This window comes from Epinephelus lanceolatus, chromosome 7 (genome assembly GCF_041903045.1).
Source record: "Epinephelus lanceolatus isolate andai-2023 chromosome 7, ASM4190304v1, whole genome shotgun sequence".
Lineage (NCBI taxonomy): Eukaryota > Metazoa > Chordata > Actinopteri > Perciformes > Serranidae > Epinephelus > Epinephelus lanceolatus.
In genome coordinates this window covers 12307986-12380074 of record NC_135740.1, presented here as the reverse complement: position 1 = coordinate 12380074, position 72089 = coordinate 12307986, and the positions used below count along the sequence as shown (strand labels likewise).

At 39.2% G+C, this 72089-nt stretch overlaps 1 protein-coding gene and 2 non-coding genes across 4 annotated transcripts; 1 reads left to right on the top strand and 2 right to left on the bottom strand.

Annotated features, from left to right (window-relative positions):
* Positions 1-35643: 35643 nt before the first annotated feature.
* On the bottom strand, positions 35644-41672 carry LOC144463787 (uncharacterized). 2 transcript variants are annotated; one of them, XM_078169196.1, is made up of 8 exons: positions 41261-41671; positions 40585-40709; positions 39084-39167; positions 38557-38721; positions 38050-38146; positions 37827-37942; positions 37282-37486; positions 35644-35877 (listed from the first exon to the last, which is right to left on the bottom strand). In XM_078169196.1, exons 1-8 carry the CDS (start codon positions 41469-41471, stop codon positions 35774-35776), a joined length of 1107 nt encoding a protein of 368 aa, XP_078025322.1. In that variant the 5' UTR covers positions 41472-41671; the 3' UTR covers positions 35644-35773. The 2 variants fall into 2 exon arrangements, with proteins under 2 accessions (XP_078025322.1, XP_078025321.1); XM_078169195.1 differs by lacking the exon at positions 35644-35877 and having other exon boundaries at positions 36841-37486; positions 41261-41672.
* Positions 41673-50982: 9310 nt separating this feature from the next.
* Positions 50983-51054, bottom strand: trnap-cgg (transfer RNA proline (anticodon CGG)). The gene has a single exon. It is a non-coding gene; the product is annotated as a tRNA-Pro (tRNA).
* Positions 51055-51218: 164 nt separating this feature from the next.
* Positions 51219-51300, top strand: trnal-aag (transfer RNA leucine (anticodon AAG)). Its single transcript has one exon. It is a non-coding gene; the product is annotated as a tRNA-Leu (tRNA).
* The last annotated feature ends 20789 nt before the right edge of the window (positions 51301-72089 follow it).

The following is a 72089-nucleotide window of genomic DNA, read 5'->3' as shown; positions in this document are numbered from 1 at the left end:
ACAGAGCGGTGACACCACGCAACATTCATGAATCTTCTGCAGAGGGTGAAGAAGAAACAGGAGCAGTGAGTTTCTGCTGTTATTTCACTTTGGTCTCTAGGATGGAGTTTGTGTGTGTTTGGGTGTGTAAACGTGTGTGTGTGTGGCTGCTGCACCTGATCAGCTCGGCCTCAGGCAAAAACTCCACACCTCCTCCATGCAGCTGATGTCTGTGGTGAAGTTCACCAACGTGATGAGACTCTGGAGGCTGGAGTTCATGTAGCAGATCTGGGATGGGTTTGGAAACCTGACACACAAACAGAACTCGTCTCAGCACACATGAGCATCACAGAACGCCTCAGTGACAAGCTGGAGCTCATTTTCTCTCACTTTATAGATGAGATAGTTTAACTTTTAATTCTGTTGGTTTAGTGATGTGACAGAGCAACAAATGTCCTCGTCTTTGTTTCTTGTGTCTGTTGTGCAGATTTACTCAGCCAAGCCAGTCCTGCTCAACGACGAGGCTCCGAGGGCTGCTGACCTGCTGCATGTCACCGAAACTGACGTGACGTGTTCTGGTTCCACAGGAGAGACACACAGTCAACAAACATGACAGGGACTCTTAAGTGATGTCACCATTGTGGATCTATTAACAGAGCTGATGTCACTTAAACATCCACAGAAGTCTCAGCTCTACTGAAGAGACAAAACATTAGGGCAGACAAAAACATCAATAATAATTCATCACTTCAGTCATTTAAAATATAATCACAACGTGTTACTCTCATTCTTTGGATTTGGACTTTTGGCCAGACAACCCAGCTGGCTGTTGATATTTGGTTTTATATAGGTTGTAATGTTGGGCGAATAATATTCAATGTCAGAACAAAGCCTAATGCCGGTGCCATTTTGATATAGAATTATAACAGATGACGATAATGTGTTGGTTTTCACATTTTGGTGTTCCAACCAAAATTAGACTTATGTCTGACGTCGTCTTGCTATCCGATGCCAGATGGGAAAAGGAGACGTCATCTTGAAGATGCCACCAAGTGGTGATTGGCTTTTTTTTCCACATTTGTAGACCAAAGGATTAATCAACTGATTGAAATAATAAGTGGCACATTAATCGATAATGACAATAATCAATAGCTGCAGTCCTATTCCTGATATTTGTATAACAGTATTGGATGAAATGTGCATTAATTCACATTTTCTTTTGACAATAAAAGTTGTATGGAATTCAAACTAAACTTGGCTGGAAGACAAACTACTGAAGCAGAGTCAGCTTTGTTGCAGATTTGACCCAACTGCAGTGCTGCAACAAAGACAACCTGATCTCACAGAAATACGTGAAATGACCACGAACTCTTAACACCGCATTCCGTGGTGGCAGCACGTAATGGGTTAAAATTACGTGCTGCCACCACGAAAACAATGCCAATGTAAAGTCAATTAGGATCCTCTCCCGTGGTGGACACACAGATTCCCTGATTCAATCACGTCACATCAACCTCGTTTTCCTTAATGATATCTTTAACATTCCTGTATACACACAAAAACGCGGAAGTGTTCTTGATATTAAAACAGCAAATACATTCCTCTGTTAATAATTATAATAATTATAATAATAATAATAATGATAATAACGTGATAGTTCGGCTGTTCTAGATATTTGTTACAGCCTATTCAAATATTCAATCCCAAAAACAGTGTTTCTAGAGAACTTGCTAAAATATCTGAAATGAACCATCATGCCTACTTTTTCTTAACATATTTCATCTAGGTGCAGTGTCATTACTAGTTCAGCTTTACTAGACATTTGATATACTCAGTAGATGTATCTTTTAAAATCATTTATTAGATATTGGAAAGTTTCAGAAGCTGATTGAAATAGCTTGTTTTTTAATAGAGCCACATTATGTTGACCGTTTCATGGCAGACACATTAGCTGTGACTGAAATCACTTCCTATTTAGCCTACTATATGTAGTACACTTTTAATTCCCACCATTTTATTTGATTGTCCAAATTCCAAATTGGAAATGTATTCACTATGTAGTACTGTATACTGTAGTAAATTTCCAGAGTGTTATTACATTTGAGAGACACCTGTCAGTGAAAATAATGATGCTTATTTACTCACAATTGCTTGCTTACTTGAGTTTAGAGTGTCAGAGAAAATGAGGAAGTGATTTCGGACACATCCATTGACTTGTCATAGTAGGAAAAGCACAGGTATAATAAATATTAATGATTACTCGATGACTAAGCCGTGGCAGACACTCATTATGCATAATACAACTGTACTTGTCCTGATATGACATGTCAAAATGTCTGCTATGATAAAGACCTATTGCTAATTGGATAACGCCCACGCTACAGCTGTTTTGTTTTTTTTTTTTTCATTAGAGAGAGAGTGTTACTTTTAAAAGACAAATAACACAATAGTCCTCTTACAAACGAAAAGTTAAATTCATGAGCATAACCAGTATAATTTTACTGTTGTAGCCTTATTAGGTCTAGTATTACCAGTAGTGTACTTTGACTATGTAAGGTAAATGTTAGCTAAGTTTAGATAGATACTGCTGTGAAACTGATACAAATATTATTCTGTATTTTAGTGTGGTAGAGATGAACATTTCACTGGTTTTATTACAAGAAGTAAACAAGCTGTACCTCACCAGAAGACTTTTATTGCATCCTGCTTCTGACTGTTTTCCACATGCTCTCATTCAGGACTTATGATCATGTGCTAAAAGCAAGACACAAGACAATCTGCCCAGAAAAGCAACAGTAGCTACTGTTCACCAAAAGTTGCCTACTGACAGTTTATAGAGTATGACATTTAAATAGCTTGTTCGTTGAGATTTATAATTCAACTATTTGGCTTTGTCTTTAGATGTTTATCTCAACTTTAGATATTCTCAATTCCAACACATCAAATAGCATACTGACACTTGATCAGTGGCCCTATACGTTCTATTATAACATGTTAGGAACCCCTTCTGCGTCAGTTTGGGATGCTCCAGGACAACGTGTCAATGGACATTGTAGTGCATTGTGTCTTTTCAAAATAAACTTTCCTTTTCACAGGAAAAGTAATGTTTATGCTTGCTACAGTCTCTTTTCAAAATAAAGTTACCACATAGGGAAACACTTTTTAGGTTTACTTCCTCAGGTTTACGCAACAAAAGCGGGTAACATATATATATATATATATATATATATATATATATATATATACATACATATATATGTATGCATAATAAAGACATCATGGTTTTGCTTAAAATGACTAACACTAATGTTAACGTGACATGTCAGAAATATATAATGCAACACATACTAGCACACTTTGTTGTTATTAAAATAACTCAATTGACTGTTGGTTTCACTTGGGACACAAACAGCGGGCTCCCAGGTGAAAGTTTGGTGTTTGCTTGACCCAACCACCCCGTATGCTGTAAAGGTTGCATAATTTGTTCAAGTTTATCTGAATTATTCTGAGAATATGTATTTTTTTTTTGTTTGTTTTTTTTTGTTGTTGTTTTTTTACAAATTGTCACATATACTGTATAGATAATCTGTTAACCATCTCCAGAATAAAGTAAAATAGCTGAACTGTTGTATCTCAACCAACAAGATGTTAAAATGTAATAAATATCTGTAGACGGACTATTCAAAGAACTATGGTGTATATGTTTAATAGTATCAAATTAAATATTTGATTACATTTAAATACCATGATGACAAAAATCAGTTTAGTGCGCAGAACAGCTGTATGTTCTTTAAAATGACAACGACTTTTATGCAAAAATGTTTTTACTTTCAAAACCTGTTGACTTAAATATTACATGAGGGATGGGGCAGGGCCGTCAAAAATTATCACATTTAATTCCTCCTCATCCTGCTTCTGTCCAACCTCTTCCGTATGTGCACAGGAATAGCTTGCTTCAACTTGCACTGGATTAAATCCCTCTTGATTATTTTATAACTCTTACAAGTTCATGTCTTTTTGAACTCTCCAGTGATGAGCTGACCAGTGACAGCTGGAATAATGTTACGAGGGATTCTTCATCTTTAAACTGAAATTAAGTATGTCCACTTGAGAAAAATCGAGTCTGTAAAATCAGAAATATATTTCAAACACAAATATCTATGTGTATGTATATATTTACAGATTTACTTGGCATTGCTGGAGGGAGGCTGAGACTTAGGATTTTTGCTGGCAATGACTGTGTCTGTAATTGTTGTGCATTTCATCAATAAATAACTTGGAATTATATTGTATGATTTCACACAATTCATTGACATAATAATGGTGCCCTCATTTATTATTTCTATAATAGTTGCTCCAATGGAAATACCCATTTCATCTCAGTGTGCAGCTTGTCCTCGTCTCAAGTTTCCAGAATCAAACAATTGTTTCCTGTTGAATGCTGCTGATGTCGCCCACACTGCCACAGCTCACTGCAACTGGAAAAATTCATCATGTTTACAAGGGCCTTTATTAGTTGAGCTAATGTCATGACCCCAGGGCCTGTTAAACCCATTCAATACCCACTGTATAGGTATCATGGGTATAACTGGCATCACTGCCAATGGTAAATGCAACAGTGCAGATTTTATACTCTCACTGTGCTCGTGTTTTCCCTATGACAAGAAAAGAATTGTCGAAGTATAATAGGCTTCTACAGGTATGTGTGTGTTTACCAGATAGGACTTTTACTGTCTTTTGTTTAATATTAATTAGACAACAAGATTACAGCTGATTGTTCAGGTTTAATGGGGCAGGTTTAATATAAGTTTTGGTTTGTGTGTTGTTGTTTTTTTGTTGTTTCCCTCAGCCCTCTGGAGCTTTACGCTCATTACCTTTGGTTTTCTGTCCCTTAACTTTATTTTGATTCTGTCTCACCATCCTAAAGGTGTCATTTTCAGCATAAGTTTTCAGACACAAAAAAAAAAAAAGTGACATGGAAAATAGCATACAGACAAAGTTAGCGACTAGCATAAATATAGCTTCAAAGTCAGATATCTCTCTCAGGAGCTGGTGAAGACCAAAACAGAGCTAAAACTCGAGCACATTGGGACTTGGTCATTCATTATTATGTAGCCAGAAACACACTTTTAAACAAAAGCTAATTTCGCTTTGTGTCTACTGTGACCCCTTTACATCTTGCATTAAAATGCATTCCGGGTGATCTGATTGCAATCAGAGCAGCAAGTTCGTGCAGTGGTTAGCCTCACAGAAAAAGGGTTCCAGGTTTAAGCCCACTGGCCAATGGTTGCCCTTCTGTATGGAGTGTGCTTGTTTGCCCTGTGTCAGCGTGGGTTTTCTCCATGTTCTTTGGCTTCTGCCATAATACAAAGACGTTAGGTTAATTGGTGACCCTAAATTGCGTGTAGGTGTCAACTTGAGCGTGAATGGTTGTCTGTATCCATGTGTAAGCCCTGTGATAGTCTGGTGGCCTGGCTCCAGTACACCCACAACCCTGTACCAGGATAAGTGGCTGAGGAAAATAAAATGATTGCAATCAGATAGAGCATAACTTCATGAAAGTACCCAAAACTCACTGAGGACAGACTGTGAGCCAATCTGCCAAAACACCTCCAGAGGTAGTCAGGGACATCAAAATATTTAATTTATTAATTAAATTAATATCATAAACATGCGGAAGACTAGTGACTACTGACCCTAATGACTACTGGTGGACTAGGAAAATCCTTCAATTTGGGGCAGCCCTACTAATTACACTATGGACACAATGGACTGTACACATGCATGTGCCCGCCTACTGTACATCAGGAAGCAAGGCAAAGGAACTTTACTTGGGACTTAAGGAGCTGCCATGTTTATTTCCGGACACACTAAGACCTAAACTGTACGTGTGCTACCACGCTTCAACTGTTAATTTGTCCTCTGCTCCGATCACCAACAGCTGTCTGTTCTGAGCGCATCCACCATCACTGTCACACATCAGCTGATAGTGACCGTGTATAGTGTGTGTGCGCGTATCTTTTTATTGATGTTACCAATCAGACTTATGTGAACTTCCACTGTCAGTCAAAACAGATGAGCCTTTGCCTTTTCTCTGTCCGCCAAAGTGACGGTTGGCCTTACAATTTTGCTAATTTTGCTAATTTCAGACCCTGTAGGCTCTGGACACAAATCATAAGTTTCAAAATCATCCAATATGAACGTTACGCCAAGGGATAATTGGTTGTTTATGGATTTGCCGCATTCCATCGCCCCCACATTTACTATTGAATATAAATTATCTTATCTGATAAAACCAATAGGAAGAGCTACAAAAATAAAAACAAATATTTTTTGGGAGTTTAACACTGTATGTAAAATTCAAGTACCATAACCCTGCTGACTGACCGGAAATTACCTCTTCAAGAAGGCAAAATCAGTTTGCTTTGTTGCTCACTTCATGAACTGTTGACTTTTGAAGACACCAGGCTTCGATCCAGTGCCCATTCTCCGTTTTCTTTCAGTCTTCAGAACAAGAAGTCCCAAATTAAATTCCTCTCCTTTGGAAAGTTGCCATATTAGATGCACTTTACAGCCTTACTGAGAAGTAGGCAAAAAGAGCCAGTTTGGCTGCTAATCTTGCCCAGCACGCCTCGCTGAAGCTGCATGGCATTTCTCTGGTGGGTGCCTTATTTGTTTCATCATCAAAACCCTCTTTGGAAGGATTTGCTCTGTTTGGCTCGACTCTACAGGGAAGAACAGGGGTAGAAAGGAGAAAGCAAAAGAGGAGAAGAGGGATGGTCAAGCTTTAGAGAGAAAGAGGGAGAGCAGATTTGGAAAGAGTTGGGAAAGGATGTGCAGGGTCCCTTTTTACCAACTTGAGCTGCATTGAAAAGATGGCAGCGTCTTAAAAGGGGAAGAGAAGAGAATATTATGGGAGAAATGACAGAGGAGGGGAGGAGAAACAGAAGAAAGGAGAGATGAGGAGGACAGGAGGAGAGAGGGCTGGCCAGGCCTTAATAGAATACAGAGGAGATCTTGGCAATTGGCAAAGACAAGCATAAAAAGTCAGGACAAGAAAGACATAATTGTCGGCTACAAAAGTGAGATTTAAGATGAAAAACATTTTCTTTTATACTACTTTAAACACTTCCCTATTAAAATGATGTATTTTCCACATTTTTCACTTTTTTTTTGGCACATAGCCCTTATCCGAGCCTGCTGTATCTCCACTAATAAACACATTTCAAAGTCTTTACTTTTTATGGAACATCCATTAGTGTCCGAGAGCAGCTTAAATGCTCCTCCTCGTATTGTCAGAATTTATAGACAAAGACCAACAAAGATGAAAACTTTAAAGAGCTTCTCACATTCTTCATTCAGTGACGGGAGTGTCACCATGTGATTTAAGTGTAAATTTTTTGTTATGTTATATAGCCATTAACGGGGAAGAGATGAGAATGTTTTTTAGCTTTAACTGAAAGGGAATGTGATTTGTCACTGACCGTATAAATGAACACCTTGGGATGCAGCTGAAAGCTCTGCATCTCCATAAGGACTGGCCTTTGAGCTTGACCATATACAGTAGGCTACAGTTGCCAATGCCATACTTTTATGGCAAATCCTCTTTTTTTTTCCTGTAAATGACTTATCTTGAACTCAAGCATAAATGTATCCAACCAGATGTGATTTGGGGCAGCTTATTAGCTTGTGCGTCTTAGCTTGAAAATCTCCATAAAACTTTTGTGTAAAATTCAACTTTTGTGAACTTTGATTTGAAAATTTTAGCCACTGACTGATACCAAAACCTTATGACAGGCCTGATCTTTTAGGGAACAGATATACAAAGATGCAGAAGGAACTATAATCTATTATTAGTGTTAGACGATTCAGTTTATCACAGAGTATAAAGTGTTCCACAAAAGAGGCATGGATCATAGACCAGAGTTGTGGACTTGAACCACATCACTTGGACTCGAGTCAGAATTGAGTCACAAATTTGATGACTCTAGAGTCAATTTGACAAAATCAAAAGATACTGGCAAATTGATTTGGAATTTAACACCAATGACTCATGACTTCATTTGGACTTAAGCCTTTCAAATACAGCAAGACAGGACAGAAACATCGAAAAAATTGTGTTGTGGTATTACTTAATAGGGCTACATGAAAGTACAATTTAAGCCAACATTTTTTCGGATTAAGTCACACTTCACCAAACTTGTTTTGACTAATAATACAATAAAAAAAACATTCATGATTTTTGTAACTTTAATGTAATATTACTTTGTTGTTGAAATGGCACAACATTTGGTGAAGAGCATATTATGACATGTTTAGGACTTGAAACTCAAAGTTTAGGACCTATCAGTCATGACTTGGGACTTGAGCGCAAAGATTTGAGACTTACATGTGGCTTACAAAACTATGAGTTGATCCCATCTCTGGCATGGACTCATTTAAGAAAGTGCCAATGACACAAATACTCTGCGTGTGTGTGTGTGTGAGTTAAAATCCGTGATGCAGACTGAAGTGAAAGTGACAGAAAGACAGCTGACTCATAAACGGGTCTAAGGCGGATTAAATGCACATCTGCGTGCAGGTCTGCGATATATATGTCTGGTGTCTGGTGTCTGGAATGTCTGCATCGTCACTGCACTGCATTTTTTTATCAACTGATCATCTGGTCATATTAGGCTCTGTCCGTAACCAGCAGAAACACTGGGCACTTTTAAGTGCTGAGCATTGTGATGTAACTTAAGTAATATCTGCTGCCTTACATTCAGCACAGCAGATCCACTTTCATGGCCCATCTGTGGCACAGCAGCCTTCAGTGATGATTGGTTACATGTTACGAGTAATAGCCTATCAGATAATGCTGTGGGCGGGCCATTGAGAGACACTAGAAAATGGTGACTGCAAACAGAAAAAGGTTAGCCTGGAAATTGAAGAGGCAAAAATCGGTGCCTGGAATTGGGCCTGTAGGCTCCCGATCTTGTCCTCAACGTTGCTTCTCAGTTGTCCTCTGATGTTGATCTGGTCCCTTGGGTTCAGCTAAATAATACTCAAAGAAACACTGGAGACAGGCAGAGTCCGATGCAATCTAGTTTAATGTGTTCACAAGCTTCAACACATACAACTCATCGAGTCAAGCCCCGGAGCTGGACTGAAAACCGCTTCTCAGTACGTCTGCTTTTATGCTGGTGGAGACTGAGTAGAGTCTCCACCTCTTTCTGCTAATCCATCCCACTTTAATCCAAATCTATTGGTGGAAACTTTTTCCTTTTTGTCCAACCCTGAGCAGTCCCGTTTTTAATGGTGTATCACTTTTGTTTTGAGTCTGGAAATCCCCAAATCTCCCACCCTTAGCTTCAGATTTGTTTTCACTTTATTTTTAAAAAACGTGAATTTTAGGGACTTTCTTTATGCAGCCCCTTGTGCTCTCATGTGCTCTCATGCCGTATAAACCTTCAATGTGCATCAGGTAATACAAACCTTTGAGTGTATGTGTGTGTTATCATTATACAAAACATGATATGTGTGTTCTTTTAGTATGGATACAATATCAGCTCATAACCCCGTATTGTGAATACTTTGACATGTATAACAGTGCTCTAACACATATAGATGCATCTCAATCAGTTTTATAGGCCCTTATACATAAAACATGGTTATACGATGATTATGTGGCTTTTGTTTCTTAACCAACTTATGCAGTATAACGCTTTACTTGATTAGGACTTTAACTCTTTACACTACAAAATCCAGACTCAAATCTAGAAAGATTTTGAGTCTGGCCCTCACCGATACACCCTTACTTCCCAAGGGGTGATTGGATAGCACGATGGCCAATCAGAGCAAAAAACAAGGTGACGTATTCATTGCACTAAGCCCCATTGGTTTGCCGACCAGTGGGGCTAACTGATATATTATGCCTTTGCCGTATCCCACCAGCAAAACGGCGAAAACATCCTTCCTGGAAACGAAGACTTCTAGGGCAGTCTTCTGCTGCTCTCTCAAGGAAAAAGATAAGTGTAGCTGGCTTAGCGTTTCTTCCAAAGCTAAATTGAATGAATGCGGTCCTTTGGCAGTTGCCATCTTGGCTGTTTACTTTTCAACTCCTACGGCGCAGCGCTGTCCTCATCATGTTACACCCGCCCAGAGCCCGCCTCTGTCAGATAGACTGATCTGATTGGTCCAATAGGCAATTCAGCGGGCTCTGCTCATCAGGGCCAGATCCCCATGCAGGGCAAATTTGAATTTGCTAGGGGTGGGGCATCTGGATTTCCAGGTTAGAAAAAGGTGGCTACATTGGAGTAAAGTAGGACTTTTACAATAAACAATAAATCATTTTTTTCCCAGAGGTAGAAGTAAGTCACACAGGTGCAAGTCATAAGCAAGTCTCAAGTCATAACCTTCAAGTCTCAAGCAAGTCCCAAGTCACTATGGTGAAAACCAAGCAAGTAAAGTAGAGTCATTGCCATAAGTCAAGCAAGTCTAGTCAAGTCATTGGTCAGGTCAAGCAAGTCACAAGTCAAGTCACACTCACAAACTCATAAAGATAATTTAACATGAGCTGCACTCAGTGGTGGAATGTAACTAAATACATTTACTCAAGTACTGTAAGTACAAATCTGAGTCTTTTCTTCCCATGCCACCGTCTACCTCTACTCCACTACATTTATCTGACAGCTTTAGTTACTAGTTACGTTACAAATTAAGATTTTGCACTCAGAACATATGAAAATGTACAAGTACAATTGGAACTATGAGTCAGTCATGAAAAATACATTTGCCAATATTCTGATAATTATCCAAGTCATTTTTAATGCTTTAATTCCTCCAAGAAGAGTTGCGGGTAGGAGGACAGAGCTGTGGTAGCGTGGGCATGAATATCAGCCTGCGGCTCCTCCCCCACTGCAATATATGTGTCATATTTTAAAAACAAAACGTAACATCTCAATATCTCGAAAAATACAAATATTGAATAAAAAAAGTCAAGTTCTTTCAAGTCATCTGTCTCAAGTCAAGTCTTGTCTTTCATCAGTGTTAGTCAAGCAAGTTTCAAGTCCTTAAATTTGCGACTCAAGTCAGACACTAGTCAAGTCATGCTCAAGTCAAGTTAGCACCAGTGCTACAAGTGGAAAACTCAGTCTGGAGCCGTGTAGCTCGGTCAAAGAGTTCTGTTACTCACAATTAGAAGGTTTTGATGTGGACAGTTTTGTAGAGCTTTGCTTACAAATTATAGCTCAACAACTAGACTCGCGAGCTGTCACTACGTTGCCAAACTTCTGGTATCACCTTTTTCAGTGGCAAAACTTTATTGTGTCACTTTTTAGTGCAGTGAGGGATTTACAAAGTCCTGCTAAAGTCAGGCTCTAATCTTTTTGAGTGGGACTGTTTGCGATTTGTTCTGCTTCACTAAAGTCTTGGTAAACACGGCACTCATGCATGAACTTGCTTTGACTAATATATTTTACAATAGAGGAATTACTACTCCTTCCTACACAGATTTACGACTTGCTCAGGCTGTCATATCAATGTCAAAATGTTTGCAAGGTATCTGTGGCAACACAACTATATGCTAATACAGCTATTACACCCACAGTTTTGAGGGAGGGTAGGGAGATTTACAACCAGGAGAGAAGTGTAGGTATTTTTTTTTCTGCTCGAGCAGCACTAGAGAGATGGACAGGTCTTAGAAAAAGCACATGAGAGGAGAAATGATGAGAGAGGAAGTGACAGAAAGAGGGAGAAAAGGAGAGAGGGACATGAAGTCACCATAGCCCCTAATGGACCGGGCTTCTGCAATGCTTTTCCCCCTGATTACACTAATGACCAATTTGAAGCAGTTTAAGAGCCACTTTGGGGCTCTCCATCTCTCTCTCTCTCTCTCTTCTCCTCCATCCACTCTTCATCTCGCTCTCTGTTATTCATCTTATATCTCTCTTCTTTCTTTCATCTGCTCTGTTCCTGCTTTCTTGCTCTCTGTTGAGAGATACATCTACCTCTGTGTCTGAGTGTCTCCTCCAGCTAGCTGCCCATTCTTTTGCATTAAATATACAAAGTGCAAGGAGAATATAGAGCACAGAGGGGGATATGGAGAGAGAGTGAGAGAAAGGACCACAGAAACAATCTCGCACACAGAAGCATGCAGCAGAGCATAGATTAAAGTTTACCAAAGCAAATATTTCTTGGGGGCAGAACTTGTCTGGATGCAGAAATGATGTAATTGGTTGAATCAGAGCTTAAAGGAGCAATAAGCGAAATTCATCATTTCTAGATTGAAGGAATTAAAAAATTGCTATGTGAAGAACTAGAGCCGGTCCGGCTGCGCATTCATGTACACCATGTCGATTCAATTAAATTTAATGTTACAATCGTAGCATGAGTTAATGTCCGGAGCTTGAGTTATTAGCGGCTCGGTCCCAGCAATGGGTCAGGCGTTATGGTTGTGTTAGGTGAGTAGCCCGGCAGCCCAGCTAACATTTGCAATTAGCATTGTAAATTGTAGCCTGGTGGGCAGCCTGGCGGCTGTGTTTAGCTATTCCCCTGCCTACTTCAATGATGATGGTACCTGTAATAAATGCAATATATTTGCTGAAATGAAGGCGAGGCTCAGTGACTAGAGGAGCTGGTAGAAGCACTCCATAGCTGCAAGTTACTCCAGTAGCCGTAGTAGCTCTAGTGCTAACTCCAGGAGCTAAGTTAACGCTAACGTCCCTACTCTTCTCCATGAGCCGGAGCCGTGGCGAGCTCACAGGCTCACGGAGAAGAGTAGGAACATTAGGGTGGCAGCCAACAAGTGCTAACGCTAACGTCCCTACTCTTCTCCATGAGCCTGGCAGGCTCACGACTCCAGCTCATGGAGAAGAGTAGGAACGTTAGCGTGGCAGCCGACTAGTGCTAACACTAACAGGAAAGCAGGGAAATAGCTAAACACAGCAGAAACCGAGAATGAGTGAAAGACATCACTAACTGCTAAACTAAGCCAAAATAATTTGGCTGTTTAGGTTTTATTCCCTCGCCCCTGTGGCGAGTGAATCTGCCTGTAGTGAAACCGGGGCTAAGCGGTGCTTCCTCCTCACGGTGCATTCACACCAAAAGCATCATGAGCGTCATAAGCGGCTGGCAGCCATTCATTTTCAATGTACGCTTGCTACGAAGGGCGTCAGGGGCGTCGGCTGCAGCGAGCGGCGCAATGCCAGCGACCAGAGCGTCAAGTAGAAGTTGAGAGAAGCTGAACTTTATGCAGCAGCCAATTGCAGACCGGGATTCGGGTACGGAGGTCTGGGCTCTCCCGGAGCTGTACGAGCCGGTGAAATTCACAGTGGAGTTGCCGGATTTGCAGGACTCTGTGGACCCAGACAGCCCGACAGCTCCGGGCCCTGTGTTTCCTCAGCAAATACGCCGATGCAGTGCAAAGGAGGCTTCCAAAAGTGCAATTAATGAGCTCCCGCTTATTTACCACCAATTACATTTCTCAGTGGTCCTACGTGCCAACAGGAGATTAAAATCATAATTATAAAGGACTCATAAAGGCTATATTGACTGTGTTTATTAGCGTTATTTTAATTGTGTAATGAAAGTCATGGATAATACAAAGTGAAGACATAAATGATATATTTGTTCATCCTTGTAAAGTGAACAGCCTTGTCAACCTTGATGGACACATCTGCAGCAGCCGGCCCCGCCCCTTTGGCCGCTGCAAGCACCTGCTGGAGCTGCTGCCAGGCAGCGTGATGCCAGCGACCTGAGCGACCGATGGCGCTCATGACGCTTTTGGTGTGAATGCACAGTCAGGCTCCACTTGGGTCCATGTCACTGGTTCGACAGCCCATTGGTTCGACATCTCATTAGTCCGACTGTCCGCGGTGCTGAACGGCTCGCGCCAGGTGTATGGTGCGCCGTGACCGGCTTGAGGCGGAGCAGGCTCACGGCTTATGTGTTTGTCACTTTCTTTTTCATTTTAACCCACACCATGATCTTTTCCTGACCCTAACCAAGTGGTTTTTGTGCCTAAACCTAACCAGACCTTAACCACAGGGCATCATGATGATTTCGGAACGGACTTCGGAACAATGAGTTTAATATGGTCGGAACAATGGGATGTCGAACCAATGGGCAGTTCCCCTCCACTTCACTCAGCTGCCAGCACAGCCAGTTAGCCTCCGCTAGCTTCCCAGCTAACGTTAGCGCCGGCTCTCCATTTGGATCCAACCGGAGCACCGAGCCCTGGTTTGTTATTGAGGTTAATGTGAGAAGAAGTGGCGAGTGGGGTAGACCAAAACATTTTGTTTTGGTCTACAGGCAGTGCACAACAGCAAACCTAGCAGTAAAACGATTTCGCTTTTTGCCCTTTTAAAAATGCCCCTAAAAATGAGAAGGGAAAAAAACATATTAGAGACCGTCTGCGTTATCTTCTGTTTCTATATTTATTCATGTTTAAGGAAGACCTCACCCTGCTTTCTGATTAGTGTACACATCTTATACACCACTATGCAGCCTTGAGTTCCGCTATTAAAGGAAAAGTCCGGTATTTTGCACTTTGAGGCCCGTTTCTGGGTTGTTTATGATGAAATAGAGTGGTTAAGACCAAAATAGTGACGGTTGCTCATTTTCGGAGAATTTGGCTTTCCCCTGCCTGGCTTAACACTGCTGCCTATGGCCATGTGTGAGCCTGTCCTAAAACCACCCTAAACGTTCATTTTCAAAGCCATGAAACTCACCGAGTGGTCAGTGGTGTTCGTTGATGTTCTGACATAAAAATCATAGCAAACTTTTCTGTAATGATTTATTTGACATTTTGTGCAATTCATTGGTTTTCTATGGAAGCCTCATTGTCCGTTGGTAGGACTCCGCCACCGGAGACAGAAAGGGGGTTGTTTACGACAAGGATGTAGTCATTGTAGTCTTTTAGCTCAGCGAAAGTGCCGGCTCGACAGTGCTGTGTGTGTTCCTGTAGGAAGAACAAGAACGAATGAAAATGTTCTGTAATAAGTTTAAACAACTGCACAATAGATTACTTGCTTGTAAACAACCTTCGCAGTACAATGTCTTTGAACACAACGCCAGCCTTCTTCTCCTGCTTCTTCTTTGTGTCCCATTACATTGCAATGGTTTCCTGCTGGTTGGCGACACCCATGTAAAGGAGTGTATAACGCTTTAGGGTCAAACGAACGATCAAGCAGAAGTTTACACACGGGTGTGAGGCAGCTGAAAAAATAGTTCCACAATCGAGATGAATAGTGACAACACGGATGGAAACCACAGTTTGCTACGATTTTTATGTCAGAACATCAATGAACACCACTGACCACTCGTTGAGTTTCATGGCTTTGAAAATGAGTGTTTAGGGTGGTTTTAGGACAGGTTCAGACATAGCTATAGGCAGCAGTGTTAAGCCAGGCAGGGGAAAGCCAAATTCTCCGAAAAGGAGCAATTGTCACTATTTTGGTTTTAGCCACTCTATTTCATCATAAACAACCCAGGAATGGGGCTCAAAGTGCAAAATACCGGACTTCTCCTTTAACAGAGATATTGTTCTAATGCACTAAGTGCACTTCTTCTACTTTGCCCTTTTTTGTTACATGTTAAGCTACTGTCAGTAACACTTCCAACACAGTTTCAAATTAAAAGCCTCTCAGAGGCTCAAAAGGCATAATCCCCCATTTTTCTTGTAGGTTTTTATGTTAAATATCTGCAAGTGTTGACATTCACTGAACAGAGCTTAACACCGATCAAAAGAACAGCAAAGTAGAAGCGATTAGAATTAATTAGTGACTAAAAACAGTATGTCTGTTAAAAACAGAAACTTAGAGCAACAAAGTGACTAGTTTGACATGACTTTATTGTTCTACTGAGGGAATTAGTATTTTGGAAACATACTGTACATTATGCTGCTTTACCATCAGCCATTATAGTAGTTATTTATAAGTTTGTGCACTTACTTGTTCATGCTTGACCCAGCTATTATATGTCATTTTAAGACACTTCCAACTTTAAATTGTAAATTATGGTAACCATCTCACCTAGGTATGTATGGCATGTTGGATCTTTTCATTATTTAGAAAGAGCACTTTAGAATAGTAGCACCTTTTCAGAGATACCACTTGAATCACTGCATCCTGCTCACACTACCCTTTTTTTCTCCTCATAGGGGGTCAGAATGAGTCAGGGGCCCACAGCTTGACAGGGGCACTGGAGCACACTTTCGATTATAGGTGTTTCAGGGCCCCAGTAAATAACAAAACATTGGAATAATGCACTTTAACAGCTTAAAATCCCAACTTGTGATACTGTGGCATACAAACAATGAGTCTCTCAACTTATTTGACTTCATAGGTCATTTGTTCCTACCCTCTAATATGACTCACATGAGCATTTCCTAATTTAGCACATCTACCAGTGGCAGGAGATTGACACAAAATGTATATGACTGTTAACAGTCGAAATTTTAAACAGCTAGTTTGCATTCTAAAATGGCCGTAGCTTGATTTTGGGTTTCATGCAACAGGAAGGGGATCAAGACTCAGGTTAAAATCAAGTGGCTCAAGTGGCTCAAGGAAGTCAGTGCGGAGGTGCAAAGAAAACCCTGCAGTTCTGTGAACAGCCACTTGAGGCTGGCTCCCAAGCAGAGTAAATAGACCCCCATGTTAAACTTAACAGCAGAAATAAACATATTTATAGCCTGGTATAAAAAAGGTTTTGGTCTCTACAGCTAATTTCCTCCTTTGTGACAAGTGGACAGAGGGTGATTTCTTATAACAGTCACCTGTTTACATTTTACTAAGGCTTTAAGTTACGCAAAATTAAGGGTGGCGATGCTTTGAGTGACAGGCTGTCTGCCAATAGTGTCCTCAGGTTCTGAATTTGAATTTGAATTTATTTATTTAATAGGGACAATGCAGTTAACATAGATTCATTACAAAGCATGAATCTGATGTGCTGCATATAAAGTTATAGCTACAGCTAATCTCAGTCAGATTCATCCCTCCCTCTACCCTCTCATCCAAATATGGTCACGTCTGGCTCCAAAAATGGCAACAGGTGAAATGCTGAACTGGAGGCTTTAAAGCAGGAGTCCACAAACCAATGGGTGACGTCACGGTAGCTATAATCATTATTTTATACAGTTTATGGTTAAAGTAACTGACGTAACGTACATAACATTATGGTAAGTGACATCCCATACGAAACGTTACGCACAGTTAGTTACATAGGTTAATGTAACGTGAAATAACTCAGTGCTGACTTTGTGTTTCACACGCAGCACAAACAGCAGTCTCCTGGGTCAAAGTTGTGTGTTTGTTTGACCCATTCATCCACCCTGACTTCCACTCTTTATACTAGGTCACCTGACTTCCTCCTTTGCTCCAATCTTGATCACTGCAGCCACTAGAAGTCGCCATCTAACAATAAAGGTAAATATGTGTTGTAATAACCTGCTTGTACAAACAGTCTATGCCATTGTTTTTTGGGGGAAGGAAGTCTCAACAAAAGACTCTGTAATTCTGTTTTTGAATATTAGTGTACTCAGATATGGTTTGTGAATTAAAAATGCATTTGAATTGGGCTGGCCTTTGTATCCTAAAACAGGTTTCAAGTTCAACAGCCATAGGATATTGAGCTGGAGGCCAGAGTTAAGTTCTAGTGTACACATTACTTATGCTGTTTGCTTTGCTGACGTGAAAAAAACAAGCTTATGATATTAGCTACGTCCTCGTCTAACCTTTCTCATTTTTGCTTCAGCGAAAAAAAAATGTTACATTAGTTTTACGCTGGGCAATGACAAGCTAGAGTATGCAAATGACATTGTTCTCACCTGCCTGAAGGAAACGAGTCTAAAACTGTGTTTGACAGAGTTTGAACTGTTACCAAAGTTGCCTGATGGAAGAGAACTGTGAGAGAGGGAAACAGGGATATAAATGAAAATAAAGGAGAAGCGGAGAAGGTGCTGGGTGACAGAGATGGGTGTCTTAGTGCAGATAGAACAGACTGAGACTGCAGTCACCTGCAGCATGAAACAAGCTCATGGCACGCAGAGAAATATACAGTAGTAAGAGAGAGGAGGAACAGGAAGGAAAGGGGTTCACAATTTGTGACAGCTAATAGAGATTTATGTAAAATGTATTTAATTGTTGTTGTCAGCACATCAGGGACTGGAACAAACCCAAAACAACTGTAAATTAACTTGTGTTAACATCATAAATTTCAGATATGTGCCTTGGAAGAGAATGGAAGTTTTCCATTAATTTTGAGTATATTCATAACACATTAAATGCAGTATGAAATGAAGACAACATCCTTAGCTTGTCATTAATGTGTGTGAAGAGAAAATAGTCCCCTATTACTTTCACAACGGCCTCTTACAGTTTTGTATACCAAACCATAATATATCATCAGAAATGCATTGCCCTTTGGGTTACTGTAAAACTGACACCCCCGCCGTCCATCATTGTCCATGAGCTTTTTAATATTTGGACTCATATTACCCACAGCCAGTGCATACGCAGACCAACTCATGCTGCAGTGTGACACTTCCCTCAAGCTCTGTGCTAAATATGTCAGCAATAGAGTAATTGCACACCCAAGCCACGTGGTAATGTCACGAGCCAGGTGAGCTTCCTTTACCAGGAAGCAAAGGAAAACCTTCCAGTTTTCCCTCCAACTCTCTTCAGTGTCTCTTTTGACAGTCTCTCCTTTTTGTTTCAGTTTCCATGAGCACATTCTGTGTCCCTCTGCTTTCAGTTGGCGAGATCATTATTGCTTTTTTTTCCTTTTAATTCTTGTTCTTTCATTCTGCCTACAGATTGTTGGTGTCCTTATTAATCATCCTCAGTCTGGTGTAATGTCTTAGCAGCTACAGATAGATTGCCATGAAATTGGTATATTTATACTTGGGCGGTGGTGTGTTTGTGTCACTCTGCTGTTACACATCCAAAACACTAGTTGGCAGTGGGGTTTCTGTGAAGTGCAGTAACATTTAGTTGATTCAAAACACACCCAAAACACACATTAAACACACATTAAACATGGCTTGGTAGCAACAATTTCAAACACAAGTACACAAATTGGCTTCATTATAACTCACAGCATTCACAGACAAACACTTTTATATTTTATAAATTAGCCTAGCAGCTAGCAGACTTTTCCTCTACTCATATAAAGCCAGGGACTACAGCAAAATTTAGCAAAGGTAAATTATAAAATTCGGCTCCATTACACCTCACAAGGTTCACCAACAAAACAACTTTCTCATACTAAAGACGTTTTCCAAACAAATATAACATGCTAACCTTATTAGCACAAGCCTATGGCATTTTACATCGTATGAATTAGCCTAGCGAAGAGTGTTGATTTCCTCTACTCATATGAAGCCATAATAAATCACATACAGGACTTAAAATGCTATTTTTCTGGAGGCTTTATTGTCCTCACAATTTATTGTTTCTTTTCTGTGTAATTAAAGTCAATCAAAGCTTCGTTTACACAGAGGGAAATGGTTTCAGCTTCCGAAAATAGAAGGACGTCTGTGTCACCGTGATATGCAGCTACATTTCTAAGGAGGTGCGCGTCAGGCGGGGTCATCCCTATGTTTCCAGGGTTCTATGTTTCCCGGGTTCTATGTTCCCCACTTAACCCTGCAAAAAAGCTTCTATGTTCCCACAAAAAGGGTTCTATGTTTCCCGCTTGGTTGAGCGGGCAACATAGAACCCGGGAAACATAGAACCTTTTTTGCAGGGTTAAGTGGGGAACATAGAACCCGGGAAACATAGAACCCTGGAAACATACAGTACAGGCCAAAAGTTTGGACACACCTTCTCATTCAATGCGTTTTCTTTATTTTCATGACTATTTACATTGTAGATTCTCACTGAAGGCATCAAAACTATGAATGAACACATGTGGAGTTATGTACTTAACAAAAAAAGCTGAAATAACTGAAAACATGTTTTATATTCTAGTTTCTTCAAAATAGCCACCCTTTGCTCTGATTACTGCTTTGCACACTCTTGGCATTCTCTCCATGAGCTTCAAGAGGTAGTCACCTGAAATGGTTTCCACTTCACAGGTGTGCCTTATCAGGGTTAATTAGTGGAATTTCTTGCTTTATCAATGGGGTTGGGACCATCAGTTGTGTTGTGCAGAAGTCAGGTTAATACACAGCCGACAGCCCTATTGGACAACTGTTAAAATTCATATTATGGCAAGAACCAATCAGCTAACTAAAGAAAAACGAGTGGCCATCATTACTTTAAGAAATGAAGGTCAGTCAGTCCGGAAAATTGCAAAAACTTTAAATGTGTCCCCAAGTGGAGTCGCAAAAACCATCAAGCGCTACAACGAAATTGGCACACATGAGGATCGACCCAGGAAAGGAAGACCAAGAGTCACCTCTGCTTCTGAGGATAAGTTCATCCGAGTCACCAGCCTCAGAAATCGCAAGTTAACAGCAGCTCAGATCAGAGACCAGATGAATGCCACACAGAGTTCTAGCAGCAGACCCATCTCTAGAACAACTGTTAAGAGGAGACTGCGCCAATCAGGCCTTCATGGTCAAATAGCTGCTAGGAAACCACTGCTAAGGAGAGGCAACAAGCAGAAGAGATTTGTTTGGGCCAAGAAACACAAGGAATGGACATTAGACCAGTGGAAATCTGTGCTTTGGTCTGATGAGTCCAAATTTGAGATCTTTGGTTCCAAGCGCCGTGTCTTTGTGAGACGCAGAAAAGGTGAACGGATGGATTCCACATGCCTGGTTCCCACTGTGAAGCATGGAGGAGGAGGTGTGATGGTGTGGGGGTGTTTTGCTGGTGACACTGTTGGGGATTTATTCAAAATTGAAGGCACACTGAACCAGCATGGCTACCACAGCATCCTGCAGCGACATGCCATCCCATCCGGTTTGCGTTTAGTTGGACCATCATTTATTTTTCAACAGGACAATGACCCCAAACACACCTCCAGGCTGTGTAAGGGCTATTTGACCAAGAAGGAGAGTGATGGAGTGCTGCGGCAGATGACCTGGCCTCCACAGTCACCGGACCTGAACCCAATCCAGATGGTTTGGGGTGAGCTGGACCGCAGAGTGAAGGCAAAGGGGCCAACAAGTGCTAAACACCTCTGGGAACTCCTTCAAGACTGTTGGAAAACCATTTCAGGTGACTACCTCTTGAAGCTCATGGAGAGAATGCCAAGAGTGTGCAAAGCAGTAATCAGAGCAAAGGGTGGCTATTTTGAAGAAACTAGAATATAAAACATGTTTTCAGTTATTTCAGCTTTTTTTGTTAAGTACATAACTCCACATGTGTTCATTCATAGTTTTGATGCCTTCAGTGAGAATCTACAATGTAAATACTCATGAAAATAAAGAAAATGCATTGAATGAGAAGGTGTGTCCAAACTTTTGGCCTGTACTGTAGATATGCTCCCGCGTCAGGCTACGGCATAGGTACGGCGTAGGCTCTGTGTTGACATAGAGCCTACACCGTAGGTATGGTCAAAGGTAGGTACAGTAACGGTAACATACAAAGTTTAAGAAACTCTGAGTCAAGCAAACACAGACTTTTACCCATCAGACTTCTGGTCGTGTCCCGCTCCAAACAAAAAGTCAACATTCGTAATGTAGCATAACATTAACATAGCCTAACGTAAACTACATAGGGATGTGACATATTAACATGCCTCATGTGACTTACTAACGTCACGTTACGTACTTAATTTACAATAATCATGATTTTTTTTTTTTAAACCTCAAAGGGTGGTTTTGTTGCCTCAACATAACCGTGACAGAAAAATCCATTCAGTGAAATCACCCAAAAAACAAGGTCCATAAATCCAAGCAGAGTTAAATACCAAGGAATCAAACACCAGGAAAAAGCTGAAGAGCATGAGCACACTAGGGCGTCAATGGCACTGGGCTTTAAATATACACAGGCTGATTACTAATTACACACAGGTGAAACACATGTCATGAAACAATGGCAGGAAAAATCAGGAAGTAAAAGAAACATTAAATACAATGAAAACACATTTGAAAATAAAACAGGAAGTGGACATAAACACATGAACACACACTTGACAGAATATCACAGTAAGCATATTGGCACTTTGCTAAAAGCAGTGCTAGTAAAGCCTTATGGAGTCGATGGCATGTGCAGCGTTATTCCTACTAGAAGATTAAAATATCCATACCTTTTGAGACACACTCCAACTACTCTGGAAATGTGTCTTTACATTTCAGTGTACATGTGCCCTTTGGCTCCATACAACACCTGTGTAATTATCACATATATAACACAAATCTGGATCAGATTGTGAATCTGTGGCCTTGGTTGTCATCATGAATTTTTGCAATGTTTTCAAATTTTAACACCTTTTTTATTCCTTTAACACCAGCAGACTTTAAGCCTTCAATGAATCTGATATTTGAAATGAATGTGAGACAGTGCTCAGACCACCCTGGGATATAAATAGTGTCCCAAAATACTTAGACAGTCCTTGGAAATTAATTAAAATGTTCAGCTGTCATAGACGTGTGTTTTTTCTGCCTTTGTGTCTTTGTTTTTAACCTGCAGACATTAGCCCAAATTTAACGTGAACAGGGGCTGGGATTTCCTCCTTTATCCTTTTCCATTTCTTCCACCTCTTCTTTGTCATATCCCAGCTCTCATTTGTCATCCTTTGATGTGTTTGCACTTTTTTTACTCTCTAACTCTCTCTATCTTCCTGTCTCTCACATTCACACAGTCATTCATTTTGTCATGCATGCTCACTGTCACTTTTTAAAACATTTCTCCCTCTGATGTAACCCATCTGTCTGTTCCTTCACTCCTTTCTGTCCTCTTCCCATCATTTGTTACTACTGCCTTTTATTTCTTCACTTTCCTCCTCCTCCATCCCTCTCTGCATTTGTCCTTGACTCACTTTTTCTCTCAGCTCTGTCCTTACAGCTTGTTTAATTTTTCCTTCTTTGTCTCTTTTTTTCCAGTGTAATGAGGAGTGAGAGGTGCAGAGGGACGCCCGGGCCCCTGTGTCTTTCTCTCCTCCAACCTCTCCATCTCTCCCTTTCTCCTTCCTGTTGCACTCTCATTCATCTCTCTTCCTTTCTTTAAAGCCAGAGTATGGGGGGTAATTATACAGATGGTATTCATTTTGCCAGTTCCCATGGCGACTGCACTGTTGCATCACAGGTAACGGCAAAATGGCTGACACTCAATTGCCAGGAGGTTCACACTGTAAATAGTAGAACTAAAAGGTTAAATCAATGCAGGTTTTTGAGGGCCAGTATCCATATATTGACCACGCTGAAACTTGACCAGCAGGCTCATGGTGATAAGTAAATGTTCTCTTGGTTTCCACTGGCATGTTAACAGATAAGGCCAGTGTTATTTTTCTCTGTATCACATAAATACAACGACCCTAACTATCTGTGGCACTCAGGCCCAAACCCATGTTCCTACTGAGGGCTTGAATCTTTAAAGATTGGTCACGAATATATTGTTACATCTTTTTTGAAAAGGGCTTAGTAATTTCATAAAAAACAACTATTTTCTGGGGTTTTTAAGCAAGCACCACTCAAAAAGGAGGAGTTATTATTATTTTTCTTCTCCTTATTAATATTATTAATATTCATATTATGATCATTATTACTATTCATAGCCTATACATATATATATATATATATATATATATATATATACATACATACTGTATATATACATACTAGTCCATACCCATTGAGTGCACAGTTGCCCACGTACAGTTTCACATGGTGTGTGTTTGGGATACAGGTCATAAGAAATTGCAGATTGAATAGTCAACTGAACCCATTAAGAAGAGCAATGTATTCAGACAGAGTTTTTGAAAAACATGGGACAGACAGAATGACTGACTGACAGAATGACACACTGACAGTTTCTGTGATTACCGTACCATGACTTAGTCATACCAAAAATTAAAAAAAAAAAAAGGCAACAACATTGGGCCACAGGGGGAGCCACAGTGATCGGTCACATTTTAGCCATTTATAAGCCTTTTTCTGTTGTTATAGCGCCACCTAGTTGCCAATTAGAGTTAAATTTCTCCAGTCACCTTGAGGCGTCCTGTTCTACATATCTACCAAGTTTAGTAAAAATCAATATGGTGGTTAGGCCTAGATAAGAAATTAGCTCTCTAGCGCCCCCATTTTGTTTGATGGGGTCAATAATGGAGGGGTCCCCTCAGATTATGTGTGGTCATATGCCTACAAAGTTGCGTGGTGATCGGTGAAACCCTTGAGATGTTATACACCTTTATGTGATGAGCCACGCCCTCCGCAATATTCATTGCCTTATAGAAGCTCAGTTTTAGTAAGTTTTCCAACTTTTGCCAAGAGGGAACTTTAGATATTGGTCCCTAGATTATGTTCACAGAGTTTCATGCAGATCAGTCAAACTTCCTAGGAAGAGATCGATTTTAAGTGTTTTTCATAAATTCAAAATGGTGGAAAATCTCTATAACCAGAAGTTATGGGTTCTTGAGGCAAATTTGTTCCTCATGAGGAGAGGCATCTCTGTGCAAAGTTTCATGTCTCTATGACATACGGGGCATGAGATATGCCCATTCAAAGTTTGCAGTTTCATTCGGCTGCTATAGCGCCCCCCTTTGGCCAATTGATGTAATATTGCTTCATTCGCATCCTCACATGACCCTCTACCACTGTGCCAAATTTCACATGGATTGACCAAGTCAGTGAGGAGAAAAACGTGGAACAGACACACAGACACACAGAGTTTTTGTCATTATATAGTAAGGTGTGTGTGTGTGTGTGTGTGTGTGTGTGTGTGTGTGAGATAGGGCTTACAATGGTACACAGTATGATAACATTAAACAATGTTATCAATGTGTATTCATGGCCTGAGTGCTAGTAAGTGACCACATTTTTAATTTGGCTTCCTGTTGCAAACATTTTGCAACACTCCTCCTTGTGGAGATTTCCCACTGAAGGGGATTTTGAAAAAGTGTAGCCTACTCATGCATTACAAAACAATGAATTTACAACCCTCACAGACTCCCTTGTGAACTTGTTTCTTTTAATTTCCAGTGTTTTGTGGCGGAAGGGGGTTCCATTTAGGGGGAATGCAACAAGAAAAGCACAGCGGGGAAACACTGGCCTTTGTTATCAAGAGCTACTGTCTCCTGTTATCAAAAGGAATTTTAAAAGAGGAGGATCATGATAATGAAAGAGCTGAATTTCTTTATGGGTGAATGTCTGTTGAATTTGCTGCGTGAGGTAACTAATATTCAGTCATCAACACAGAAGAATAATGCTTTGTGTTCTTCTGGCAGTCACTGAGAAATGGTTCAGTGAGTGTGGAATGGTGTGAAAAGCTTTTGCTTTGTTAAGGAAGGAACCTCAGTGGATAAATCATTTTACATCTTGCGGTAGGCCTATTTAAACAGACACATTTCTTGAAAGCCAAATCCAATTTCATTGGGTGCAAAATTCTCATTCTCATTCCCAACTCGTCAAATACCAACGCTTGGTCAGTGGCCCTGCATGTAAAGCAATGACGCACTAGGTACCTTCCAGCATCAGTTTTGGATGTTCCAGAATGGCGTGTCAATCTACGCTTGTTACATGCATTGCATCTTTAAAAAATATCCGATTTCACAGGTAATGCAGGGACAAAATTACATCATTAGGTTTTGACAAAAACATCATGGCTTGTCTTAAAATAACTATGTTACTAACGTCATGTAATATTATGTGATATACATAACATATGTCACAAGTTTTGTATGGTAGACATAGCACATTACTTTGTCATTGAAATAACTCTATTGACTTCTGGTTTCACACAAACAGCAATCACCCAGATTAAAATCTGGAGTTTGTTTGACCCATCAGCCTGTCCTCCCGCCTGCCCTATGCAGACTTTCTGACTCCTTGTACTATGGCAATTCTTCAGTGTCAGAAAATGGCACCTGTATGTCTCATAACACTGCTAAAGGGTGCCTTGGTGCGTCTAGGGGCCGAGGGCCACTGAACAAGTGTTGCTATTTGATGAGTTCAGAGTGAGACCATGTTGTAATAACCAGACTAAAGCCTACAGCCATGCTTAGCAGCTGTGAAGCTGTACTCAGTGGCCACTACTCAATGACCAGTATGTACAGTTAAACTGTTTTTGATCACTATAGTCCTCTTTCTAAATTCACCTTGTCTAAACTGGCCTTGAAGAGATGGAGCACAAAATCTATAGTCCTTATTCTGTATAGAAATTCATTCTACAGTTTGCCCAAAGCTAGTTTTAGACTGCAGCAGTCTGGATGAGAAAAATCAAGGCTTCTAAAGTCTTTTAAATTTCATCTATGTGTTGTTGTTCGTGGCCAGACAGTAACACAAAGAGAGAATTTCCTGCCAAATAGACTGTAGCTATGATCAATTTCCACTTGATTTGACCAACTCAGACTGCTAAATTGCACAGAACAATGACTGTGGATTTTGTGTCCCATCTCTTAGATTGAAAACAATTTAGACAGGGTTCTTTTTCTGCTCAGTATCGAAAGTAGGAACTATTTCCAACTTGCAACCATTTCAATGTACATAAGCCTTTAGGCCGTTTTGTGACAGACTTGAAAAATGTGAACCTAGTCGACAAAGATCAGCTGAGGCGAATGGAAATATCATTTGTTTTGCAGGTATTTATCAGCCAAAGTACCTTACAGATTGAAATGTTGAACTGATGATGGCAGCAGATTTTATGCAGATAAACCAAGTAGATGTTGGATATTTCAGTGGCTATAATGGTCAGGGGGTCACCAACGTCATTATTCTTTGGGGACCTTCAGTATTTACACTAAAGTTTATAGCAGTCCAGTCTTGACCAAAATGGTGGACCAATCACAATGTGACCTCATACAATGGCTCATATAATGCACATACTATGGTTTGTATGATATTTAAAGAATTAGCACCCCACCAATGGCATTACATACTTGATAGGTTACTTCTAGGTTGGATTTGGGCAATTAAAGTTAGGTTTATAAAATGAAAACATGGTGATGACATACCTTAAATAACTCAGATTTCACTTGGTTTCACAAGGTTCCTTACACTGATCTCCTGGAGAAAGTCCTGTGTTTTGTGACCCATCCCCAACTCCAACCTGCCTTCCTAAGACCAAAATACACCGGTGGCAAACACAGTGCATCTAAAATTATGCCCCTATGATTTTCAATGCACAACCCCATACCGGTGGTGGCTAAATGGGCATCAGATTTTTTTTTTCTCAAAGCCCTCTGAATAAAATGCATTTTTCCCCCATTCACTCTCTGTTTGTGCATACCAGCTCCCATAGCAGCTCTTCTCTGCTCCTATGGCAGCTCGACTCCTCTCCTCACCATGAAGACAACTCTGTTGCTGTTGCTGTCTCATCTGTGACAAAGATTTGATGACGAGAGGCTCCTTTTAAAGGTCAGGAAATACCGCAAGCTAAATGACCCACAATCCCATCAAGACCAAGAAGATATTTCCTGGTGAGTCATAGCTCTGGAGATCTGCTCTTCAGATGAGAAATTAAGTTTAATATTGGCCTCTCCACATGTGATTTTAAGCTAAAGCAAAGGTGGAGGAAGTACAGATCTTGCAGTAGAAGTAGTGATAACTTGATGTGGTCATCTGTTACAAGCTGCAGTGCGACCCATCTACTGTGTGCTAGGGGCGGCACTTGATGCATGTCAGATGACGCACTGCGGCAGCACCAGTGTTTTTTCAGCTTTATGCACACTTTGCTTCCTTACTCCAGTCAGTGCATTCATCACATGATTGCAGTCTTCCCGATTATGTGGGTTATGCAAGAATTACTCACCTATTATCATGTATGTTATATACGAATTGTGGTGCTATACTTTTTGTAGGTATATGCATGAACAGTGTATGAGAACAGCCTCACCAACCAACCCAGCAGCTATATTAGTTTCTTACATTGCTACTGCACCAGTTTTCACCACTGTGGTCTTTCTTGCTCTGCAAACCCAAACTGATGCCGCCAGAATAATTTAGAAGACACTAATAAATACAAATACACACTGAAAGAATTTATCCCTCAGAGATAAATTATACAAACTATCCATTCAATTTAAATATTTAAAGTCAAGTATTAATCATGATATTTTTATAGTTGGATCTTAACTTTCTCCCTAATTTACAACAGCCATCTCACAATTCCAATCATCTCCACTCTAAATCTGGACACTATACTGTCACTGGAAATTAATGGTATGTAACAGCCACCGTAAATACAGTTCTAATTATCCCAGGTCGATCCCTCAGTGCACACTGACTTCAGTGTAATAACATCATAAACTCTGGAGAACGTATGTATACAGCGTTATGGCCACTGGGTTAAAAGCTATGCAGAGATTGGTCAAATACGGATGTAACATGCTTTGCAAATTCTTTGATGGAGAGTCCTCACTGACAGTTAAGACTGTTACCGTGACAACTCATTGATGACTGGGACACAGGAGTCATGAGCAAAGACACTGAGGGTAAAAAGACAAGGGATATGTTGCAGCATTTTTGTGTTTTGTTCATTTGATCTCTTGGCACTTTGTCTTAATTAGTCCACACATATATGCACAAAACCTGTTAACTTTGGTTGTTAATGAGGAGAGTTTTTTCTTTGTTACTTGGTTGACTGATACACCCAAACAATGCGTGCACAAACACACACACACACACCTGAAACTAAGCAGTTGCAAGTCATGCTTGTTGGCATTTATCTTCATGGTGCTGTCTTCAACCAGGCAGCAGCACGGCTCCCCGCCGGGCCGGGTGGACACTGACTGTCACTGTTTGAATCCTACAAGAGTTACAGGCCAATTAGTCCACTGAAGTATGAAGGCAAGTGCCACGAGGTCAGCGTCTCAGGCAGATAGCTTACAGTTGGCTAATCACCCAAAAACTCTTTACTCCTTTACAGAAATGTGATCATCACACGAGGGACGGGCAGGAGATCAGTGCTCATATATAATGAAGCCCTCAGTGGAGAGGCCAGCCAACCCCTCATCCATCTGGGTCTCAGTCATACAGAAAATACCCTATAGAGTTGAGAGCTAATTTTATGCAAATCAGATTGAGTGCATAAGTGAAATGTGTGAGTGTGTGGGTAACAGAGACAATGGGACCTATTTTACACCTGGTGCAAAGCATACTGTCATTACTAGTTTCAGCCCGATGCAGTTATTATTTTCATGGCCAGCAATCACGTTGTGTAAGTACCAATGCATTTGGACCCATCTTTGCACCCACGGGCCCGTGTGAGTGTCTTAAAAATAGGTGTGGTCAGGGGAGCTATTCTGAAGCAGCAGAAAGTGATGCACCATTGACTAGCAGAAACCTAATGTAAAGTCAATGGTGCAGTATTTTCCTGTTATTTAAAGGGCACATTATTCAGATAGTAAGATGTGCCTACATTGGTACGTTATCCAAAAGCCAGAAACTGTATTGTGTTATGTTGCTGTGATCTGTACATTCATCATATCTATGCAGAAGGCAGAAGATAATGCTACCTTGAAGCCTGAATGGACAAAGCCTCTCTTTCTGTGGGCAGCTGACTCTGTCACACTCAGACTCACTCAGGGTCTGGGTCTGCAGCTGCCTGTACCCATGAGCAGCATGAAAGCAAGAAGTGTTCAATCTGCAGCTACTTTTGGCAATCAAAACATCCCCAACGGTACACCACACATACCTGATTGAAAGAAAATAAAAAATAAATACACCCCCTTTGTGCCTTTCTTCGCATTAAAAATGATGCACGTTAAACTAGCAAAGTGGAGGTGGACATGCCCTAAATGTGCTTGCCCCATTCATTTTAACCCATGCACTTTAAACGATTTGAATCGGGCCCACTGTGTGAAATGCATACAAGTTCATCATGGCTCACTGTGGAGGCTAAATTCAAATCCAGTCTTCTTTTATTTGTGTAAATTGTCAGTTAGTGTAGCACACCACACTTTTTTTTAGTGACAAATTAGTATGTACTGGTTTTTGTCAGAGTATGATACAGTGCAAGTGAGCTCACCCTCTGGTGATGCCATGGCCATAAACAATTCTTCTTTACCAAGATTCACATCAAAACAAACAAAACTACACATCAAAACTAGATTTACTTTGAAAAAGATTACTAACAGATGAATCTTACATAGATGCCTCTTAAGTTTTTGGTGTTTTGGATCCTTTTTGAGTGTATTTATTTATTTTCTTTATTTTGTTTGCTATTTTATGAAAAAAGGTTTTGTTTTCTTTTGAGGCATTTTCTTTATACGTAGAGCAATTTCATGTGTTTTCTGATCTTTATTTGGTTTGTTTTGCTTCGTCTTGTTTTATTCATACTGTGTGATTTTAAATTGCTGTTTGTTTTTTATGGTTTTTGTGTTAAACCCATAAAGACAAGAGAGCCCTTTGTGGAGGAGGCTAATGGGAATCCAAACAAAAAGTGAATATATGTACCTTGTGTAAAGCTGTAAGAAATTAGAGGGAGTATTCCAAACCTCCGGTTTTACGTTTCCTTATGGATTGAAATGGGACGTAAGGTATTAGTGTGAGTACTAATATTCTACAACAAAATATGAACACAAACCTTTTGGTTTTTACATTACCTTACAGTATTGACACTCATATACTATGGCCACACAGGTTTATACTATAACCAACAGGGGGACTGTAGCAGATCTCATAACTGTAGCTCACTGCAACAGCAGGCTTTTTGGGAAACTGCAACTTTAACATCTATTTAAAGGTCCAGTGTGTAGGATTTAAGAGCATCTATTGGCAGAAATGATAAAACATATTCGTACCTATGGTTTCATTAGTTTATAATCATCTTCAACAGAGTCGTTAAGATTAGATTAGATAGAACTTTATTAATCCCTTGGGAAGACTCCCTCAGGGAAATTAAGATTCCAGCAGCAATGGATAGCAGCACACAAGGTAAAGAGCACACAGGGTATCAAAAAGTAAAAAAGAGAAAAAACAATTTGCAAAATATAAAATATAAATATAAGATATACATAAGATATAACTATGTGCAGCCTTTTTAAAGGAATTACATCACTGTTGGTAATGCTGTCTTGCTAATGCCCTGTTTCTGAAATTAAATTTAGACTTGGAGTCTTTGCAAGTTTAGTCAGTTGCTTTTTCTAATTGCATTTTTTAGTTCAGTATAAACTAGGCCTGTAGAAGCCCTTAAATAGCCATGTATTCAAAGTCCCTAGAGAATCACATTATTTTTCCTCTACAATGATTATCTGGTAAAAATGTCAGATTGTTCACTACTTTCTAAAATATGACGTGCTAGGTACCCCTCGAGCGTCAGTTTTGAGCATTCAGGGATGGTGTGTTACGCTTGTTATGTGCATTGTTTAGGTTTAATTTCTTAGGTGTAGACAACAAAAACGGGAACTGCCCATTGGTCCGACAGCCCATTGGTTCGACATCCCATTGTTCTGACCATATTAAACTCATTGTTCTGAAGTCTGTTCCGAAATCATCATGACGCCCTGTGGTTAAGGTCTGGTTAGGTTTAGGCACAAAAACCACTTGGTTAGGGTCAGGAAAAGATCATGGTGTGGGTTAAAATGAAAAAGAAAGTGGGACAGTCGGACTAATGGGATGTCGAACCAATGACATGGACCCACAAAAACATGTGGTTAGGTTTATAATAAAACATCATGGTATGGCTTAAGATGAGTAAGCTTGTCATTCATGCAATATAATGTCACATGACATAGATCACTAGCATAGTATGCTCAATGTGCTAGCACACTTTGACTTTTAGTTTCACACTGAACATGAACAGCTGGCTCCTAGGTGAAAGTCCAGAGTTGTTGGACTCATCCACTTGCTCTCCCACCCACCATATGTGGACTTTGTAGCTCTTTATAATACGGTAGTTGCCTGAGGTGTTAATAAATGTCACAGCCTGGGACATCCCATTGTGCCGCGTTATATATTTGACGAGTCAGGAGATGGACTGGGTTGACCAGATACCCGCAAAACTAATGACATTACCATCAACTTCATATGCTAACAGGCTAAACTTAGATGGCAAGGCCTAGTAAAACTTGGCCTCTGAATGGTAGCATGTTAGTATGTTCGGACAAAAAAACCCACTAACACCTACTTACATCTGTTTTTTTCTGTAGTGGACAATGTTGGAATTGGCATTCATTCCAGAGACAAATGACTCTGCATAGCAGTAGTCATGGGTATTTGTCAGCTCTTGCTCTGATCGGCAATGATGGTAAAATGACAGCTGTATGCATGCGCTAATTTTTGCCCCTTTTTCGGTGCGATGCAGTGATGTGCAAAATACCATCTGTCTACATCGAAGCAGCGCTTGAATTTTGTTCAAAATTAGTCAGCACTGAGTTTGAGACACAGACTGAATAGGTAACAGATGTTAAATGAAGTAAAGAATGTAACATTTTCACTGGCCTCCATGCTGCTTTCTACTGTTTACCAACCCAGCATGTGACACACTAGTAAAAAAAATACATGACTTGTCTGTCCATTGTAGAGCTGTGTACATGGTCCCGGTCTACTGGCAGATTTTCCACCCATAAAAAACCCACATACACACACATTTGGTTGAATAAAGGGTATTAGCATGCTAATGTAAGTTGGTTTAGCACTACTGTGCTTAATGTTCACAGAGATGCTTGCAACCTCCTGTATATGATCACATCAGGTTTGTTTCTATGGCTCTCAGAGTCTTTCACTCAGCCATTAACCAGGATGTAACACACTCTATATCACAGTTGGGACAATGAGTGACCTGTGAAAAAAGCTTCTTTGCTAAAGCTAATGAGCTGACCACTGACACTGATTCATTCCTCTCAGTCCAGCTTATGTTTTCACTGTTAGATACTTCATTCAGCCATATACTGACTATCTAAAGATAGATCAAATGATGTCATCAAGACATTTTGTTCTCTATTAACCAGAAAGTCATGTTGCCTTTTTAGCCTGGCGCTGACCTCTGTTGAAGACATCACGTCATAAACGCCATGTACCAAACACGTAGATACAGCAGGCTTTATAAGTACTGGAGTTTCTATCTCATCTGGTGTCACCAAATCAAGAGTTTAGGAGCTTGCTGATGGAAGACGCTAATGTATCAATTTATGCTAATTTACAATCATTATGGCTCATTAACCTGAGATTTATCATCAACCTCATTAGGGGCACGGTGCAATAAATGAAGCTAAGGAGGCAGAAAGCCTGCTATAGTAAATAAACTGATCATTTACTAAAAATGACTTGTTTATGTACAGACAGTTAGCTCTAACCAAGTTTTTTTTTCCTATATCCAGCTAATAAACTGCTAAATTAGTGGCTTCAATATGTTGATGGTAATTTATATGTTTACAGTGGCTCCAAATGTAATGTGAATTTATTTCAGTCATTAATGTATTGAAAATGTCCTTGCAGGAGGAACTGCATATATTTAGGGTTAGGATTATAGAAATGTGAATAAGCTTTTTGAATATTTAATTTGGTATTTCTAGTAAAATTTCTAAAAGTATTTCACTTAAGCCTCTTAAACACATCATTGTTCTCTCTTTGTCCCTCACACACACACACACACACACACACACACACACAATATTTTTTCTAACTTGACGGTCATGAATATGCAGGGTTTGGGATCAGGCCCCTTGTGCAAAACTGACAGGAAGACAAATGATGCAACGTGCTGAAACATACCAAAAACACCTGTGTCCTGCCTACCTGGGAGTGTGTATGTACATGCACATATGGTATGGAAGCGAGAGAGAGCCTCTATATGTGTGTGTGAGAGAAAGAAAAAAACACTGACTACTCTTGAGTGTCGAGTGTGAGTGAGAGACAGACGGCGTGTGGCAGCTGCTGGACAGGCAGTGTGTACGGTGCATACTGTGCATATGGCAATGTGTATATGCTTGCAGCTGCACTTCTGTAAAGAGCCATCCACTAGCGTCCATTCAGGAGACGACAATTTACGTCCTCCTGCAGCGTGCTCGAGTGCTGCTAAGTGTTTCCATCACCAGCAGCCGCCATTGTTTGGAACAAGGACACTAGTACTTTCTAGGTGCTCAAAGAGTCAATCATTCAAGTGGCACAGAGAGGTAGTAAATATACATATATAATCAATGTCCAATCTGAGATTCATGAACCATGAACATAGACTGGATATATTGCTGCAGACACTGAACAAATGAGAAATCAACACAAACAACTTAGCTAATACATCATTTAGTTGTAAAAAAGCACCTAAATTGTTTCCTGTCAAATGCATTTATTGTTAACTTTATCCTAAGAAATCCCTTATATTCTGTATGAGTAGGAACAGTATTAACGTGGCATAGAAAATCTGAAAGTTGCCATGGTTGCCTGGATTGAAAACAAAAAGAGGATTCTAACAGAATCTGTTGTCTTTGATGCCAAAGCATTTTCCCTGGAGAAAAGAACTGAGTCCAATTGGGGCTTTAGTGACACTAGGTGGGCATGTTAGTACCAGGCTTTTAAAACCCTCATGGACAGACTACCGGCTGTACTGCGTGTACCTCGTGAGATAGATGTTGACAACAGTGGAGGAAAATCCATAGATGTACGGAGCCTACTAACACAAAAACACCTTACCTGCCCAGGCGGAAAAAAAAGTATACTTTAACATACTAAATTTAAGCACACTTAGTGTACTTCATAAGCACAAAATTATTGTACTCAAAGTGTGTTATTTTCGAGTACTAAAAACGTACTTAGTATACTAATGATATTTCATTATTGGTACTTAAGATATACTAAAATACAACTTAGTGTACTTGACTGTACTATTTTGAGACACCATTAAGATCAACTTAAATATACTTAAGTACACTTTTCTCTACTAATACTGTACTTATTTATAATGTTCTTTAGTTCGAATTACAGTATACTTTAATCCACTTTTCAGATTACTATTAATAAATTTAGAATATACTGGAAATGTATTTCTAATTTAATCTTAATGTGTTGCCATTGCATTTTAAATATATTTACAAAAATTAAATAAAATTAAAAAGTTGTACTTAAGTATATTATAGTTCATCTTAATGGTGTCTCAAAATAGTACAGATAAGTACACTACACACTTTAGTATGTCTAAAGTAGCACTCATGATATATCATTAGTGTACTAAGTACATTGTTAGCACATCGAAAATAATATACTGTGAGTACACTAATTATGTGTGCAGAAAGTATACTAGATGTATTTCATTAAAGTACACTTCAACAGTACATAGAAAGTATTTTTTTTATAATTAATTTGAATTTCAAATTACTTTTAAGTAAACATAAAAAATAATTAGAACATACTTGAGGTAGAATTTAAGTTTATTTTTAACATGCATGGCATTACAGGGAAAATGTGCATAATAAAATACATTGAAGTACATCTTTAACAACATCTTAAACAACATTTTCAAACAGTTTCTCTTCATCGTAACATTTTTATTCGAATTTGGATCATCTGACCCCAGAGAATTCTTTTTAGTCATACTCTTTAACAAGTTAACTAAAAAACAATAATAAAAGGAAAAAAGAAAAAGAAACAATAGCTGTGCTAGCACTACCCTGCTAGCTGTGCACCACAGAGAAGCTAGTAATGACAGGGATGAACATTAAACTGACTTTTGAAACTTTTACATGTGAAGCATTGACACAGTTTGTTTAAACTCAAAATGTATGTCCACCAAAAAACAAACAAACAAAAACGATTACAAACAGTTACTGATGTTACTGCTTACTGTTTCTTTTTGCTCACAAAATTCTCATTGTTACATTTTCTCCGAATCACTGCCCTCACATCAGACACATTTGTTCCTGGAAATTCAGCAATAACTGTACCTGTAAAATAGAAAAGGACAAATAAAATGGTGTTACAAATCATGCTTTTCCCATTAGCAAGAAGGGGGCATACATACATTGTTTATTGTTTTATTGTTTATTGTTTTATTTGGATCCCCATTAGCTGCAGAAAAAAAAAAACGCAGCTATTCTTCCTGGGGTCCCCGATATAATGTACAGTACACAAAAGTTAAAAGCAAACTAAAAAGTTGACATTGAATAATGAAACAAAAACAAAGAAGGAGTATCTACATCCATATACTGTATACACATACATACTCATACACATGTGTACACACATACATATAAAATAAATTAAAATATCAAAATAAAAAACATAAGAAAAATAAGAATGAAATAACATTTACAACAAAGGTTCAAAATCTTTCCAGTTTTCTTATCCATATATCTATATATATTTCAAGGTATTCTATGTATTTTCATAATTTATATCCATATGTAGCACTCAGCAGTCATCATTCCCCACTGAAAAACTTTACTCAATATACCTAAAGCATTACATTATTAATAATAAACAATAATTCCATCACTTCTATATGTGTCCATTTGCCAGATGTTGCCAGTTTGAATTTTTTTATACTGCTTATTTGTTCAAAGTTTTTTGGGAGTAGGTTCCAAGCATGCATGGTTCTGTACATCACTGTTCTTTTACCATAATTTGTCTTTATTTTTGGTAGTGAAGACTTTCCACTAGCTGCATGTCTCGTTGTATAGTTATGCTTATCTGAACTATACCGTAGTTCTTTATGTAGAACATGTGGTGTTTTGGATATGGATACATTTCTTATAAATATCAGTAACAAGTGGAGCAATCTGTCACCTACCATCAACCAACCTAGATTTCTATGCATTTTAATTACATTTGTTCTGAGATCACAACCAAGGACAATGCGAGCTGCTTTATTTCGCACTTTTTGAAGTTTGTTAATTGTCTCTGCCATGGCGTTTGACCAGACTACAGGGCAGTAATCAAGATTTGACAGAATTAAAGCCTGCATTATTAATTTAGTTGATTTTGGTGTTAAATATGCTTTGCATCTTCTAATGACAGATATGCCACTTCCCATTTTATTAACCATTTTGTTTATATGTGTTTTCCATGTAAGTTTGTCATCAATGACAACTCCCAGCAGCTTGGTCTCCTGTACTTGATTAATGCATACTTCTTTGATTTTCAGATTTAACAGGTTTTTTGCTAATGCTGTGGTATGAGCCAATTACCATACAGTTGGTTTTGGATACATTTAAAACCAGTTTGTTGTAGTTAACCCAGTCATACATGAGGGCAATCTGAAACATGTTGCTTCTGGCTATGGCCAAGGCAAGGGTAGAGGCATAAAAACAAAATGATAACAAGGAAAAATAGACTTAACCAATACTTACCAACAAGGGCACTCAGCTTTTCCGGATTTAGCTGCTCTTTCGCTGTTCCAGTAGGCCCTGGTTTTCCTGTGAGAGTCGAGGATGCCAAAACATCCCGCCCAAAGATGAGCACAGCTAAGTCCTGTGTGAACAGGGACATTCTTGTTCGGTTTAGTCTTTGGAAACAGATTTTGCTGACCTGCACCCCCGTGTTGCCCAGGGAAATCTGTGTCCAGGAAATAGAGTTAGTCAATTATTAGAAATGGTATTAGGAATACGTTGCTGGAATGCATTTCTTAAAAGACAAAGCCGAACTACTGAATGCCAAATATTAGTTAAGTTGTAATTTCTGCAAGTGGTCTTCAATGAATTAAAGTATAATTTCTGAACAACTGCATGCTGAAATGGAAAAAACAGTTTCTATCAAATACAGTACGTGCAAAATGTGGGTCGAGACTACAGAGACAAAACTGCTAACAGTCATGTAGTTTACAACAATTCTGGATGAAATGTTTACTGTAATAAAAAGGCAGTATTTACAAAACGTGTATAAATGCAAAACATACCATTTCTGGAGCTGGACTGGAAGAACCAGAACTTGTACTGTCAGTGTCCATGACAGGTGGCATTCTCTTCATGGTTGTAATAAGATCTCTGACACACTTGACTAAGGCTGGTATTTCTGCATTAAGGAAAAAAAACACAAGTCACAGATATATGAGAGATAAGGCTCCTATCGATACAATTACTGACATAAAAAACATAAGCAATTCTTCTTTGTATGAATACCTTTCAGAGCATCCATCACTTCCTGTTGTATGTCAACACTGGATCTGGGCTGATCCATCAGGACACTCTCCTCTTCACTTTCCCCTTGGCAGAGGTCCTGCATAAATGAAAATGTCAACAATGCTATGTTAGTATGACTCACCTGGAGTGTAGTGTCGTGTTTCTTAAATTTTCTTGCAAGCGAAGGCGGATTATTGTGAAGCCGCTTCGCCATGCTCGCATGTTTTGAAACATAGATTGTTTTAAAGCGGGAGGGGGCGCAGGTGAATTTCAGGGCTGTGTCACGCAGATTAGCGTCCCTCTGGTAAAATTCCCCCTGGGTTTACATTCCTCTTCCTCACGATAACAGCATTTCAGTCAAATGATGTCATTTTCCGTGATATTCCGTGTTAAAAAGTAGATTCCGTTTTTATTGCTCAATTCCGCGATTCCGTCCGAGATTCTGTGATCGCGGAAACAATAGGGCCCTAATTCTACTTTTATTTCTTGTGTTTTGTAAATACTTACAGTTGATCCCGAAGCCTGAGGTGGGTCAAATAAGTCCACATTGGTGTCTATGTCTGTATCGTCTTCACTTGTCAAGGGGGTGGAGGTTGTTGGATTTCTTCTCAGCAGCGAGGATTTCAGTTGAGAAAGGGCTCTGTCTCTTGCAGCCTTTGTCATCTTCGGCTTCTTAAACAAAGGGCAGAAAAAGTAAAATGTTAAACTGCAAAGGCAAGAGAGGGGTAAATATCCATCTTTGTAGATGTTTGTAGAATCTATCACCTACTGTACAGCTTATTAAGGTATTGTCAGATCATATTTCACCAGAGGAACAGTACTCACTACTCACAATTTTATCTTTTCATATCATACAATTTGTCATGTGTTGTAGTAGTTTTTGTACTTACTAAACAATCAGTATTTCAAAACTAACACAGCTGGAGTGCCACCATCCACTTCTGCAACTGCACTGCTGTCAAACCTAAAGCCACTTATAATGAAAAATATGTCTTATCCTCCCACAATATTCCCTTATTCCCGTAAATACTTACATTTGTTTGAAGAACTTGTGATGGGTCAATCTGTGTTTCATCTTCATCTGAAGTGAGACTGGAAGTTGCAGTAATTCTTTTTTTCTGTACCGAAGAGAAAGAATGTATTACATGACAACAACATATGAACTATACCATAGATGCTTTCTGGTGAAGAGATTTTTTTAGAAAAACATTTCAACTAAAAAACATCATAGTATTACAGTGTCATTAATTCATTAACGATTTTATGTGTTACAATTAAAAATAATTCAGTGGGTGACATTCACTTCATATCATTTTTCATAAAAAAGATGAGACAAGATATTAAAAGCATAACCAACCTACAAATAGGGATTTCAGTGAATCAAGACTTTGGTAAGTATGATACGAAATGGAGCAGCATTTTGAACATACAGGTGTTTTAATCTGATGTGAAATGCAAAGAGAGGAGGGAGGGCAAAAGGAAAAAACAATCGCTGTGGTAAGTGCTAGTGCAGCAACAGGTCATTAATAAACATGTAGTGACAAGTGATGAAGCTGCAAACTGTCTTGTCACTGCAGTATATCAAAATATATGTGCACGTGTGTGTTAGCAACATATTGTGACTTTTACTAAATAATTGATATATTCTATTTTCATGTTATCAGGATGATGAGGATGTTTTTGCAGTAGTATCGACCAGTGTTGGCAACTTGGTGACTTTGTCGCTAGATTTAGCTACTTTTCAGAACCCTTTAGCGATTTTTTTTTTTAAAGCGACTCGCATCATATCTAGCGACTTTTTGGACAGACCTTAACTACTTTTCTTGAAGGGAGTCGCCAGTATTTCTCAGTGAATGAGTGTTAATGTAGCTCTCTGGGTGGACTGTCCAGTGGGTGGGACAGAGCAGCAGCAACACGTTCAGTGGACCAATCAGCAGCCACACAGACATGGATGAACTGTGAATGTGCATGCTTAAAGACTAATCACTGATCCCCATCGTTTTAATTCTAAATGATTTAACTTAACTATTTGAGTTTGATTTTGTTTTGTCAAAATAGACAGAGTTAACAATAGTGAATTTATTCCAGTGCATGATCATCTCTCTGTTCATGATACTTCAGTTACAGTCGATGCAACAGCCTGTATAAACAGTTTTTTAATATTAGAGGCAGATTTGGATGCACATTGAGGAGCCTCTTGAAATAAACGCTGGTCAGTCAGTTTAGTTTAACTTAATTTAAAATATTTTTTTTATTTTGTATATATGTAATAAAGTCATGCCATCATATATATGCAAATTAGCACGTGACGTTATCTAGCGACATCCAGGACTTTTCCTGCAGGCTTTAGCTACTTCCCACTGAAAATAGTTGGCAACACTGTTATTGACTTTGTTAAAGACAAATTTGAATGCCGTCAGAACTATCTATAAAATTAGTGGTATTGTGGCATCCCTAGTTGCAACACAACAGCCTATAACTATTAATTAAAGTGTGTTTTCTAAAGAAACTACCAACACAAGCAACAAAAATAACCTTTGGTTTGCTTCCATCATGTGTTGTGGTACAAGGTGTGGTCCTTCTCCTTGCAACTGCCATGTGCCAGATGTCCTCATCCTTGAGGAAGGCTTCTTTTTTTCCCATCAACTCCTTGTAGTTGTCTGTAACCACAACCATACATCAGACAAACTGTCAAAACCATGTTTTTTCCCTCTTTTGCTCAATATTTTAGATATTTTGTATGTCTCGTGAAATGCACCACAGTCAATCTAATATTATACACAACAAGTCACTTTAAGTCTTTTTATAAACATAGTTACATAAAAATTAAATTACATACAAGGTTAACATTAACATTCATGAGCATGAGCCACTGGCAAATTCTTTATCAAATCATCACTAACAGTAGTGGCTGGCAAGTGCTAGCATAACAAATTTGTACAATTTTTTTCTTGTTATTTTCTTTACAGTGGGCAATTTTTGCTAAACATTCTCCACACAGCACGCTCACAAATGTTCACACAAAATCTCATCTGAAGTTGCACTAAGTTAGCACCATTTATGCTAGCATTAGCTGCCGTCTGCTGCTAACAGCTAGCTAGCTAGTTAGCTAATGCAGCTTGTGAATGATAAGTTTGCCTCTTATCTTAGTCATTAGTAGAAAGAATATTTATTCAAAAGATATTTCACACCATGCACGAGCAATACAAACCTCCGAGTAAGAGCAGTTTTGCGGCCACCTTGTTTTTAGGTGCTTTCCTGGTGCTCCAGCACACTTGTATCCATCCTTCTTCACTGGAGAGGTCCGGCCGTTTTAATACCTGAACGAGCTGCTGTCTGTACTGAGGTGTCACAATGTCAGTACTTTCGACGTGAATTGTGTTGTCCCTAAAATAAAACATCCCGAACTTGAACTGCGCCATTGTAACTCAACTGCAACAACGCTTCCCTCAGCATCTACATTCAAGCAGGTTGCATTCGGGGGTAACCAATCAGCGGCAGCACAGCGCCAGGAGTACTTCAGGGTCAATTTGAAAAATGTCCACCACATGCAAATTTTCAATTTTGACATTGAAAATTGTCTGTCAGACGCAGACTCTACGTTCTTGCAAAAAAAAAAAAAAAAAAAAAAAAGAGTAATTAAATTTTAAAAAAGTCTGTGTACACCGTAATGTACAGTCCCTCTCGGCCACCGTAGTAATGTCCATGCACGCATGCGCACGTATCAGTAATGTTACAATGACGTTTTATCCAGGACACTGCACTTTACTTTACCCATGGATGTATTTTACCGGGCTTAGAGAAAAACTGTAAAACCGCTCGCAGACATGGCACCCAAAAGACATTACAAAGAATATCTGCTGAATGAGTCGAGCCAACCTTCAAAGGCAGCCAAATACAGACGGCTAGCAAAAGAGAAAGAGGTATTTGAGCTTTCACATTTATTTTATTATCAACAACAGCAGTGATTATAGAATAAGATTAATAATTCTTAATTTTAAATGCAAGGACCTTCTTGTTCATTGCAGAATACTTTAAACTGCAGAGGGAGTTACAAGAAATACCTCAGTGCATCCTGTACAACTAACAATAGAGAGGTCTTGAAAGAGGTAGACCATTTTTTTCATTCGCAACAATATGAATTGCAGATAGTGTTACATGCAAGTTGACATTCCAACTGCACTCCCCAGATTCCACTTTCAAATAACGGTGAACGAACATATTCTCTGGAGGAATATCCAGGAGACAATCCCACAACTAACAAACAGGTAAAAACAGTGATCATTACTATGTTTTATGCTTCCATTCTGAAATAAAATTAAGGGGTTCACAAAATACATATTACTTTCCTCTAAAGCTTTTATTCATCCATAATTTTATTTGTAATGTTTATCATACCCTAAATGTTTGCAGTATGATAGTTAAATAAATCTATGTGCTGTCTCATGATCAGAATGTTCCCGATGAGGGCCTTGTTGCAGAAGGACCAAGCAGTCAGTCATCTTTAGAATGTTTGAGAGGAAAGCATCTTGTCAGTCCAATAAGAGAGCAACAGCTTCAGGACAGACCAAACAAAGATTCATCAGAGGTATTAAAATACCAGCAATTGAAATTGTTGATATTAATTGCTGTGTTATACTATATGTATAGTTTCTGTATAATTGTCATTTCAATTAAATTAAACGTGATGAAAATAATGATTGTCCTAGCCCCTACAGTGTATTTCCTTAAAATGAGACACAAACATATAGTATTGTCATTAATACTTCACTTGAGAATTTCCATGTATTATATCTTCATTATATGCAGCCTGCCGGAGAGGGAGTCTCCAGAAAGACCCACCCAGTGCTAGAATTGCCACCCTCCACCTACTCACACTGCACTTTTCAATTTTGTGGGGATCAACAAGATATGCAAATCGGACCAGAAGCACAGGTACTATAGTTACAAGTTACTAGTTTCATTTTTATGCTAAAAACAACCCCTTTAATCGATACAGAAAATGTGAATAGAGTAGTTTTTATTTTTTTAAACCGACGTCTTAAAATAGTAATATAGGCTACCGATAATAAACATGTATTGAAAGTGAACACCAGCAAGGTCTCATTTGGTCACAGAATTATAACTACATATAACTATTTCAAAGTATGATTGCATTATTCATTCATGTTTAATTTACATTGTAATTCAAGCAAATTAGTAGTTCCACATGAGGCTAACAAAGTTCCTAACAGGTGGCTGACTTATAGCCTACATTGGCACTTGATGGCTGTGACATATACCTTCCCTTAATTAATACAGTTCTTCAGTATGTGAAGCTGTAGTCACCATTTTCCTGGATATTATCCATCTGTTCGATCTTCACTGCACATATAATGCAAATGTGGCTTAACTTGCTTAATGTGACTTAAATCTGATGTTTTATTCCGCCAATACAACAATTTTGTTTTTTATTAAGCATTATTATGCAGTTTTGGCTTAATGTTTGAACTCACTGTCTTGATAGAAACAGATGCCCTGTCTTGCATCCACCCAAGTATTAGTGCTTTTCAGTATTCTTGTTTCTGATTTGTTAATAGAGTTCATTTGTTTTCTAGGTTTGGGCAAGGAGCTACACATTTTGTATATTTACTGAATATAGGCACTACATTCATCCTTTCCCCTGAGATCACATCAGTTTTATATGAAGCTAGTGTGTATTCCATTTGCATAACTCTAACTCTGCATGCTAACAACCCCAGAAGGCAACATGGTAAATTCTCTAAATGTAAATACTACCAGATGACTTGTAGTAGTTACCACTTATCTTTTGGAGCACTAGTATTGTTTTATATGTCAAAACTATAAAAGAAATGAAAATGAAAATATTTATGCTTACATTTATATTTTGCCAGGACATGTTAGAGAAGCAACCAGGATGCAATGTGCCTGCTACTCCACCTGATCAGCAAGAGACACCAAACCAACAGGTTATTAACATGTATTATTGTACAGTATGTTTTTTCTGTAAATCTGTAAGCAATCTCTTTTAATGCAGATGAATGTAACAGTTTTCTATCTTGTCTTTTTTTATGTCTTCACAGGCAGAGACATTTTTGTTGGATGGAGATGATCCAGCGTATCCTGGAGCTCCACTGACAAAGGGACAAAGTTTAATCTTACTGATGTCTTATGTACTAAGGCACAATGTGACAGGTGTGGCACTGGAACATCTACTGAAGATTGTCAATGAACATTTCCCTGGAATGGTACCAGTAACCACATACCTTTTTCACAAAGCTTATGGACAATATGGAAATTATGTCCCCCATTTTTACTGTCCAGCATGTGAAAACTACTTAGGGGTAAATAATACCAGTGAACTACAGTGTGGTGCTTGTAATGCAGTAACTGATTCAGAGAGCTGTCTCAAAAGTGGGTGTTTCTTTCTAGTGCTTAGTTTGGCTTCACAAATCAAAACATTGCTTGAATGAAACCAAAGTTTAAAAAAAGACTGGCAATGTGCAGATGTCATTTCAGATATACAGTGTGGAGAAGAGTACCAGAAACTCAAAGAATCAGGTGAATTAGGTGAGGATGACATAACTTTAATTTGGAACTGTGATGGAATTCCAGTTTTCAGGAGTTCAAAGTATCAAATCTGGCCCATTCAGTGCCAGGTTATAGAACTCGAACCTAAAGAACGCAAGGCAAATATCTGTCTTCCTTGTCTCTGGTTTGGCGAGAAGAAACCAAACTTCTTAACATTTTTGAAGCCATTTGTTAATGAACTGCAAATTTTAGAACAAAATGGCATTAAATGGAAGGACTCAGCAAATGTGCAACATGTCTCCAAAGTGTATGCTCTGATATGCAGTTCAGATTCAGTTGCTCGCCCACTTCTAAGAAACACCAAACAGTTTAATGGCTTTTATGGATGTGATTTTTGTTACCATGTTGGTGGTGGTCCTTACACAAACAAAGGCCCAAAACCACATCTTAGAACTGAAGCTAAGCATTTTGATCACGCAATGGCTGCAACACCAGACAGTCCTGTAATGGGAGTAAAAGGACCTTCACCATTAATGAAACTCACAAAGTTTCAAATGATAAATGGATTTGTTCCAGAGTATCAGCATTGTGTCTGCCTTGGTGTGACAAGACAATTAGCAAAACTGTGGTTTGACTCAAGAAATCATGACAAAGAGTGGTACTTAGGAGCAAAATCAGACCGCATTGACAAAGAGCTCATTGCAATTCAACCCCCTGTTGAGATAACAAGAGTACCACGATCTGTGGCAGACAGAAAATATTGGAAAGCGTCAGAGTGGAGATCATTCCTGTTATTCTATGCCCTGCCTTTACTGAATGGGGTCTTACTAAAGAAGTTCTGGAACCACCTTTTTCTGTTTGTGTTCGCAATGCACATTCTTTTGGGAGAAAAGGTGAAACGCTGTGATATTGAAGTAGCTGAAAGAGCTCTCAAGAAGTTCTCACTGCAGTTTGAGAAGTTATATGGTGCAGCAAATATGACATTTAATGTCCATCTTCTGACACACCTTGCGGCAAGTGTTAGGAACTGGGGCCCTTTGTGGGCCACATCAACTTTTTCCTTCGAATCATTTAATGGCACTTTGTTACAGTACTTCCATGGGACAACACATGTTCCAGAGCAAATAGTTAAAAGATTTCTTTGCTGGAGGAGTCTAACACAAAAAGCCGAAAAGTACATGGTAGATGCTAATGAAGGGGTGAAATGCATTTTTTCACATCTCCTAAACAGCAATGTATCAAGTTCTAATTCATCTAGCCTGGATGAAAATGTCAGGGTTTTTGGTAATCCCTGTCATCACAAACTGTCAGCATTAGAAAAACTTGCTATCAAAGACTTGCTAAGTGTTACAGTCGAACACTGTGTTTGTTATCACCGTTTCATTGTAAAAGGTGTACTGTATCATTCCAGCAGTAACAGAAGTCTAAAAAAAAGGATCAACTCAACAGTGGAGTTACAGGATGGAAAATTATGTAGAATTCTTTGCATGTCAGTATTCAGAGCAGGCGATTTGTCATTGCACTGTATATTGGTAAAGGAGCTTGTGAAGACTGATGGACAGCTCTGCAAGGATAGTCAACTGAACATTGCTTCCACTTTTATGTCTGAGGTGTCAGAATCTAGGAATGTTTATGCGGTGCCCACTGACCTGTTCCACAGGAAATGTGTTTTGATCCAATCAAGAGACAAACAATATGTTATTCCTCTACCAAATAATGTAGAGAGAGATTAAATAGTTACTGGGGAAGTTTGAGAAAAATTGCTGAAGCCACTGCCAAATTGTAAGAAATAGGGATTACATATCAGTGTGTATTCTTGGTGTGCCTTAAAACTAGTGGACAATGTCCAAAAATGGCAACTTCAGAGTATTAAATCTGTAAAAATGATAAGGCACATGGGCAAGCACACACAAAGACTGTGCTGTTAAACAGTTATACTATAACAGTTGTGGTATAACAAAATACAAACAAAATCGTAGGGGTGAATACTTTTGCAAGGCACTGTACCTGGCCTCAAAATGTTGAACTTTAACAGACTGTTTTCATGCAAAATCAAAGACTTTCAAAAGATTCATTTTTCTGTCAAGCAGCAAAGCAAATTTCCTGTTATCTACACATCTTAATATGTTCATAAGTGTAATGTGTTTTCTGATTGCTGTCAAATGTAAGTGAAACAATCCAAGCTTTGGAATAAGTACTTTCCATGTGATGATAAGAAATACACAAGGTTGTACTGTTTTTTTATTAGAAATACTGGTGAATACTGCATTACATAAAAGCACATGGTCAATTGAAAGGTGCTCTGTTGTTGATGTTCATGTTTATTCAAAATTCACCATTAAATTTGGAGAATGGATGGATTTTTAAATATTGCATAAAAACAACGGTGGTGTTGAAGTAATCCAAATACTTTATAACACTAATTGCTAACATTTTAAAATTGAAATAGAAAAGTAAGGATATTTTTTCAATTAGAAAAGGTATTGTTACATAACAGCATTGTTGCATTTTGCTGGTAAAATACATTATTTTAAAAGGTTGAAGAGAAAAGGTCAGCTGCAGAAATTAACTGTTATTGTACATTCTTTTAAACTGATCTTAGCACACTAAAAGAAATGGCTACATACTGATAAATTTGTTCTGGTTTATAGTGTACTTATGAAGAATACACTAATTTACCACTGAAGTAGTATTCAATTATTAATATACTTATTTTAAGTGCACTTTAACACTGCTGTGCTAACAATGATATGAAAAAAAGTGTTATAAAAGTGAACTTATTGAAAGGGTGCTAAAAGTGCACTTGATAAAAGTAGATGCAAATACACTGACATTAAACTTATATTTAACACATTCGAAGTACATAATAAATAAATATACTAATCAAACACTTATATATATTTCAGTGTTAGTATATTTTATATGAATATACTTAATATGAATTTAAGTATTAGTACTAAATAGTGTACTTTATCTAAGTAAACTGAAGTACTACTGAGGAAATAATATATTTGTAATTAATACATTTATAATATATTTTTGGTTTACTTTATTTTAACACATAAAGTCAAAATGTGCTAGAAATGTACTTTCAGAAAATTAAGTACATTTTTAGTACATTAAAGTATATTACTTTTTTACCTGGGTGTAATGGAACTCTTGGGGGCACAAAGATTGTCTTTCATGTGCTTCGTGCACCACACTGTGATTTGGGTACTGATTCGTCAACCTACCCTGACTTAATGAATGCTATTGAAGTGGAAACATTGAATTTTATAATAATATTAACAAAGTTTAATGTGGATCAGTTACATCATGGTCAATACACAATATATCATTTACTTAATAAGGTCAGCACTGGCACCGCTATGGAGCCGGTGTATCAAATTAATGCATCCAGGGTGTCAGGGGTCAAATGGTCCATTGCAAATGTCTAGCTGATGATGAAGAGCTGAAAAAAAAGACAAGCAAGTGTCCAGCTAGACAAGAATGAACCAGTCACTGATTTTTCACAACCTGGCAACCCAAAAGCACATTCTCAATGATTCCCCCTCTAAACTCTATCGCATCAGGAAATGATTTATTAACCATTAATAAAGCCATTAGTCACAACCTTTAAACCCTTTGTAATGGGTGATTTCATATGTACTGTAGTACGACATTTTCTTTGTTAGAAACAGAACTGTCAGAAAGGATGAAAAAGTGCTTAAAAAATGTTTTTAGAAGTGTCAAAAGTAATGAGGAATTGTAGGTTAAACATACTGCTTGGACATACATTGCAGGCTACTATTGAAGCTTTATATTTGTTGTTAGGGGTGCACGATAACTATTGGGCCGATAATTATCGGGCTGATAACAGGAAATTATTACGTCATTCCGATAAGTCCGATATCATGACGAATAGCCCCGATAACATATATAATTTTGTCAGCACGGCAGTGCCCCGCTCCCACTACGAGACCTGAATGGCCTGCAGTGAATGCTGCGTTCAAGTGACGTCGGCATAATCAGAAAAACTCTTTCTGACTGGGAAAATTCAAGAATACCCCCTCATGTCGGAAAACAACTCGTTAACTTGGTCATAATTTCACACAGACGCGCACACTCTCTCTCTTTCACACACACACACACACACACACACAGATACGCACACTCTCTCTCACACTTTGCACGGTATACTGGTACCAACGGTAGACCACGGCACTAAAACTCCACAGTACATATTAGTGTTTCCGCTCCATTCATTTAGCAGCGGTGTGTCGCCGCTGCTAAATTATTGCCGCCGCTGCTGCTCCTTCAAAACATTTTTGCAAATGCACCACCACTCTGAGACATCTGTGCACTTGCACAGCGCAGCAGCCAGTATAGTGAGGAGAACAGCGGTGAGGGGAGTGGAGGAAGGCTCCTATTAGGGATGCACCGAATATATTTGGCCGAATATTGCAAAAAAACACACATTCAGTATTCGGTGGAATAAGTGAAAAGCAAGGCCGAATAATAGCGCTGTGTTTTGATAACGCAATCAAACAGCGTGAGGTGACGGATGGAGTAAAATGTCGGCAGTGTGGCGATAAACAGTAACGGCAAATCCCGCCGGTTGTGGGTTGAACGGGGGTCACAGACACGGACAGGAATACGTATTCCTGTCAAATACAGCGGCGCATTATAACGGCTTACCTGCGAAGAAGTCTGGCTCCAGGTGAATAACTTGTTATCATGACTGCACAAAACCTGAACAGCTGAGCCATGGGGGCACACAGTATGTGGCGTATCAGAGGAGAAACTTTAGGGACTTTACTTATGAAGGGACTGTTCTTTACTTGTCAGGGGAGGAGGGTGGCTGGTTGATTTTTATTTCATTTATTTATTTTATTTTGATCCCCCCTATGTTCATCACTTATTGATGCTGTTTTTGAAGTATGAATAAGTCAGTAAGTAATTTATTCTATTGAAATATCATTGATGTATTATAGAAAAGTGATTTATCTTTTTATAAATGACAAAAGGCACATCTGCCTCATTTTCGCTGTGGTATCGTGATACTACTCAGAACTGTGATACTTTCACTGGTATCGTACCGTGGGTCCCAATTTTGGTACCATGACAACACTATCTCAAACATACATAGACTCTCTGTCTCTGTCTCTTTCTCTTCTAATATGAGATAAAAGAACAACTGAACCCCATTTACCTTAGTGAAAAGGTATTCATTTGAATGGAACCATAAGCCAAAATTCTTTAAACTTATTTTTTTGTTACTATGGAATGCACTTTTTCAGTTTGTTTACATAGGCAAGTCTAACTTGTTCAGTGCAATCATTTTCTATATATATTTATTTTTTTGAACTTCTGGGATGAACTTTTTCAGTTTGTAATCCCGATGCATGTATTTGCATCAGTTCAAGGGGCCTTTATTTTTATATCAGTAAGTAATACACCTTAGTTAAATTGATGTTCATTTGAGATATTAAATAGTTTTTTTGTTTGATTTTGAAAATGTTTGAGATGCTTGCCAATAGTTTTTCATTGGAAAAAATAAATATCTCTTCATTTAAAGAGTCAAAACTGTTTTGGTTTTGTTCATAGTATTGATGTCATGATCTTAGGTACATATATATATATATATATATATAATGTATATGTGTGTGTGTTATCGGTTATCAGTTATCGGTATCGGCTTTTAGGAGCTGAAAGTTATCGGTTATAGGTATCGGTATCGGTTTAAAAGAAAAGTTATCATGCATCCCTATTTGTTGTAATGGAAAAGCTGATACCTGTCCAACAGAAAACAAGCCAACTTTGCATTGCTCTTTGTCTCTTCCTTCACTGCTGATTTTGGTATGAGCTTTGTCAGCTTGGCGTTAAACCTTGCTATATTTGCATTTTTTTTTTGGCACTGTGTCCGTGATTTTTATAGCTTCTTCTTAGGTACGTGCCTACTACCTGATTGCTGTCTTTTATACACGACTTGACCTCACCTGCACCCTGTCATTGGTTAGGGGCTACATGCCCAGAAAAATCCTGATGAAATAAAATAAGAAAATACAGGCACAGAGCAGAGTCTCTGCAGGTACTCAGCCACACATTGCTAGTGGGTCGTAAGTGATGATTGAGAGGAATTACTACATCACTGTTTTCACAATACTCACACCCCAGGCAACAGACAATCAGCAAGGTGCAGACTTCCTTCTGTGTCGCCGGTAATAGGAAATACAGTGACCAGGCCCACATGAAGAGCACTGGTTGCGGTGGGAACGCTAGGGTCTACCACATGGGTACCATGTCTGAAGGGTTACCTGTGGTTCCAAAGGTACCATACCAAAGGTCTTGGGCCAGGATTTGGGCTCTGGCACCCAGTATTCCTCTCCTGTGCAGTTCCTCAGAAACTAAACAGTCACTTCCGGGCTCGTCCGGGATTTGAACCCGGGACCTCTCGCACCCGAAGCGAGAATCATACCCCTAGACCAACGAGCCAGGCGGACGATAAATAATTCCATGCCATCTCTTCCAAAGCCTGCTTAGATCTGCATGGGACGTGATGTGTCCAATGTAGGGCATGTGTCGCACGTGAGTATGGCTTAGCGGAAAAAAAGAAAAAGAAAAAAAAGCTGCAGACACAAGGGAAGGGCTTCTTTGCAGGTAGTGTGGCTGAGTGGTATTAGGTGCTGGATTAAGGCTCCAGTCTCTCAGGAGGTGTGGGTTCAAATCCCACCACTGACATTTGACGATGTCTGATATTAGGTAAAGTAACTCAGGTGGTAGCCTGATGTTGTTCTAAATTGCAGGCTCCTCTTATTGGTGTATGTAAGGCTGTTAGACTTGTGGGAAGCAACTTCTGTTTCCAAAAGACAAGCGGATGTTTAGCTGGCTCCATGCTGATTCTACCTTTTGGCCTTTTTCAGGCCACCGGCTCCTCATTATGGACCTTTGCCAGAGCGTCCTCTACATCCATCCATCTGTATTGGTCCATGTCTACAAACAAAACCTCTGATTTCTGATGTATAGCTTGCCTATGATATGACAAACTTCTTCTCTAAAGTCTAAAAAACTGCATCAATGGGGCACTTGCGCCACATGTCTTTCTTCTGTTCTCTCTATGTTAAAGATATTCAAGATATGCGCTCTTAAGATGTCACTGTATAACAAGAGATATGCCGTGGGAGCTCTCAGGCTTGATTGCTGCAATATTCACTGGCTCATTAGGCATGATGGACAAAGATGGGAAAATGGACTCATGCTTGAAAATAATGTGAATTACCTTCAACTCTTACAATCTCATCCGTCTGCTGTTCTCTCATTTTCCATGTTAAACAGTGTAATTGAATACATTACATTCCTCACAGAGTACTCCAGCCTCTTTTCTCTCTTGTCTTCTCTGTGACACCTGGCTGGTGGGCGACCTCCACTTTACAATGGCTTTACAATTTTCCCCAGAAGGAAACTTAACATCTGCAGCTATGAAACATTTCCACTTATATCAGATAATGTTCTGATATCAATTAAAGAATGAGGGAGAACAAATGGAAGCCGCCAACGATGTGGGAATTCAGAAATTAAGCAGTATTCCCCTTTAACCAAAGCTCTTGAAATGGCCTTCCCAGGTGTATTGGTTTCTGTGTCAAACTATGAAATCTAATGAATCCAGTGCAATAAAGTCCCCATACTACTTTCTTTTATCTTTAATTTGACGCCTGACTTTTGTGGCGACCGCTGTTGTACAATCACACTCTAATTTCCCCCCAAAGCAAAATTTGCCCAGTCTCATGACACGCAGGCATCAATGATTAACTGTGAGCAATTACTATTTGAATAGGGGGCCTTCCTTGTCTTCTCTCTTCGCCCCATAAAAGACAGACTAGCTATTAATACCGAGGCACGACGTCGTCTTTGTGTGACCTGTCACTTTCACTGGATTTCTCTATTCTGGAAACAGAGGCACAGCAGTCATTTTAACAGCCCGCATGAGCTACCAACAAGAACACAGAATCACATCTGAGAACATGCACGGGAACAGAAAAACGTAGTAAACGCACCCACACAAAAACATAGATGTTGGACTTTTTCATGACAACTGAAGAGAGAAGGGAGGGATTGATTGTCTAGCAAAACACAACACATCAAAGGAGAACATTCAGTAGTGGCAGCTCTGACTGATAAATGCAACAGCTTCTCACTTTAAAACTGCCATTGGCCATCATCTCGTGATGGGTTTTTTCTGTTTTGTTTTGTGGGTCTTACATCTTATTGAATGGCAAAGAAGATGGTTTGAAGTACAATTAAGTCCCTCATCACTGTCATAATCAACACCATCACGATCATTTTACAATTTCAGACATTATGGAGAAGCTGTTGGCCAGAAAAAAAGGGAGAAGATTAAAATCTAGTGCTGTGTAAAAGTAGATCTTCAAGGTCCAGTGTGTAAGATATTGGTGAAATTGAATATAATATTCATGTTTTCATTAGTTTATGAACACCTACAACTAAGAATCATTGTGTTTTCATGACCTTAAGGCCCTGACACACTAACCTAACGGTGAGCCATCAGACGTGTTGGGCTGTCGGTGAGCGTCTGTTTGTGCGGTATGTCCCGCACCATTGCTTGTTGGCTTCTTTTTTTGGCCAATTCAGCATGTTGAATCCAGTGTCAGCAATGGCAGAGCCCATGGCTTAATAAAATTACCCTGATTGGCAGTTCTGCTCAAGAAAAAAAAACATAAATGAGGAAAGTAAACAAATGACTAAAGTCAAGAGGGAGTGAAATCAGCAATTGACATCTGTTGCTGCTAGTTCTTTGAAGTCAGTTTCCTGTGCCTGTTTCTTAAAAATAAGCCATTCATATCTATATACAGAGTGAGTCCTCTTCCAAGGAGTTCTCCATGTTTTTTTCTACAGTATCCCAGAACAGACAAACCAAACAGTGACTCTAGATAGGGCGTTTTTAGTGTTTTTGCAAATGCATTTTACGTTTTCATGTTTTTCCCATCGGCCACCATAGTTTTCCTACACTCTTGGCACACAAGAGAACTTTCTGTAAGTTATGATGTTGCAACCTCGCTGCTAGATGCCAATAAATCCCATATACTGGACCTTTAAACAAAACAAAGTTAGTAAGAGAAAAGCACCAAGAGAAAGCCAACCATAATAGATCATCAAATGGGTGTGGGCTTGGGGTTGAATCGTATTAGGAACAACCGGGCCTGTAGCATTATAGGAGAAACACTGTGACTATCGAGCAAAATTATTTGTGTTAGATCAAAATCCTTAACAATCAATCATCGATAATCAAAAATTGATGCCCATCCCTAGTCCCTAACCATGACCTGTTTGCCCTAACCCTCGTTGCTTTCCAGCCTGGTAAGACCATCCTGATGACGGTAGCTCAACATTCTGTTTAGCTCTCTGTATCAGTGTCGGTGCCGCCACAAACACTTTCAGTACTTGCCTTGACAGACAAACTCCTCCAGCCAATTAGCATAACAAAATCCTGGGAAACGTTGCCTTCATCACTTATGGAGCCAGATAATAAATCAAGCTTTTGCCAAATTCATTTGGAAGAATGACAAAAATGTCTTTTCCTCACAGAAATTCTATACTCTTGTTCTTGTTTAACTGTTGTTAAAGACTTTTTTTTTTTTGCAATCACCTCACTTATTGATTATTCATGTTTGAGTTAACTCTTGATACTTTGGGAGCTGCCATTACTGTTCTGCAAGCTGCGGCTTGCATTTGACATCATCAACCACAATGCAGTCCCTGATTTGCCTTGATTGGATTTTAATTCTTGGATAAGAGGCGGGGCAGCAGCATGTTAATCAACACGTCTTCAGGAAGGTCTTACCAGGCTAACCGCCTCCAACCTTGATGTGTCAACATGATGAGTATCAGCCAATCACAGCACACAGTGGGATCCATAATGATGTGTTGTAGGGATGTGAGTAAATAGCTGAATAACTGCAGTGTGACCATTCTTGACCGGGTGCAATAAGACACTCCATAGTAATATGAACATATATTTTTTATACTATTATGTATTTATGGATCATGAATATCTACATTCAAATCGTATTTACTAATATAAAACCAGTGACATAAAGCACTGATCCATGTGAAACTGATCCATTACGCCCTGCTCAGGATCAAACCTAAAAGTGTTTCCGCAGCTGATGGAAGTTCACAGCCTTGGTTTTGAATGTTTTCTGGGCCGACACACTAATGATGAGTTTAGACTCAGAAAAGGCCCCAGGTGCTTTAAAAATACTTTAATTCATGTCAGAACCCCAAATCCAAACCAATGATTTAAGCTTCAGATCCTGCTTTCATTTGACCAGGAATTTAAGGAACACCCACCCTAAAAACAGCTACTGGCAACAGTTGTGGCCAACAGGCCGAGACCAAGGACTTAATTTGCATTTTACATCACCAATAACACACAGAATTTACATATAACACTATATTATATGGTATATAATTACATAGCCTAATTTTTTTGTCTTCTGAGAGGGATCTGCATCTGTAAAGGCATTATGATTCATGTGTATCACAATGCAGTGTAATGCATTAAATTGTACAAAGACAGCACGTCCTGTGTTAAATTTGCATTAAATTTGGGCAGCATCACTGTGTTTCATGTTTCGGCTGCATACTCATATTACCTTTAATATGAAATGACATGATCATTATGAGGATAAAGTGCACACTGTCAGCTTTAATTTGTGGATATTTTACACACTATTGAAGAGACCATTTATATTTTTGTTGTCGACCTTTCACTGGTTTTTAGCAGCCACTGTGTATGTCTCATTAATGTTTCACAGATTATCTCATTATTGCTCAGATAAGTGAACCAATGGGTCCATGTGTACCACTGAATTGTTTTGAATCAATAAAGTTACAAATAATGATGTCCAATTCATATAGACTAAATCTGAGCTAATACCAGATTTTTAATGAAGTTCAATCGTTCATATACAGAGTAAATACTCATTAAAAGCATTCATTTAAAGGGAGACTTTGTTTGTTCTGTATTTCTGTAGCTCAATGTAAGCAGTACCTGAAGCTCAGATAAGGTGAGGACATTTATTTTCTAATTGACTTCCCTTTTAAAAAATGTGTAGGTTCTAAAGTAAGTAGTTATTATTATTTTATTTTATTCATTTTTGTCTTTTAATTTTTTCTTCCTGAATATTTGATATAGTTATTAAATGTTTAAATAGTTATTGTCATCGATTGGGATAAATGTCAGTTAGGTAGCCGCCAGCTGCCAGCGTGAATGCTGCTTGAAATTACTGGTCACCCCACTTGCCAGGGCTGCAAACCATTATGTATTCACAGCTTTTGTTTTCCTGTTCCCAAGCTATGCCTGGGCCCAAATAATCAGGGACGACCCTACGGAAACCCACATAGTTTCTGTCTACTGTCGACCCACAGCAGCAGTTTTGGACCAAAGCCTGATTAAAAAGTCAAATAACATAAGAATATAAAAACACTTACTACAAGCTAAAGTCAACTGAAGTCTTTTCAGTATGATAACAGACAATGGTTACACAACCTCCAACATGTGCCTTCTTCTGCGGAATGTTTGGCACAATCCAATAGTATATGAAATAGAGACTGTATAACATTTCTCCTTACCAATGAGAAGTGGGACTCGAGATGTCACCCAGGGCAACACAGCCCACACATCAGTAAGGTGGGCTCAACAAGTGAGTTCCTACTTCTCTGATTGACCTGCAGCCAATACCATTTTGAGAAAGTATTTGTTTGAAGGCATTCTTGGTCATGTACACAGAAAGTAATAGAAGTTGTTGGGTGAAAATATGTACACATATCTAGCCAATCACTGTTTTAACTTTAAAAGGTTACAAAATATCTGAATGCAGCTTTGCAGAGTCCAATGCGCGTTGAAGTGCGTGGAGGTCAGGGGTACCAGACGCTTATCACCAATCCAACAAGCATACTTGGCGCCTTAAGCTTTAGGTCCTCCTCCCCACGTGCTATTGGTTGGTGAAACAGGGGGCCTGCAGCCAATCACAGACCATCTGGGGGTATATAAAGGCTGAGACTGACGCTGAGCTTCTACATTCTACATTTTCTGCTTCCCACTAATGCTCTTTGCATTGTGAGCTGTTTGAGTCACCACTTTAGCCCATACAGTAGCTCTTTTGTATGTTGTTGCCAGTTTATTGTTAGGAAGACATTGGTTGTTTTGTTATATTTTTTGATCAGTTCATTATTTTGAATTGTTTTGTACATTAACCCCTCAGGTTAATCTGGGGGGTCCTGGTATTTCGGTTTTGTTTTTGCAACAGTTGGTTGGTTTATTATTTATCCCTGAATTCTCCCTTAAGTTCAATTTCGGCTTTCACATTTGGCAATGGCATCTGGCTTTATCCTACATTTCCCTCTCCCCCACACCAACATGAAGTTGTAACAGGTATAAAGCACTTCTCTCCATGGAAACTTGGGACTGTTTTTTCCATTTTGCTTCTTTGAAATCATTTCAAAGATGTGAATTGTGAATACAAAGTACTTTGAAATGCAGCTCCACCAGCAACAATGTGGTGATATATGCCCTTCAAAGAAAAGCAATATTAGAGTTTAGGCTCATAAATATGTCATTAGGTGATTAATATTTAATCACAGAATCGAGTTTTACCATATTATGTGGTGGCAAGGCCTCAGTTGGTTTGACTGAGTTGCGGATAGTGACTTCATAAGGTTGACCTATCGACAGTGTCTTGCAGCCTGGGAAATGAGCTAAAAAGAGAAGCTGCTTGACAGCCTGATGAAAAGGAAAAAAGAAAACCTCTCCTCTCCCTGGATGTTTTTTTTTAAAGTCTCCTCTATTCTAAACTCTTCTGTCTCTATCTGTCTGTCTCCTGCTCTATGTGTCTCTCCGGCTTTCTCTGTCTCCCCTGGCTCGCTTAATAAATACCCTCTCTCCAAACTTAACCTCTCAGACCTCCTCCTTTTTGTCTCTCTTTCTCTCCATTCCTCTTCTTCTCTCCTTATGTCTCGATCTTCCTCCCTCCCTCCCACTCACTCTGGCTTTTTAAAGTGTTGTTCTCCCTTGGGGCCTTTCCATGTCATTACTCCAGTCCTGGATTCAAAATGTCATTAAAGTCATTGCTTTAGTCAGAATTCATTTCAATTAGACCCAGTCACCCTGGGACTCCCAATCCCTGCATCTTCTTCTCCTGCTTCTTCTTCTCTTCCTCCCTTTTCTCCAACCACAAATGGGAAGAGGGTGACATTGATGCTGAGAGAATGACACTAAATTACAACTAATATTTTTCACTTTACACACCAAATGTAGGCTACCATACACCTGTTTTTGTCCCAAAGAATCTGCTAATGATGCAAACAAAAGGTGTGCTGATAGAAGAACCTGATTGAGACCCCCCAGAACCTCTTTTCTATCTGGTTTTTGGAACAACTTTTTTAAGACACACCTCAGTTTTACACTAGTCCAGTAGGGAAAGTTTCCCTGAGATACTATTAATCCAAGGAGAAGAAAGTCCTCATCCTTGAAGCCTTTTCTCTTGTGGGCGATACTCTGACAGTAAGCATTCTCAGACTGTTCTTCTATCTGATTCAATGCCACTGACATGCAATATATGACATGAAAACCCACACACTTTCTAAGCTCCTCAATTGTAACCCAAACACATAGTGTATAATCAAACAGCCTGTTGTCATTCCAAGGGTGTCAAATACCAAGGCTTGGCACACCCCTTGGCATGTGATATCGATTCCAAAATCACCCTTTAACATCTTCATGAGACGCACAGGGCTTTCCTTTAACTCCAGTGAAAACCAAGTGACGTGGTATATAGAGTGAGAAAGTCCGCGTAGGACAGGGAGGGAGGGAGGGAGGTGAATGGGTCAAACAAAACTGGACTTTCTTCCAGGACATCACACTCTGTGTCCTGTGTGAAACCAAAAGTCACTGTTGGTTTAACAAAATGTTGGGAAATTTACATATGGTCGTTGGAAACAGACAAAACTCCAAGCGACAACTCTTGCTTGAGGGTGAAAAATTAAGCCAGCACAGGAGTGGTTAGTGCAGTTTACCTCATGACCACTTGAGGCTGGCACCAGAAGTCAATCCCCATACACCCCCATGTTAAAGTGCCCAAATTTACAGCAGAAATACACATGTTTACAGCCTGGTACAAAGAACAGCTTTGCTTTCTATAGCTCATTTCTGCATTCTTGACTACTGTACAGGGGTGAATTGTTATATAACTCACTTGTTTATGTTTTATTAAGGCTTGAAGTTATACATAATGAAGGACCAGACTCTCGCCCAAATATCACACGTCACTTCAGGATCCAAAAAACAGATGTGAGTGAAAGTTGATCAATGATGGTGGCAAATCTTTAGGACAGCAGTGACGGACTTTGTTGTCAAAAAGATGCCACTTTGCCCATCTGGCAGTAACAGCAATACATAGTAAATCCTTTTTCCTTGAGTAAATCAGGTGTAAGGAACTATTACACATCCATTCTTGAGAAATGGGAATAATCATGTTCTGGCAAAAAAACAAGATTTATTAAATATTTTGATCTGCTTTCATTTTTTTTTGACTTCTAAACTCACCCTGTGCCAGAAAACATCCTTGCCCTAGACAAAGACACATTAAACAATTTAAGAATGTCAAAAGCTTTCAAAATCTAAAACTAACAGTGCATATGGATAGCATATACTGCTATAATCATCTTTGTTTTAAAATACATCTTTTCATAACAATGTGGGCCCTTTAAAGATGTGTCCCAGATATTTGTGAACTCTGTCAAATATCTACAAAAACATCTTTTAACCAGGCATGAAAGGGGTTAGCTATATCCAAGGGATTCCTGTCTCACTCCCTGGTTTCCAAAAAAGGCAGGAATGCTACTCAGGTAAGCTCTCTATTTTGTGATAGTTCAACAATATTGCAACTGAGTGCGTCTCAACCAACCTCAACGGGTCAACTCCACAGCCCTTCTAAGTCCAAACTGTATGCGCATTATGGTTTAAAAAGTAGTATTTTGATAGCATTATAAGAGGACTCTTAGCAACAGTGGAAAATAAAATGGCTCCTCACTATGACTGCTGTAAAATTATTTTTTCGTCAATTCTGTAAGATGTCAACTCCGTCAGATCTTACCTCTGACATTCATCATGTATGCTATTCAAGAAAAATAAAATCATTGGGAGGTTGGCCCAGTAAAAGACTCTGATCTTTTAATACTCAAAAACCCAAAAAGTAAAGTTTTGTCCCAGGACCCATTATTCCTTTTTTTACTGTCTGGCTGACACCCTTTAAAATACATATTGATTAGTTGTAAGGCTCTTAATGTTTCTATCCTGGTGTCCACCTTCGGTGGCACTGGCAAAATCAATCTATGCACCGCTGATAAATCAAAATTGTCACTTGTTAGCACGCAATGAATTCCATTAGCATTGATGTGGATATGGGGCTTGGGGTGGCGGTGTGTGTGTGTGTGATGTACATAAAGGTTAATGACAGCTGAAGTGAAACCACAATCCATGCTGTAAAGATTCCAGGAACAGTATGGATGTGCACTTCTTAGAATATCTGCAGTAGGTTGAAAGAGCAGCTCATATACAGAAGGAAACGCAATCTACTCTCCATTGTGTAAACTGAATCTGAAATACAGATAGGACATTTTCTTTCCAAGGATGGTAAATTAAGTCTGCAAGGGGTGATACAGCCACAGCACACCATTATGAAGACACATAATGTGTATATATGGTGTAGGGGAAGAGCATTGTCGCAGGTCAGGAGGGTGAAGGTGATATGTGCTTGTTGTTGCTGTTGCTGGATTTGTAAGCTGCAGCGGACATGTTTCAGTGAAATGTTTTCGCCTATATCATGAAGAGCATCTAGTCCTCATTAATTAAGAATCTGAAGCTTCACTATATTCTTGGTGTTCATTGCCGACATGTTTACATCAACAGGAATAAAGTTCAAACTGTCTCCTAACAGAAAGAGTTTTCCCCTCATTCCACATCCACTTGAAGAGCTCTTTCATACACACACAGTTTGACAATCCTCAAACACTCAAATGTTCTGAGGCACACATCCTAATGTCAAAATTCATATCCCAAAATAATTCAAAAAAGATCTAACACTTCAACCAAACAGCATCAGATTGTTTAGCCACTGGGGGAAACAAATGTTATGAGCCTCCAAGGACCTGTGGATCTTAAGGTTGCAAGTCCCTCCCTGATAACTTTATAGCGCATCATCACAACAGATAAATGGCACTGGGTAACATTAGCTGCTATAGTGTCTTGAAATGTGAATGGAATTCACTAAAACATGCTAGTCCATTACATTATAGTTTTGATGGCTGTAGGATACTGATAATATGGTAAGTATAATAGCAAATATATCCCTGTCTCTTATGTGAGTTTAGAGCCTCCTAGCACTTACAGACTGGCACTATATTCCCCGTCCCTAAGTCCACTATCAGCACGCCCCCAAATATCACTACACACCAGTTGCATCTATCTGCTTCCTAAAGCCCAGGTTGACACATTCAAACTGCTTGTTCCTTTCCAACAAACAGTCCATAACCAACCTTGTCCCCACATTTTTATACATCTCAGTTGCAACAGGAAATATGTTTTGAAGAAAATGTAATGCTGACCGGATTACTTTTCTCTAGTAACATAAAGAGAAACTGTTGTGAATTGACAAGTTGCAAAAATGGTAATACTGAACACATCAGTAAAATGTTAACTGACATGTTTTATTTATTTTCTTCAACAAATTATCTGATCTTGCAAAACAATATCAGGTCTTAGGGACTTTAGTATTAGTTAACTCTTTTAAAGTGAAGGTTAGGAAAAATCGTGATCCAGTTTAAAGGGGCAAAAAGCGAAATCGTTTCACCGCTAGGTTTGCTGTTGTGCACTGCCTGTAGACCAAAACAAAGTGTGTCATGAGCCACACCTCCCTCTACCTCTGCTCTCCACCCCCCCCACACCCCACCCCCCACTCGCCTTGTTACTTATAGTGCCGAAGTCACGCCCCTTCCGGTAGAACTCATGGGACCTTAGATTGGAAAAAATATGAATGGCAGTGAATGGGCAGAGCAATATTATCTTTTGTTCCCGTTTGAGTTGTGACATGAAATCTAAATATGTTGTTAATGAATTTAAAACATAAATTTTAAGGTCAAGAAAGTCATACTTTGTGGTAAAACTGTTGAGATATAAGCTTTTTAATTAGAAAGACTCAAGAGTACACAGGAGGAGGTCACGTATGTGACGTCATAGCTTTCGCTCGCTTCCTGCAGCTTGGCCCACTGAAATTCCACTGTTTTATGATTAATCGATTTATGATTGAAGATGTCTGTGTGTTTTGTGCCAGGTTGCAGTCACTCCAAGCTGCAGGAAGCGAGCGAAAGCTATGATGTCACATACGCGACCGCCTCCTGTGTAGTTTTTCTAATTACGTTTTTTTCAAAAGCTTATATCTCAACAGTTTTACCACAAAATATGACTTTCTTGACCTTAAAATTTATGTTTTAAATTCATTAACGACATATTTGGATTTCATGTCACAACTCAAATGGGACCAAAAGATAATATTTCTCTCCCCATTCACTGCCATTCATATTTTTTCCGATCTAAGGTCCCATGAGCTCTACCGAAAGGGGCGTGACTTCAGCACTCTATCTGTGTAGCCGAGCACCACAGCACCTCCACTGACTTTTACATTCAGACGGTCCCGGTGTTTCCTCCACAGGCTCCACTTCACTCAACTTCACTCAGCTGCCTGATAAACCCGCTGCGTCTTCCCACATTAACCTGAATAAAAAACCAGGGCTCGGTTCGCCGGTTGGATCCAAACGGAGAGCCAGGGCTAGCTGGGAAGCTAGCGGAGGCTAACTGACTGTGCTTCCCTCCGGTCATGCTCCCAGCTAGCTCCGGTTTGTTATTCAGGTTAAAGTGTGAAGAAGCAGCGGATCTGTGAGGCAGCTGAGTGAAGTGGAACCTGAGGAGGAAGCACCGCTTAGCCCCGGTTTCACTACAGGCAGATTCACTCGCTACAGGGGCGAGGAAATAAAACCTAAACAGCCAACTTAGTTTGGCTTAGTTTAGCAGTTAGCAGTGTCTTTCACTCACTCTCGGTCTCTGCTGTGTTTAGCTATTCCCCTGCCTACTTCAATGATGATGGTACCTGTAATAAATGTAATATATTTGCTGAGATGGAGGCGAGGCTCAGTGACTACAAGAGCTGGTAGAAGCACTCCATAGCTGCAGTTACTCCAGTAGCTGGTGGCAGGCGACTAGTGCTAACTGCTAACACTCCCGGGAGCTAACGCTAACGTTCCTACTCTTCTCCGTGAGTGAGAGCGATGTTTTAGCTTGGCTACATTTTGCAATGTTAATTGCAAATGTTAGCTGGGCTGCCGGGCTACTCACCTAACACAACCGTAACGCCTGACCCATTGCTGGGACAGAGCCGCTAATAACTCAAGCTCCAGACATTAACCCATGCTACGATTGTAACATTAAATTTAGTTGAATCGACATAGCGACATGTGCCTAACATTACTGTAACACTAATTAAAACAGACATTTGACTTTATGTTGTTACTTAATGTTACCTGTCCAGGAGAAGAAGAGCTAGCTCTGAGTCAGATTGTAGCCCCTTTAGCTCTCGCAGTGCTCTCCACCTTGGAAATGCAAGGCCAATGTTAATCCGAGTTCTGTCCCTTTCTTTATCCGACAACTTCTTCACCAACAACCATTGTTTCTTTAGAGGTAATGTCGCATCCTGGTCGTCTTCAGGTGGACGTTTCATTTCGCTCTCCGCCATTTCGCTTCAAAAATACACCCTGCCATTGCTCACTGGCTGGAGCCTTTTATAGGGAGGCAGGGCCAAGGGCTCCGAGAGGAGGAGGAGGAGGAGGAGGGGGGATTCACATGAACGTACATGAACGCGCAGCCGGACCGGCTTGTAAACAAGGGGCTGGAGATCAACACAGAGAGGGTGTGTGAGGTCATGCTATACTCCAGATGAAATTACACCTCTAGTTCTTCACATAGCAATTTTTTAATTCCTTCAATCTAGAAATGATGAATTTCGCTTATGGCCCCTTTAACACAGAAGAATTAAATGGGACACAATGTGTTTGTTGACATTTAACTAAACTCATGATCTTTCTGTTAACCAAAATGCTTGTCTAAACCTAATCAAAGACCGAATGTGGATCTCAACCACCTTCCAGTAATTACAACATGGTACATAAATGTAGCTTCATTCAATCGAAAAATAAAAAAATGAATTATTATTAATAATAATATAATAATAATTATATTAATAATAATAATAACAATAACAATAAAAATACAAAATAAAGAAAAGGCTTCTTATAATTAAGAAATTAGAATAAACTTTATTTGTATAGCACTTTTCAAACCACAGTTACAAAGCGCTTTATGGGACAGATGAATGTGTGTGATGTGAAACTGGACAAACCAAAGATTTACTTTAAAAAAAAAAAAGCCTTCCTATAAAAGTATGTTTTGTGGAGTGTTTTAAATGATGACACTGGGTTTGCCAACCCAAGTTCCTCAAGTAAGGTGCTCCACAGCTGAGGGGCTCTAATGGAAACACTGGCTAGGAAATGGGGTTCCCAAAAACCAAACACCAACTTTAAGTCACCTTTATTATAATGAGTCAAAGCAAACCAGCAAACATTTGCCCCAAATGAAGTTATTCTTTTTCATTTTTAATCTAAACTGAATCATCAGACATGTTGCAGGTTCATTTTCTATTGATTGGCATTACCTGATTGATCTGTTAATCGACTAGCAGTAATTGTTGCAGCTATAATATACAGCAGTAAGTCTGAGTGGCACATGTAGTTGACTGTCATTTCTGTGACGTGTCACATAGCTTCCTTTGAAATTCTGGATCACACAGGAAGCAAACCAAAAAATACCAGCTTTACAGAGACAACTATCCTGTTGCTACAAATTAAGAACATTTAGTCCGAGATGTGGGAATAATTTAAAAAAAGAGTAATTCAAACAATTTTATCTTAATCTAATTTGTACTTATTTTTTGTTCTGAAAAAAAAGTTGACTGCCAGGAAAAGTTAAGTAATAAACAATAATGAACAAATAATATTTGTTTTGTTCCACACTGTGCAATTTTTTTGATTAGAAAAATCAGACATCCAGTTTAAATTCTATTTATTTCTCTGGAACTGTGTGGGCGTGTGGGGCTTTAATTGTGCTCCTCTGCAGTTAGTGTGTGTGTGTGTGTGTGTGTGTGTGTGTGTGTGTGAGGAGGTAACAGTGAGGATGATCAGCAGTGTTCTGCTTTGTCTTGAAATCAGCAATAATCTCCCATTAGTCATTTCTATTGCCAGGCTGCAGTGGTGGAGCAATGACACCGAGGGAGAGACGCAGGGAGAGAGAAGGGTTAGAAGGAGGTGAATAAAAGCGAGGGAGGGAAAGAATAGACGGAGTCAGAGTGGTAGAGAAAGAGATAGAACGGTGATAAAAGAAGAGCACACGAGTTGAAAGACAGGGGAAAAGGTGAGATAAGAGGGGAGAGGGTGACACAGCAGAAAGAGGAGTTGAAGAATAGAGATGAGAGATAGAGAGAAAGAAGAGAGATGAGAAAGATACTGTAGGTTGACAGACGTGGCAAAGAAAGGCAGGTTGAAAGAGGAAGAAGGTGGAAAGAGAGCAGAGGAAGAGACGAGGGAGAGGGAGGCAGAAAGAGGAGAAGCAACATACTGTAGTAGAGATGTAGAGGTGTAGTAAAGGAGCGGCTCACTGTCTCTAAGTCATAAACATCTATCTCTCCTTTCTTCTCTGTGAGTAATCCTCACCTCTATCCTACTTTTTAATCACTCATCCTCCCTGCAGCCTTTATTTTCCTGCTCTTATGTATCATCTCTCTCTCTTTGTCTCTATTGTCATTATTTCCATGGCTCATTATAATTTTAGATTCAAGTCAGTGGCATCTATTCCAATCTGTTTCATTATGTTTTCAATGTGAAGTAAATAAGTGAATACACTGTGTAAAATGCATAAATGAACCATTACATTGGGAAATAATGTAATCGATAGTTAAACTCAACTTGTTATTGCGAAATATTATTTAATCATTTTTGTTTTTTGTATCAGTTCTTTTTAATTTCACTGCCTATTTTTCAGAAGTCTGTTTTTTGTATAATGGCCTTCTTCCCCAACTTTAACTCAACGTCACATTTTATGACGTAATTCTTTTTTTTTTTAAAAAAAATTTAATAATATCACTTTAAATGATAGTAGAGTTATGCTGCATTGATGTGCTCTTTGGACGGTCCCAATTTTAGAGTTGGAAGGTTGTTCTCTGGTGATTACAAGCTTTAAGTCATAATTTGGAAACAACATGGATGCTATAAGAATATGGCCTCTAGTTTCGCAGACCGGGCGAGGCGGAGGCGCAGCGCACCTGTGCTTCGCCAACTGGGTGTGGCCAGGTGGATTTTGCAAGTTTGGCACACCGTGCGCGCTGGCGCAGCTACTCCTCTTTCCCACCTCCGTCCCTCCTACCTGCGCAAGTCGGAAAGAGGGAGGAGAGAAGGCGTGGAGTGGCCAGATACAACATTTTCTTTCAACTGAACCTCATTCAACACTAATATATGTATATGTATATGTATATATATATATATACATATATATAAAAGTGTTGAATGAGGTTCAGTTGAAAGAAAATGTTGTATCTGGCACTTTCACAAGAGCTCTAGCCAAGAAAAAGACAAAAAGACGGTGGGGGCGGGGCAGGTGACAAGTGCTGTGAACACTGTGCCACCTCTAATAAGAACTCTGGCAGAGGTAGAGATAAAATGGTTTGACCTGAAGGCGATGGCAAAAATGCAGCACTGCAGCACACAGAAAAGACTACCAAAGAGTACCACCACAGACGATGAGAGATAAAAACACACCTGCTATCATTAATGGCACGTCCTTGAGAGTGCAACAAGCAGCACAATAGCCCAATAGTGAGCTGCCATGACTCTTTTTATCGACTTTAATGGTTGCACTGTAACAGAAAATGTAACCAACACAGGTAATTAAGTTAGAAATAATGGTGCCAAGACCTCTGAGGTTATCATTCATTTAGAATGATTAAAACTAAATATTATGAGCACATTCCCAGTGTTTACTATGCTGTAGTGGGCCAGGTTAGAGATCTGTCATGTGTATGGAGCCACAGCTTTACTACACTGAGTGAACGAGGAACCTCTTAGCAACTTTATGAGACGCACCGTGCTTTTAACTAATTCCAATTTCAACCCATCAGTGCTAATACTAGACACTGAGAGTAACTGATAAGGTGTGAGAAAGCTTGTGAAGGGCAGGAGTGAGAGGAGGTGAATGGCTCAAACAAAACAAGACTTCCACTAAGGAGGCCACTGTTTGTGTCGCATGTGAAACCAGAAGCAGCTGTGGTTTTAATGTAACATTATGTAATAAACATTAAGTCTGGTTGCCCACTGATGTCACTCACGTGACATATTTATGTAATTTTCTTTTTCCTAAACCTAACCAAGTCAATTTGTTGCCTAAAAGAGCACGGTCTAACTCCGAAGTTGTCGAAATCCAAAGCTTGGGCAGTGACTTGCAGCATCAGGAACTAACAATAAAGGTGTCCCTTAACGTTGGCATGATACACAGCCAGTTGACGTTATAGTTTAACGTTGTCTGTCGGCAGCAGGGGGGAAACGCAGCGCGACAAGGACGAAAATTAAGGCAGCGAAAGTCCAAGTGGGGTGGGCGATGGGTCCAACCACCACGGACTTTCACCTAAGAGAGCGTTGTTCGTGTCTTGTAAGATTCTAAAGCCAAACCCTGTTTATTTTTTTTTCCTAAACCTAACCACTTCCTTTTGTTGCCTAAACCTAACTGTGTTTTTGTTGCCTAAATCTATCCGTGTTTTTGTTGCCTAAATCTATCCGTGTTTTTGATGCCTAAACCTAACCACATTTTAGCGACGTAATGCATTATTTATTTCAAAAGAGACTCTACGTGAACATAACATTTCCTGGGAAAACAAATATGTATCTTGATAGAGGAGAACATGACATGGTGTCCCAGAATGTCAACAACCAACGCACCCAGGGTACCTTGCACGTCGTATTTGGACGTGGAAAGTCCATGACAATACGTGACAAGGTCGGAGTAAGAATGTGTTGCCTAAACCTAAACGTGACCATTTCACAGCATTAAAGATGTGTTTCACCTGTTTGTCACAGAGAGGCGCTAAATAGTGCCATATGCGCACCAGCGCAATTTCCATTGTTTCAGGGGGCTCACTGAACCCACTGGTGGCCGTAGCTAAAAATGCAGGTAGGGATTTAAATATTATTCATGTTTTTTGTAACGCAGACCTAATAAATTTTGCATTGCCTTGCAAGTATACTGGGATCTGGATAAACATTATAATTTATTACATACAAAACTTACAATTAAAAGGTAACAATTACATTGCTGGGGCAGTTCTAACTTAAACGTTGTTTTTTTGGGCAGTTTTAGGTGGTTGGAGAAACATGACTGCTAACAAGACAGTTTTCTACATGGGGATAAAAGATACATAATCACAGAGGACATTTAGTGTTGGATTTATCATTATCGATTTATTTGTCAACGTCTCAGAAAAGATACCGCAGTTCAAGGTTTGTGACCAAACTTCTGTAAAACCTCCCTGAAAGGGGAAGCTTCTGAAAGCTCATTGGAATGGCTAACATTAGCTTCTGGGCAAATAATAGTAAGTCGGGCATGCACATGTAGCATTCCACTTGCCCAAACGCAAAGTTTTCTTGCCCTGGACAAGTGCTAATGCCGAGCTCTGACGCTAACAGCTGGGATCTGGGTTTTTTATGTGAACCTCCAACCCTAAAGTTTAAACTGCACCTACGTCTGTGAGTCACTCTAAAATGTAGATGGGCGTGATATAGTGTTACTATTTAATGAGCTGGGATAGGTTGGGCTTAAAATAGCTGCCAAGCATTTAAACCCAGCAGCTGCAAATACGAACACTCTTCTCTTAACACAGCCTGAAACGGTGTACCATTACTTTTTACAGCACTGGCAGCACTTTATTTTTTACAGCATCTAATTATGACTGCCTGAGCATTAACGGGAAGGCTTGTAACACCCTGTCTGTTCAACTTTTACCACACCTCATTGTCAAAGCAGAACTGCTCATTCTTGCACTTTAAAGATTTTACTCATATGACTCATCATTAACAATGTAATAGCTTTCCTTTACAAGGAGACTGGGATTTAATAGGAGGGATTAGGTAAGGTACTGTGCATAGGTTCAGCACAAAACCTTAATCTGGCCACCTGAGATAATACGGAACAGGAGATAAGGGATGTAGTGTGTGTGTATTAATTGAGGTGTTTAATGTTTGGGGAGTGATTATTAATGGAGGTGTTTGTAAGGTGCCACGGGGATATTGAGAAATGCTGAACAAATGTCAGTTAGTCATCAATTGTCACCTACAGCTTTTAAACACCCAGTCATTAGTAGAGAAAGTCATTTTCTGATTTGATTAGTAAGCTTTAATATGAGAAGGAACACAGTGTTTTTCTCCTCATTTCTATTGTAATGACGGAGAACATGTCTACACTCTTCAAAGGACATTTATACATGAAGTGAATCATTCTTTTTGATTGGAAATGCTCACACAATGTACCCCCTACAGGACTTTATGAGAAGACTTACACAACTGCTTTCCTACTATTATTAACCTACATATAACTGACTTACACAACTTAATTACTGTACAGCCAGTCTGCAGTTATATAGAGCTTTCATCTGAAGTGCTTTACAATTTGTCAATCACACACACTTGAACACAGCATGCTACCATGAAGGTGCTGATCTAACCATTGGGAACAATTTGTGCGAATTGTGTGAAAAAAACAACAATAAATAAATAAATGCAGATTTTTTAAAATAATAATAAAAATATGTTCTATCATGTTATATTAATTTTATGTTATATTACACTGGTTCTCAACCATTTTTCATGTCAAAAAGCAGAGAGCACAGAGCCCATTTGCTAAGAATTAAATACAGGGACCTCTGTCTGAAAAGATGTTGGTTGGTAAGACCATAGTTCTGTAGTTGTAAGCTAGAATTACAATGAATAGTTGACTAATTGAGTAGTCAATTGACTGAAAATTAATTGCCAACTATTTTGACAGTCAAGTAATTGTTTTAGTTTGTTTGTTTGTTTTTTGTTTGTTTGTTTTTTAGTAAAAAAAAAGTCTAACATTTGCAGTTTTCGTGCTCCCTAAATGTGATAATTTGATGCCTTTCTTTGTCATAAATAAAAATGAATTGAACTGCTTTGGATTTTAGACTGGTAGTCATACCATTTGAACAAGGGCTGTGCAATATGATTTTAGTATGATGTTATTAAGTACATTTATTTAAGTACATACTTTAAAAAAAAAAAAAAACAGCAATTATGATCATGTGAAATAAAGTAGGTACTGTTACAATGAAGTTAAAGTACTATTATAATAAAGTTAAATTAAGTATTGTAAGATTTAAATAAATCAAAGCGGAACCACTGGTGCTTTTATTTTGAATCACCCGGCTGATCTTGGGCCAGAAGTGTTGTAGTTTTTGCTCTAAACTTGAAGCTTTAGACAGTTAGATGTGACATGTTAGATTCACTGTGAACTGAAAACAAACTAACAGCTCTCCAGTTCATATATTGATAGTATTTGCAACTGGTGCTCCACAGTAGCAAAATGTGACTTAATAGTAACATTATCAGTCTGGAGCCCTGCAGATACAAAAAACATGCCTCACCTGCTCACACCATCATTAAACTCATCAAGTAAAACTGTTACCGCAGCACCTTTAAACATGATGATTTATTCACTGTGAGCTGGAAAAAATGAACAGCTCTCTCGTCTATATATTAATAATATTTGCAAGTTGCATTGGTGCTCCATGGTTGCAAAAATGTGACTGAAGAGTAACATTGGCAGTCTGGAGCCCAGCTGACACAAAAACACATTTCTCTCCTGCTCACCATCAAAGAAAGTGATCTTGATGGGAGGAGGAGTGTGTGTGATGTATCGTGTTTGTGAGTTGTTCTTTGTGTGTATGTGTCAGGGAGAAGTGAGAGAACCGCTATGCCCGAGCGAGTCCTATGCGGATGGCTTAAAGAAATGATGTGACAATTTATACTTAATTTTCACAATACATTTATTTTATACAGCCAAAGTGGAACAAGCTGCAATACATTGAGTATAATTAATGTATTGCCCAACCCCAATTTGAACATACAGGGCATGTGTCACTAGTTTTTGACATTTCACTAACAAAATTACTGAGAAAATAAGGGGCATGTCAGTTGGTAATGAAACTAATCACTAGTTGCAGCCCTATCTTAAACAATTTAGGAGATAACCACACAAGACGTAAAACGTGATCAAAATAGTCACTGTTATGACTTTTACTCATATTTGGCTCATTGTAGGGAATTAAATAGTGACAACAAACTATTCCATATTTTCTGGGTACCGCCTGAAACTCCCACAAAGACCCCTGGGGGTCTGCTGACCCCAGGTTTAGAACCACTGGTATATAGCTGATATTACATCTATTTCTTTATCATCTCATACAGTACGTGCAGCCAGCAGGTGAATCACTACAGGGCAGAAACAGAGAGGTAAACACACAGTATCTTGACTAACACGTCAACAGTAGATAAAAACCATCATACAGAGGATACAGAGCATACGGTGATGTGAAGCGGGCCTTTTCATCCTGATGAACACTGAAGGTCTGAGATAACAGCAAACTTTAATTACCAAAATTAATTATTGTTTAAGAAGTGTTGATGCTTTCAGTAGATATGGAGTCTTTAAAGATATGGTAAATGGTTTGCACTTATATAGCGCTTTTCTACCTTAATGGACCAAGCACTTTAAAGTTTGCCTCTTATGCCCTCACACACTGATAGCTATGGAGCTGCCATGCAAAGCATTGGCCTCCACAAGGGCACCTTCTGTGGACAGAAGGAGCCAGGGATCGAACCCTCAACCATGTGAGTGGTTTTACCTCCTGAGTAAGTGTTTGCGTTTTATAGGGGGGCAGTGAGAGGAGAGGCATCATAGCGGTTTTGGTTCCAAACGATTACTTTGAAATACAGAGATAAGAGTGAAGTAATCATCAAACCAGTGTGGCTCTTGTTAATCTTAATTTATATTCTCCTTAGCCACTTTCTCTCTTCTCTTCTCAAGTGTTTGTTCAGTTTTTAACTTGTTGGATGTACCCTGTGAGAAGCATAGGGTTTTGTTTCTATGGAGTCTACTGAGTTGTCTCAGTGATTGAGCTAAGAAGAGCACAGTATGCTTGATTTTAATCCAGGCTTAACATATTGCTGGTTTCCCATGTGTGGTGGCTGAAAAGCATCATGTGTACTTCTGGGAAACTGTGTGTCATCTTAAT

Coding starts and splice junctions, on each gene's coding strand:
- LOC144463787 (XM_078169195.1), bottom strand. CDS start 41,471: ATGGCGCAGTTCAAGTTCGGGATGTTTTATTTTAGGGACAACACAATT. Junction 40,710..41,260: donor AAAACTGCTCTTACTCGGAG/GTTTGTATTGCT, acceptor TTGTGGTTACAG/ACAACTACAAGGAGTTGATG. Junction 38,722..39,083: donor CACAAGTTCTTCAAACAAAT/GTAAGTATTTAC, acceptor CCTTTGTTTAAG/AAGCCGAAGATGACAAAGGC.